The sequence below is a fragment of the Prionailurus bengalensis genome, chromosome E1 (assembly GCF_016509475.1).
Source record: "Prionailurus bengalensis isolate Pbe53 chromosome E1, Fcat_Pben_1.1_paternal_pri, whole genome shotgun sequence".
In the NCBI taxonomy this organism is placed as follows: Eukaryota; Metazoa; Chordata; class Mammalia; order Carnivora; family Felidae; genus Prionailurus; species Prionailurus bengalensis.
Window position 1 is genome coordinate 13,566,669 of NC_057347.1, and position 60,948 is coordinate 13,627,616.

General features: G+C 42.1%; 2 protein-coding genes and 2 pseudogenes across 2 annotated transcripts; 2 read left to right on the forward strand and 2 right to left on the reverse strand.

Moving 5' to 3' along the window:
* Nucleotides 1–12,938: 12,938 nt before the first annotated feature.
* On the forward strand, nt 12,939–14,582 carry LOC122486041 (annotated as a pseudogene).
* A 15,895-nt stretch (nt 14,583–30,477) lies between these two features.
* LOC122484711 (olfactory receptor 139) lies at nt 30,478–33,657 on the reverse strand. Its single transcript, XM_043582662.1, has one exon. The coding sequence runs from the start codon at nt 33,519–33,521 to the stop codon at nt 32,574–32,576; it is 948 nt and encodes a 315-aa protein (XP_043438597.1). The 5' UTR covers nt 33,522–33,657; the 3' UTR covers nt 30,478–32,573.
* Nucleotides 33,658–53,456: 19,799 nt separating this feature from the next.
* On the forward strand, nt 53,457–54,186 carry LOC122486042 (annotated as a pseudogene).
* Nucleotides 54,187–56,652: 2,466 nt separating this feature from the next.
* On the reverse strand, nt 56,653–57,662 carry LOC122484712 (putative olfactory receptor 3A4). Its single transcript, XM_043582663.1, has one exon. It carries the CDS (start codon nt 57,598–57,600, stop codon nt 56,653–56,655), a length of 948 nt encoding a protein of 315 aa, XP_043438598.1. The 5' UTR covers nt 57,601–57,662.
* Nucleotides 57,663–60,948: the final 3,286 nt, after the last annotated feature.

The window sequence follows — 60,948 nt, forward strand, 5'->3', positions numbered from 1 at the left end:
ATCTGTTCCTATCTGGCCTCAGACCTGGCACAGAGCTTTGTCTTTTTTTTTTTTTTTTTTAATCTTTTAGAGAGAGAGAGACACAGAATGTGAGGGTGGGGAGGAACAGATGGAGGAACACAGAATCGGAAGCAGACTCCAATCTCTGAGCTGTCAGCACAGAGCCCAACGTGGGGCTCAAACTGACAAACCATGAGATCATGACCTGAGCCAAAGTCGGACACTTAACTGACTGAGGCACCCAGGCGCCCCATCACACAGGGCTTTGTCTTAACTCTCCTGGCAGTCAGAGAAGGCTCCTCAGAGGAGGTGGCATTTGAAAAGGGCCAGCTTGAAGGACAAGACATTCACTGGACAGATAAGAGTAGAAAGGAGTTCTAGAAAGAGGGAATAGCATGTACAATGGAAATTACAAGAGAAACCTCAGAGATGTTACTTAACCTCTTTGAGGCATATACATTCACTTAGCAAATAGTAGGTACTTAAAAAATGTCAATTTCCTCCCCATCTCCCCCAGCCTCGAAACACTTTGGTGACGGGAGATAAACTGACTGAATTTATGTTGGCTCCCCCAGAAATCCGGGCACAGGACTGGTTTCCCTGGATGCTGAGCTGCAGGTTTTGACTCCGAGCCCCTTCCTAAGGCCCAGGCATGACAGGTGTCTCTTTGAAATGAATAGGGGTGACTTATTTAAGGTCACAAAATGAGGCAGAGAATCTTAGGCTCTAGAACCAGAAACGCTGTCCCCCAGGCAGCTTACGGAAAAGGTCACCTTTGCAGCAAACACTCAGATGCCCCAAGACATAGAAGTACACAGGGATACGAGCCTGCACAAAGATGCAGACATATCCTGATAAATCGAGTCACACGGACATGCCAGAGACACACTCACACCCACCAGGACAGCAATAGGCACACATGGGCACACATGGACACCCACTAACAGTCATTTACACAGAGGTATAGACGCATACACAGATACATCCAAAGACATACCTGCCATATACACACAAAGACCCAGACCCAGACCCCTACGCTCAAAAATGCGTAGAGACCTAGAGAGACGTAGAGACCTCCATGGATTCTTCCAGCCACACAGGAGTCAACACACAAATGCCAACAACTTCCCCCTTCCTCTCACTCTTGCTGAAAGTCTCCATTTGCCTTATCAGACGGGGACACGGGCAGTGGGAAAAAGGGGAAATCATCGCTGGCCCCCCAGCACTCCCAGTCCTGGCAATATCTATCCAACTCCTTGACTTTGGTCCCTTGCTGGTCAGCTCAGATTCTTCTGAATAGCCTTCTCTTCAACCAGTTTTAGCCAAAGATGAGGCCTTTCTATTCCAAGGGCTTCCTTCTATCCTTTCCTTTCCTCTGCCAACTTCTCATTCATTTCTCTTTAATAATTGATACACAAATCTTGCCTGTTGTATCTACTCTATGCCGGGCAGGTAGTCGAGCACCATGCAGGGAGGGCATTCAGAGTTTTATGAACAAGACACGATCAGAGTTCATCTTCTTATCTTGGCATCAGCAATTGGCAACGATTTTAACATATCACCTAACCCAACAGCCATGACACAAATGGGAAACAAGGCCCAGAGAACACGGTCTGAAGTCATTCAGCAATTTGGGGATAGAGCCGGGAACTGAATCCAGGAGTCTGAACTACCTATGGTTTTGTGCACTTCCTCATCCTTCTGTCACGCATTGGCAGGTACTTCTCATTTATCTCTCTCCCTCCCCTTCTCTCTTTCTCCCCCTGATTTAGCCCTTGCCTTTCTGCCATTGATTATTCTGCTCTGTGCCAGCAAGTCTCCTGCCTGACCACTTACCTGTGAGTACAGATGGGCTCTGCCCTCCACACCACACACCCAGAGGCTGATCTGCTACCAGCAGGGGGAGTTAAGGCAGGCACGCCTGGGGAAGAAGATTGACCTCAACAGCCAAAGGTGAGAGGGGTGGCATGTTGGCCGGGAGCACAGGGGGTCACTCACTAATTAATTAACCAGGAAACTTCATAAAGGATGGGCTTTGCACCCCCCAGCCCTACGAGGAGCCCTCAGCCCTCAGCCAGCATGACTTCTCTCCTATCCTTCTAGAGAGACTGAGTAGGAGAGGGGGAACAAAGGAGTCTGGGAATCCAGAATTGGGAGAGACACCCCTCTGTGGTGACCACCCGTGCTCGGAAGATGCTATCACTCCTCTGCCTCCTTCTAAGAAAGTGCTAATGGCCTGAGAAGGACGGGGCTTGTTGACAATCACAGAGCAAAGGACCCTGGTCTATTCTATCTGGCTGTACTCACGCTGTGCCACAACCGTCACCCCTCAAAGCTGTGACCTCACTGTGATTCCTCTGTTAGGGAAGAGCCCTTTCTCTGACCTCCCTGTGAGGAAAGCAGGTGGAGCTGGGGACTTAGATGCCCAGTCTCCCAGCCTGGGCTCCTGGAGCCCTTCTCTGAGCCCACCTCGGCCCCAGAGTTCCCACCTGACCTAGAAGTGGAGGGAGGGAGGAGGGGCTGGAGCTGCTGGCAGATTCACCCCAGGACAGCAGGCTCGGGAGATGTCTGTGGAGCTGCTCTTGATGGACTTCAGGAGTGCTGCCCTCTGTCACCCCACAGCCCCGGTCTGAGATGCCAGGAGTTCAGCCCTGCCCAGCTAGAGCCAGGGCAAGAGGACTTCTGCTCCTTGTTCCAAAGCCTTTTGACTGTCCTGTCCTCATTGGCCCGACACAGCAGCCCTCCTGCATCTGTGGGGCGACCTAATTCCCAGGCTGATTAATTTCTTCTGACGCAGTAAATGTGTGGAACTAACTGGTAGCCACATCCCGGGGGATAACGTCTCCAACTCGACTATTCACTCAGTTTGAAAACATTGTTCAGCGTCCATGGGGTGCTGGCCCCGTTGCGCTCTGAGGAGTGTCAGAGAAGTCTTGGAATGAGTGAGGCGTTAAAGTCCTGACCAGCTGTGGGAGTCTGGGCAAGTGTCTTCCCCACTCTGGGCCTCGGTTTCCCCATCAGTAAATGGAGAAGGGTGAACTGACAGAGTCTGAGGATCCCTTCATGTTAGAGAATGGAACATATGGATGGGCCCTGGATAGTTAACATTCAGGTCTGGGGAGGGAGGCTTGGGCGCAGGCAGTACAATGCTGGGCAGTGTGTGCCCGTGGGGCTCAGAGTAGAAGTTGTGCCAATGGCTTGGGTGTTCAGAGAGTACACCTGGGAGAAAGTGGGATTTAAATGGAGCAGAAGAATAGGAGGATATGGGTGTGTGGGAGGGCAGTGTGGGAAAACCCAGGGATCTAGGGAGCATGGTACATGCAGAGGGGCCTTGGGAAATACAATGGAAGGGAAAGGCTACTTGTACAAGTTTCCAACAGGGGAGAAGGTCCATGCATCCATGTTCCAGGGTCTCTGGCATCATCCTGCCCTTCTTGCTGTGAGACCTTGAGGAAGTTAGTCAAATTTTCTGTACTTCAGTATCTCACCTTTAAAATGGGAAAATAATAGAAACTACTTGAGGGTGCCTGGGTGGCTCAGTTGGTTAAGCCTTTGACTTTTGATTTTGGCTTAGGTCATGATCTCATGGTTGTGAGATCGAGCCCCATGTCAGGCCCAGCGCTGGTGTAGAGCCTGCTTGGGATTCTCTCTCTCCCTCTTCCTCTGCGCCTCCTCGACTCGCGCTCCCTCCCTCCCACCCTCCCTCTCTCTCTCAAATAATAATAATAGTAATAATAATAATAATAATAGAACCTATTTTATAGGGATGCTACAAGGAACATAAAGCCTTTGGAACAGTGCCCAGCACACAGCAACCACAGGCTACATGTTGGCTGTGACAGTTATTACCCCTTGGCCATTCTTACTATGTGCTAAGTGTCTTAGGGTTTGTTCTTACACCCTCCTGACCTGGATTTTCTTTTAAGGAAGGCACCTTGAATTTTTCCATTTTGCTGATACACATGAAATGACTGTTGCTCACTAAAAAAGGTACTGTCTTCATGTTCCTAGTAACTGTTTCAAATAGATCCTGGGATAATGACTAATGTCCTAAGAATAGCATGTTGTTACAGCATGTGATAATATGTTGTTCTATCCACTGTGCTCCTATTGTTTAACAATTGTTTAACATTCCATACTGCACAATGGAAACATGGCTGCCATGGAAAAATGGCAACAACTAAATCAAAGGGATTCTTCAGAGACTTGCTGGCTCTAAATTCCTGTGGCATGATATTCTTTTCTTTTTTCAAAAAAGTTTTTATTGTGGTAAAATACATATAAAATTTACCATGTTAACCATTTTTTAAAGGTTTATTTATTTACTTAGAGAGAGAGAGAGAGAGAGAGAGAGAGAGGGCCTGAGCAGGGGAAGAGCAGAGAGAGAGGGAGACAGAGAATTCCAAGCAGGTTCCACATTGTCAGCCCAGAGCCTGACTCGGGGCTCGAGACTCATAAAACTGTGAGACTATGACCTGAGCCAAAAACAAGAGTTGGACACTTAACCAACTGAGCCACCCAGGCTTCCCCATCTTAATCATTTTTAATTACTTTTAAGAATCCAAGTATAATTAACACAGTATTACTTTCAGGTGTACAATGTAACGATTCAATAATTTTATACATTTCTCAGTACTCATCAAGATAAGTGTACCCAATCTTGTTTTCTCCTTTTCACCCATCCCTCCACTCACCTCCTGTCTGGCAACCACCAGTTTGTCCTCTGTATGTAATAGTCTGTTTTTTTGCTTATCTCTTTTTTGTTTGTTCATTTATTTTGTTTCTTAAATTCCACATATGAGGGGTGCCTGGGTGGCTCCGTTGGTTGAGTGTCCAACTCTTGATTTCAGCTCAGGTCACGGTCATGAGATTGAGCCCCACATCAGGCTCTGTGCTGGGTGTGGAGCCTGCTTGGGATTCTCTCTCTCCCTCTTCCTCTGCTTCTCTCTCTCTCTCAGAAACAAAAAATTCTACATCTGAAGGAAACCATATGGTATTTGTCTTTCTCTGACTTATTTCACTTAGTTTTATACCCTCTAGGTCCATCCATGTTGTTGCAAATGGCAAGATTTTGTTCTTTTTTATGGCTAGTAATATTCTAGTGTACATATATAACGCATCTTACTTTTCCATTCATCTACTGATGGATACTTGGGTTGTTTCCTGTTGTAAATAATACTGCAATAAACAGAGGGGTTCACAGCAAAGGAAATTATCAACAAAACAAGAGACAACCTAGTGAATGGGAGAAGGTATTTGCAAATAATATGTCTAATAAGGGGTTCATCCAAAATATATAAAGAACTTATAGAGCTCAACACCAAAAATAAAAACAAACAAAACACAACCAAAACCCACAATAACCCAAAACAAATAATCCACTTAAAAAATGGGCAGGGAACCTGAATGAACATTTTTCCAAAGAGGACATACAGATAGGCAACATACACATGCAAAGATGCCCAAGATCACCAATCATCAGAGAAATGCAAATTAAAATCACAGTGAGATGTCAACTTTACACAGTCAGAATGGCTAATGGAAAAAGCATAAGAAACAATTAAGTGTCAGTGAAGATGTGGAGAAAAAGGAACGCTTGAGCCCTGTTGGTGAGAATGCGACGTGGTGCAGCTACTGTGGAAAATAGTATGGAGGTTCCTCAAAAGGTTAAAAATAGAACTATTATATATCTAGTAATCCTACTACTGGGTATTTGCCCCAAAGAAAATCAAAACACTAGTTCAAAAGGATATATGCATTTCTATGTTTACCACATCTTAACTGTGTTTACATGTATGGTTCAGTGCTATTAAGTACCACTTTTCTTTTCAAATTTATTTTTTCTTAAAAATAAAAAATGTTCTTGTTTATTCTCCTCCTCACCTTTAAATTTTCTTTATTTGATTTTTCCCCTACTCTAAGGGTAACATTTACCTATTATAACAAATTAAAAAATATAGAGATGTATAAAGAAAAAACTAACCTCTCCCAACCTCTTCCCATATCCCACCACTATGAGGTAGTCAGTTTTGACAGTCAGGTTTTATGCTGTTCTCTCAGCTCATACAAACCCATATCCATCCATCCATCCATCCATCCATCACCCACCATCTATCCATCCACACACATAAATACAAATAAAGTTTTTTAAATGTGTTTTTTAGTACAAAGAGAATATAAGTATAAAGGAAATATGTAGAGATATTGGCAAAGGATTTTATCTTCTAGTGAAGCAAGTATTTTCGTTGTATTTATCCCTCCAACACATACACAAGGCTGAGCATTTTTTCCTTTTCCTTTTCAACCACAGACCTTAAGTTAAAAAAATAAACCACATGGTATTCATGTTAATAACTACACGTCCCATAAAATGAACATGCCACAAGTTATTTAATTATCGTCCTAACTTTGAACAAATTATTAAGGAAGGTATGTCAACTCAGGCCTTTTTTTCCTCCTTGCTGCTTTCCTAAGACACTACAGAGAAAATCCACCGTCAAAGAGGTGAACATTTCTCTAACTCCTGACAAATGTAGGGAAGGAATTCATTAAGCAAGCCTTTTTACTAACTACACAGCCACCAGCAGTGGTGAATGTGCTTTCTCTATTTCATAATAGTGAAATACTATTACGATTTTTAGTATTAACTTTTTTATTCTTCATTTTTGTCTCTGGGGAAGATAGAACCTGTTCACTTCCTTTGACTGTTGAGTGCATTTCTCTACAATCACATGAGGAATAGCTGTGCTCACCTACGTTTACCTGCCTTGTTCCAGCCCAATATAGGCAACTCCAAGTCAGGGTTTTGTTCTGACTTGGCCCTTGCACCTGACAAGCACTAAGCTGTAAAATGAGGCATTTGAAGTTTGTACTTTTTCTTCAGTGTAAACCACTGAAAACAAGTTTTCTTTTTATATTAGCATAGTTATAATTCTCTGACAAATGAATAAATATAGGATAAATATCATCAGGTTTCACATCGGTTTGAACTGACTTGTGGAGGAATTTCCAAAGATACACTGTGCCAAGTGAACACAAAAAGGCATATGTGTTACATTTGAAAATGTATTATAATATTCACGTCATTATGATTTAATAATGTAATTTTGTGTTTAAACATTCATGTAATACTTATATTATGTATTGTGGCTTAATAATATAATATTTGTTTTATATTTATATTATGTAAATATATGTAAAATACCAAGTTTTTATACTTCAAGTTTTATACTTCACCAAAGTGAAGTAAGTCTAAAAATTTGCATAATTGTGATGCTCATATTTTTTCTAAAGTAGAGTGAGAAGTTATACTGTGCAATTATTAGCATTGTTATTATTTTTTAAAGAGAATTATCACATTACTTTGTGTTAATTCTTATTTAGGGGAATATAAAGACGCTAAAATTATAAATTATCTTTATGAAGGATTAAAGGCCTATTTTGACTTATTGTGGTTGTTTTTAATTAAATGCTAGTTAGCTAACATACAGTACAACATTGGTTTCAGAAGTGGAATTCAGTGATTCATCACTTACCTACAACACCCAGTGCTCATCCCAATAAGTGCCCTCCTTAATACCCTTCACCTGTCTAGCCTGCCTCCCACCCACCTCCCTCCATCAATTTAATTGTATTTCGAAAGAGTGTAAATCCTGAGTCTAGAGGAGGGACCTCAGATGCCAGGCCAACTTTCTACACAACTGGACACTTGATTGCCATTTTAGAAATATGTGAAAGTCAGCATCTCCAGGAGTCTTGGACTCTGCTTGTTGAATTTCCACTGTGGATTCTTTTAAGTACCTTCCTGTTCTGAAGAGTTTATGTACAGCTGGAAATGTTATAGGGCGAGAATTTATACTGAATAAGTTCTTATGTTAGAATATACTTTATCTTATTTTATTTTAAAAATAAAATTAGGAGTGTTGGCTTGGTATTTTAATATTGTTAAATTAAGAACACATTTAGTTTGTTATGAATAAACATAGTTTCTTAAGGTGCTGTAGTATGCATTATGGCTCTGGCCATGAGAATGCTAGAATTTGTAAACGTGGGCCAAATATTTTGTGTAAATATTGCACTGTCTTCTTAAAAATTTTTAACACTTATTTACTGTTGAGAGATAGAGATAGAGCACGAGCAGGGGAGGGGTAAAGAGAGAGGGAGACACAAAATCTGAAGCAGGCTGCAGTCTCTGAGCTGTCAGCACAGAGCCTGACGTGGGGCCCAAACTCACAAACCGCAAGATCGTGACCTGAGCCAAAGTCGGACACTTAACTGAGCCACCCAGGCGCCCCACACTCTCTTCTTAAGGCAATCTTTATATCTTCTAGCCCAGAAGATTCCAAATAAGTCCAACATTTTAGACTATGTATACTGCTTCCTGAACTGTTACTTAAATAAAGAGTCCCCTGTAATCATAGAGTAAGGAACCTGTATTAGTATCTCTGAAAGTCATAGCACAAAGCATACTATTAGGGGTAGAAAACGCGGAATATAGAAATCAAAGTTTCTTAGAGAACAGATCAAAGAAATACTATCAATTGGTCAGAAATCATGAGGGTCTTCCTCATGGAAACAAGGAAATAAAGGTATGTTTTAAGAACTCGTACCACTTAGAAACTTAAAATTGTAAAGAGATGGAAGTATGTGAACTGGCATAAAATGGATGTCATGTTTCCTAACAATGTCAGGTCCTCATAAGCATGCACAGGACAGGGGCTCCCCTGCATGCCATTTTATTTAGCATTGGAAGAAAAAGTGCATGTTTGAAATCACCAACACCACAGGAGTAAAATGGGGAGAAAACATGCTGCTTCAGAAAGAACATACGTAACACAGTGAAATTGTAACCCAAAGGAGCTGACAAGATGGGAGAGACGTGAAGAACTAGATCTCAATGTAGATGACTTCAGTAGGTAAGTACAATGAGAAAGTTCACTACGTGATTAAAGACACCCCGAGACAAAGAAGTTGGGCTAAATTCTGTCTCTGGCAACCAAGCCAATCTGACGGGATAGATCATGTATTCATTCACTCATTCAACCAACAAATATTTATTGAGCTACCCTGTGCTAGGAACTAATATGGGTGTTGGAGATACAGCAGGAAAAAGACCAAAATCTCTTCTCCCAGAGAGCTTACATTATTATCACCATGAGAATTTATTTCTTTTTGAAGAAGAAAAAGTAGAGGGATATCATCAATATATTAGACATAGGCTGAGCTGATGGATCTCTCCGTGAACTTTGAAGTAAGTTTGCCCTTTGAGAGTTAAATAAGCAAAATCCGCACACAAATTATGTAATCAGCCACATGCTTAAGTATATCAAGAGATTAGTTGTAAAACTGTCTTTGAAGAATTTTGGAAAACTTCCAACCAAATTAAGGTGACCTGGGGGGAATCTTAGGGAGTTAGGATTGTACGTGGCTTTAAGTTAGTAAGTGAAAGCTAATTGGTTGTGGTAAACCCTGTTTGGAGAAACAGAACAGAAAGGAGTAGGTAGACCAGGCAAATCCAGGGGAAAACTGGGTCTTCCAAGAGCAGTGCTAGCAGTGCCTTTGGAAGCATTGACTGGAAGAGAGAATAATAACTTGTCAGGCTTGGCACAACCCTTTCCTTCACCAAGTTCTCCTTATAGTAAGCAGAGGGCTCCAATGAAACAGTACAATCTGACTGTGCTCATCAAGCAACACTCTGATATAGCTTGTCTAGAGGCAGAGGATTTAGTGCCAGCAGAATCTCTCTTCTACCTTTAAGTTCTATTTATCAGGGGTGGGGAATGGGGTTCTTCTGGTTTCTATCTGTCCCTACCTGAAGCTTGGTTATTGGGATCTGCCCTTGACACAGGTTTCTGAGGCTACAGGGTTGAGAACTGAACCAAATGTGCCTTCTGAAGTACTCTTGGCCAGTCGATTTTCCCAAGGTATGTCAATTTTTGTTTTATTGCCATTCTTCTTCTCTGCAACAGTTTGGCCAAAGCACCCAAGTGTTTCCTACTCAGTGAATCAGGGAGAGAGAAGAAACTATAGCAGAAGACGTTCAGGTTAGAAAGAAGGGAGAAGTTTCTGGTACAGGGCCATGTCTACATTCCTGGCAGTGTCAACACAGAGCCTTGCAGAGAGATGATGCTCAGTAAATAAACTCATTTGTTGACCTTATCAGAGGAGGCATAACCGGTAAGAAGTTGCTATGGTTGAGGTCAAAGACGTTACCGCCTGTGTTCTCTTCTAGGATTTTAATTGTTTCATGCCTCACATTTAGGTCTTTAATCCATTTTGAATTTATTTTTGTGTACAGTGTAAGAAAGGGGTCCAGTTTCGTTCTTCTGCATGTGGCTGTCAGGTTTTCCTGACACCATTTGTTGAGGAGACTGCTTTTTTCCCATTGGATATTCTTTCCTGCGTTTTTGAAGTATAGTTGAAATGGGTTCATTTCTTGGTTTTCTGTCCTTCTCCCTTTGAAATGTGTGTCTATTCTTGTTCCCGTACCATACTGTTTTGATTACTACATCTTTGTAATATGACTTGAAGTCAGGAATTGAGATGCCTCCAGCTTTGCTTTCCTTTTTCAAGGTTGCTTTGGCTATTCGAGGTCTTTTGTGGTTCCATACGAAGTTTGGGATTGTTCTAGCTCTGTGAAAAATGCTGTTGGTATTTTGTTAGGGATTGCATTAAATGTGTAGATTTCTTTTGGTAGTATGGGCAATTTTAACAATATTTGTTCTTCTACTCCGTGAGCATGGAATGTCTTTCTATTTCTTTGTGTCTTCTTCAGCTTCTTGCATCAGTGTTTCATAGTTTTCAGAGTACAGGTCTTTCACCTCTTTGGTTAGGTTTATTCTTAGGTATCTTATGGTTTTTGGTGCAATTGTAAATAGGATTGATTTCTTAATTTCTTTTTCTGCTGCTTCACTATTTGTGTGTAGAAATGCAACAGATTTCTGTACGTTGATTTTGTATCCTGTGACTTTACTGAATTTGTGTATCAGTTCTAGCAATTTTTTGGGAAAATCTTTTGGGTTTTCTATATGGAGTATCAAGTTATCTGGAAATAGTGAAAGTTTGACTTCTTCCTTGCCAATTGGGTGCCTTTTGTTTCTTTTTGTTGTCTGGTTGCTGTGGCTAGGACTTCAGTACTATGTTAACTTTTTTATGTTTATTTTTGAGACAGAGAGAGAGAGAGAGAGAGCGAGCATGAGCAGGGAAGGGGAAGGAGAGGGAGACACAGAACTGGCAGTAGACTCCAGACTCTGAGCTGTCAGCACAGAGCCCAATGCGGGGCTGAAACTCACAAACTGTGAGATCATGACCTGATCCAAATTCAGAGGCTTAACTCACTGAGCCACCCAGGCCCCTCCAGTACTACGGTAAATAGCAATGGTGAGAGTGGATCTTCCTGTATTGTTCCTGACCTTAGGGGAAAAGCTCTGTTTTCCCCCATTTAGAATGATATTTGCTGTGGGTTTTTTGTATATGGCCTTTATTAAACTTACTTCATTGGAGGTTTTTGTAATGAATGGATGTTGTGCCTTGTCAAATGCCTTTTTTGTATCTACTGAAATGATAATACTGCTCTCTTATTAATGTGGTGTATCATGTTGATTGATTTGTGAATATTGAACCACCTTTGAAACCTAGGAATAAATCCCACTTGATCGTGATGAATGGTTCTTTTAATGTACTGTTGGATTGGGTTTGCTAGTATTTCATTGAGAATTTTTGCATCCATGTTCATCAAGGATATTGGCTTGTAGTTCTCTTTTTTAAGTGAGACTTTAGTGAGACTCATAGAATGCATTTGGAAGATTTCCTTCCTCTTCTATTTTTTGGAATAGTTTTAGGAGCGTAACTGTTAATTCTTCTTTAAATGTTTGGTAGAATTCACCTGTGAAGCCATCTGGCCCTGGACTTTTGTTTGTTGGGGTATTTTTGTTACTGATTCAATTTCTTTGCTGGTCATCAGTCTGTTCAAGTTTTCTATTTCTTTATGTTACAGTTTTGATATTTTATTTGTTTCTAGGAATGTATCCATTTCTTGAAGTTGTCCAATTTGTTGGACTTCATCAAAATAAAAAGCTTCTGCACAGAAAAGGAAACAATCAACAAAACTAAAATGAACCTACAGAATGGGAGAAGATATTTGCAAATGATATATCTGATAAAGGGTTAGTATCCAAAATATATCAAGAACTTGTATAACTAAACCCCAAAAACACATAATCCAATTTTAAAATGGCAGAAGACCTGGGTAGCTCAGTAAGTTGAGTGTTTGAGTTTTGATTTGGGCTCAGATCATGATCTCATGGTCGTGAGTTTGAGCCCCATGTCAGGCTCCGTGCTGGGTATGGAACCTGCTTAAGATTCTCTCTCTCTCTCTCTCTCTCTCTCTCTCTCTCTCCCTGTCTCTCTCCCTCTGCCCTTCCCCTACTCAAGTTCTCTCTGTCTCTTTCTCTCTCTGTCTCAAAAAAAAAAAATAAATAAATAAATAAATAAATAGAAAATGGAAGAACACATGAACAGACATCACTCCAAAGAAGACATACAGATAGCCAACAGCCAACAGCCAACATACAGAACAGATGTTCATCATCACCTACCATAAGGGAAATACAAATCAAAACTACACTGAGATATTACCTCACACCTGTGAGAATGGCTAAAATCAATACAAGAAACAATAGGTGTTGGCGAGGATGTGGAGAAACAGGAACACCCTTGCAGTGTTGGTGGGAATGCAAACTGGTGCAGCCACTCTGGAAAACAGTATGGAGGTTCATCAAAAAGTTAAAAATAGAACTATCCTATGATCTCACCACTACTAGATATTTACCCAAAGAATACAAAAATACTAACTTAAAGGGATACATGCACCCAGATGTTTATAGCAGCATTGTCTACAGTAGCTAAATTATGGAAAGAGCCTGTCCATCAGCCATTGAATGTCCATCCGCCATCGAATGGATAAAGAAGAAGTGGTATATGTGTACAATGGAATATTACCCAGCCATCAAGAAAATTGAAACCTTGCCATTTGCAATGACATGGGTGGAGCTAGGAGTATTATTCTAAGCAAAATAAGTCAGTCAGAGAAAGACAATTATCATATGATTTTACTCATATGTAGAATTTGAGAAACAAAATAACCAACCAGGTTGGGGGGGGGCGGGAAGAGAGAGGCAAACTAAGAAACAGAATCTTAACTAGAGAGAACAAATCAATGATTATCAAATGATAGGCGTGGCAGGGGGATGGGTTAAATAGGTGATGGGTATTAAGGAGGGTGAGCACCAAGTGTTGTATGTAAGTGTTGAATCACTAAATTTGTACACTTGAAACTAATATTACACTGTATATTAAGTAACTGGGATTTAAATAAGGAGTTCAAAAAATTATTTATTTTCCTTTAGCCTGAATTGCAGGGATATTGCTAATATATACGGAAATAGGCTTAGAGTTTTTGTGGGTCTCAGTGGAGGTCTCTTTCTCTAGCTTCTGGGCTCATGGCAGGAGGGAACCAGACCAGCATCTTGGAGTTCCTCCTCTGGGGACTCTCCGAGCGGCCAGAGCAGCAGCGCATCCTCTTCTTGCTGTTCCTGTGCATGTATGTGGTCACCGTGACTGGGAACCTGCTCATTGTTCTGGCCATTGGCACTGACGCACGTCTTCACACACCCATGTACTTCTTCCTCGCCAGCCTGTCCTGTGCTGACATCCTTTTCACCTCCACCACCGTGCCCAAGGCCCTGGTGAATATCCAGACCCAGAGCAGGTCCATTTCCTATGTGGGATGCTTGGTCCAGCTCTACTTCTTCTTGGCTTTTGGGGACATGGACATCTTTCTCCTGGCCACAATGGCCTATGACCGCTACGTGGCCATCTGTCACCCTTTCCACTGTACGATGGTCACCCCTGCCCTCCAGTGCTACACCTTCATGGGACTGCCTGCTCATGACCAGCCTTGTTGCCATGACCTACACCTTCCTCATACTCTTTTTCTTTCTGCTGTACATCGTCCCTAACTGTTTTGTGATCTGGGACACGATGAAAGCATTTTTTCTCTGATATGCGTTTGATGACTCTGTTCCCTTGCTCTTGGTGGAGTAATTGTTTTAGCCTTGATACTTATTGGTTTACTTTATTGAGATATAATTTATATACAGTAAACTGCATAGGTCAGTATGTTCAGTAAATTTTGACAAAATGTATTAACATGTTACATATTATCAACATATTATCATATTATGATCATTGTAGTCAAGATACTGCATATTTTCATTATCCTAGAAAGGGCCTCATACTCTTTTCTAGTAATCCCCCACCTTGAGGGAACTACTGATCTGATTTCTATCACCATAGGTTAGATTTACCTGTTCATGAGTTTCATATAAATGGAATCATACAGTATGTACATAGTATGTACTCTTTGTGGTTTGGTTCCTTCTCCCTAGCATGATGTTTTCAAATTCATCTACAATGATGCATGTGTCAGTAGCTTGTGCTTTTTTATTGCTGAGTCGTGTTCAGTTGTATGGATTTATAGTGATAAATTTTTCTTACTCATTCTTCTGTTGATTAATATTTAGGTCATGTCCAGTTTTCAGCAACTGTAAATAAAGCTGGTATGCACAATATTTTTTCCTTTTCTTTCTTTCTTTCTTTCTTTCTTTCTTTCTTTCTTTCTTTCTTCTTTCCCTTTTTCTTTCTTTCTTTCACTGCTATGCACATTTTATACAAGGCTACTTGTGGATATGTTTTCATTTCTCCTTGATGTATACCTAGGAGGAGAACTGCTGGGCCAAAAGGTAGATGTATGTTTCACTTTCTTAGACCCTGCCTAATAGTTTTCCAAAATGGTTCTATCAGTTTATGCTTCCATTGGTAATGTTTGAGAGTTCCAGGTGCTCCACATCCTCATTAACACCTGACATTGTCAGTCTTTTAATTTTAGCCATTCTACCAGCCCTCTTATATCTTGACATCTTTTTCTTTATCTGTATTGTCTCAGCTATCTTCAGAATCTTTTTTTTTTTTTTCGTAAGAGAAACACCAGTGGCTCCCACCTTGCTGTCAGCTCCCTGGTCTATGGGACAGCTCACTAGAGGAGATCCAGTAGCCACTGTTTTGTACACAGTGAAAATATCCATGCTAAACATTTTCATCTAAAGCCCCAGGAACAGGGCTCCTGGGTGGCTCAGTTGGTTAACTCGTGGTTCATGAGTTCAAGCCCTGTGTTAGGCTCTGTGTCAACAGCTCAGAGCCTGGAGTCTGCTTCGGATTCTTTGTTTCCCTCTCTCTCTGCCTCTCCCCTGCTCACATTCTGTCCTCTGTCTCTCTGTCTCTCAAACATAAATAAACAAACAAAAAAAAATTAAATCCCCAGGAACAAAGGCGCAAAGGACTCTCTGGGGATAACTCTCAAAAGCCAAAATTTCCTTTTCGTGGGTTAATTGAGGTGAACAAAGAATGCAAGCTCAGGAAAGAAGAGAGAAAATAAAACTAATAAAATGAGTAATTAATAATAATAATAACAGCTACCCCATTTAGAATACCTACCGGGCCTCACACTTACTGTTTATATATATTGTCATTGAATAATCCCAATAGTTCCATAAATTGGGCATTGTTATATTTGCTTTATAGATGATAAAACTGGGGCTCAGACATAAATTGCCATATGTCACACAGCTTGTATATTGAAGATCCAGGATTTGTACCCGGGCTTTTGACTCTGAGGGTGTAGCCCTGTCACCATTGTTTCCCAGAGACTTTCTTCTGAGAATTAGCATTCAAATTTCCTGGGGCCTCCTCTGGCTATCTGGCTAGTGAGAGAAATACATGACCCACTAATGTCCTGGACATGAAGTGGGCTTCTTCACCTGACCTATTTAAATCTCACCAGTTCCACCTAAGCTAAAATAATTCTCAGAGAAGACCTTCTCCAGTTCAGCTTTCTCGCTTTAAACAAGGTGATCAGTCCTCACAGCAGGGTCCCTGAGGTTCTGGACTTAGCTAGGGTGGGAGAAGTAAGTGGAAACACCGGGATAAAGATGAAAGTGAGACTATCAACAGAGTGCTCACCCTGTGTCTATTCACCATTCATAACAGGGCTATGATTTGGGGAAATTCCTTCATCCCATGGATGTGATCTTGGTTTGGGGCAGTAAACCCAGATGTGCTAACTTTGCACTATATTAAATTGAAGGGATAACTGGAGGCTACTTCCAAGTGACCGTTTCTTTTCCCACTTAGTCCTTGGGATTTTGACGCTTATACAAGAATCGAAGAGAATTGAAAAAAGACTAGGGCCATTCTAGTAGTGGTTCCCAGAAGAGATACTCAAAGGTTTCTTGTTATCAAGAACCCCTGAGGCTCCTTGAGTCCTATCTGTGCAAAGGTGGCCCTTCCATCTTCTCTTTGGTACTGTGTTCTCCCCCCATATCTTTCCAACATATGTATATTTTTCCCCAAATAAGTAAGCTCGTCGATTTATGTTGCTTGTAATGAAAGAATCTGTGGCAGGGACAGTAGGGCCCACCATGTGTTCCCTTACGTTTCCCAGTGTCTGCCACACTCAGGTTCAGGTTGTGAGCAGAAGCGTCGTGTCCCTTCTGGTCTAAGTTACAGCCCATGTACCTCCTCTATTCCGCTCTTCCCCGCTGTGGTGACCTCAGAGGTGTTGGGTTCTCAGTTCAAGATGATAAAGCCTCTGTCAACTTAGGTCCTTCAGCACAGCTCCGCAGATGTACATCTGGCATGATTGAGAAATTAACTTTGTTGTGTTAATCCCTGAGATTTTGAAGCCAATGGTTACCTCAGCATAGCCAACCGTATCCTTACTAAAATGAACACAAGTGGAACAAAATGTGACAAATTCATTGCTGTGGCTTCTGACAAGCATTCACCAAAGAACATTTGTCTTTGTCTCAATTTCTTCCACTTCCCCAGCAAAAAATATCGCTTTCTCTAGAAAGGTCTGTATCATCAGATCCAGTATTATGTTTTTTTCAGTATACGTCTGAGTTTTATGTTTACTTTTTGTGATAAGCTCTGTGGAGTAAGATACATCCATCTTATTTTCTGTGGTATCACAGCGTACTTCACGTAGAGCATGGAACAATAAATATTTATAGAATGAATGCAGTTTCCCAGATTTCTCCAGGAGTTATAGCACTGTTTTTCAGTGATCTGATGAACTGTATTAATACTATCTGGAGTTTGTTGTGGTCAAAGTAGCACTTGTTTCCATGACTTGGATTATGGGAGAGAGTCTTACCAGCTTAGGGTTTGGTCTGGGCTTGGCTAGATGCTTTCTTAGTTGTCATTTTTGCTGCTAATTTAAAAAGTGTATTCTCTAGGTATAATAATGGAATTTCAACACAATAGTTATTTTAATTGTTAAACTAATTTATTTATTTTACCTTAACAGTGACATGTTCTGCATACTGATAAAAATGTTTTTAAAGCACTTCAGATCATCTGCTCTGTTCCAATTATCTTAGGGCCATAGCTTTTAAAAATTGATTCTGAAAAGAGAGGAGTGTAGGAAGGTGACAGAGTAGGAGGACCGTGGGCTCACACCATCCCATGTTTACAACTGGATATCATCCACATCTAAGTCAGTAAGCCCAGAGAGCAACCCAAAGACCGGCAGAACAAAGTCCACGACTAAATATAGAGGAGAAGCTGCATCTGAAAGATGAGGAAGGTCAGAAAGGCAGAGAGGGAGGCTGCTGGCAGGAGGGAGGCAGATTTGTGCAGGGAAAGGGCGGAGAAACAGCCCCTCACACCCGGGAGCTCACGGGAAGACTAATCCCCATACCATTTGGCTTTAAAAACCAGAGGAACTTTAAAAGTCAGCTGACTCAGCCCTGGGTGAGCTGGGGCAGGGGGTGGGGAATGGTAACTGTGTCACCACCCTTACAGAGACAGCAGCCGGCCCGGAGAGGCAACATGAAAACAGCAGTTTACACAATGCTGGGGCAAACGGGAGACAGATCTGTGCATACTGATTTCGGAGCATGTTGGGGAACTTCTCTGGAAATGAGAGAGCTGTCAGGAGCCGGTTAACCTCCCCCTCCCCCCAGCGCAAACGCAGAACCACCTGCAGGAGGTGGGGCCGCACAGACACTTCTAGCCTCAGCCCAGGGATCAGGGCAAATTTTGTTAAAGGCGCTGCCGTGTCTCATGGCCACGAGCTTCCTGTGGATGGTGGCCGGCGCCCACTCGTGCCGAGGGACACCTGGCCTGTTGGCCAGGTTGCGGACGGTGCCTGGGCCGCCTGGGAGGAGTCTCCCCGCGTTCCCCGCGCTGAGGCTGCCACCTGGCGGCCGGGGCATAGGTGGTGCTTTGCCCAGACGGGTTTCCGAGAGAAGGGGATGGGGCTCCAGGTGATGGCCAGTGACCTGGCCTTGGCGTCCTCACTCTAGCTCGTGGAGTTGGCCTGCCTGCGTGTGAGGCTTTGAAGAATGCCCGCCTGCGTGAGCGTTTGCCTGGTTACCGAAGCTGCGCTTTCATAATAGGTTCATTGACGACTTGGATGTCTTCTTGTGTGATATTCAAGTCCCGTGTCTACCTTTTTGTTAATTTGTAGAAATTCCTTAGTTAGTTAGTTGTTTATATATATGTTGCCGTGATCTTCTCTCAGTCCGTGGCTTTCTTTTTATTCTCTTATCTGTATCTTCTAATGAACAGAAGCCCTTCATTTTAATGCAATCAGGTGGCTCAGTGTTTCCCCTTTATGATTGATGTTTTTGTCTTATTTAAGACAATGTTCTCTATCCTGAGCCCTAAAGATATTCTGCTTTATTATCCACTTGAAGCTTTATTGTTTCCCAGCTACATCTAGATCTACAATCTACCGGAACCGGCATTTGTGTGTAGTCTGAGATATGGGTCCAATTTCATAGCTTCCTGTTTCGATACTCATTTGTGCCATACGATGTGTTGACAAGACCCTCCTTTCCCCAGTGCTTTGAAGTGCCACCTTTTGTTGTCAATCAAGTGTTTATTTGTGTGAAGATACTTCTGGACTCTGTTTTATTTTAGACTGGTTTATCTGCCTGTCTTTGTATCAATACTACACATCTTAATCGCTATAAAAAACGAGTCTCAGTGTCCAGAAAGTCCACCAGCTTGTTCTTCAAGCTATTTGGGGGCCTTTGCATTTTCCACAAAAATTTTAGCATCAGCTTCTGCAGTCCCTCTGCTTCCCTCCTCCCCACAACACACACCTGTTGAGGTTTGGTTTGGGACTGAGTTAAACATATAGATCGAGCTGGGGAGAATCTACTTCTTCACATGTTATACTTTTCAGTGATGAACACGGATAAGCCTTCATTTATTTTTGTCCTTAAAGATTTCTCCCCATTATGCCGTAGAATTTCCATCTCAGGTTTTGCACATCTTTTATCAACTGTATTTCGGGACATTTGGTATTTTTGATGCTATTGTAAGTGCTATCTTTTCATTTTTATGTTTTAACTGCAAGTTGCTGATATGTAGAAGTGCAGCTGAGGTGATATCCAGAAATCCTACTAATCTCAATTATTAATCTTAATGGTTTGTCATATAATTTTTAGATTTTCTAAACACACAAAGGTATCATCTATGAAAAGATAGCTCTTCCTTTCCAAGTCTCATTATTTTAAATAATAAAATAATAACTTTGCCTTATCAAACTAGCAAGAACCTCCAGGAAAGCGCTGAATAGAAGCGGTGATAGCACTTGCTTTTGGTATCAGAAGGAAAGCTTGCAACATTTCTGTCTCAGTTGGGGCCACGATAACAGAATACCATAGATTGGGTGACTTATAAACAACAGAAATTTATTTCTCACGGTTGTGGACTCTGGGAAGTATAAGAATAAAGCACTGGCAGAATTTGTGTCTGGCGGGGACCTGCCTCCTGGCTCATAGATGGCCATTTTCTCACTGTGTTCTTACCTGGCAGAAGATATAGGAGAGCTCCCTGGGATCCCTTTTACAAAAGCACTAATCCCATTCACGATGGTCCATCCTCATGACCTAATCACTGCCCAAAGGCCCCCCCCCTTCCAAGTACCATCACATTAGGGATTAGGTTTCAACGTATGAATTTTGGAGGGACACAAACATTCAGTCAACAGCAAGCATGATGTTCGCTGTAGGTTTCGGTAGATAGTCTTCATTAAAGATGTTTTCTTCTATTCATAGTTTTATCCATGTTATTATCATGAATGGATATTTAATATTACCGAATGTTTTTTTCTGCATCTAATGACAAGATCAATGGATTTTTTCCCCTTTTTTATTCTGTTAATTTGGTGAATGCTCCTGGCCTTTGAATGACACATCAACGCTGCCTATCTGGGACAAACCCAGCTTTCCAGCTTGTTGTAGTGAAGCTTCTATGTTATATATCGCTGTCTCATTTTATTTCAGATTTTTCCATAATGCTTATGATGACATTTGCCTGAAGTTTTCCTTCTTTTTCTTTTGTTACTTTACTTTAGAGAGAGAGAGAGAGGAAAGCACAGTAGGGGAGAGGGGCAGAGGCAGGGGGAAAGAGAGAGAGAGGGAGTAAGAGAATCTTAAGCAGTCTCCATGCTCGGTGTGGAACCAGATGTGGGGCTCGATCCCACAACCCTGGGATCATGACCTGAACCAAAATCAAGAGTTGGACGCTCAAACGATAAAACAGAAATAGAAATAAAGGAACAAATAAGAATAGAAAAAGGAAAAAAGATAAAAGAAATAATTTCTTCTACTGACCTTGATAGGTTTTATTATCAAAGCCATTCTATTTTTATAAAACAGTTGGGGGATGAATTCTGCTTTTCTATACTCTAGAAGAGGTTGTGTAAAATTGGCATTATTTATTCCTTCAATATCGGGTGGAGATTCACCTGATGCTTTTTTGTCTGTGTTAAAAGTTTTTCAGTAAAGATTTAATTTCTTTAATAATTATAAAACTTTTCAGATTTCACATTTCTTCTTTTAAAAATTTTAACATTTTTTGGAATAAAGTTTTTCATACATTCTTATAATCCTTTAAATGTTGGCAGCATCTGTGGTTATGTTCTCCTTTTTATGGTGTACATCATTTTGTGCCTTCTCTCTTTTATCAATTTTACTAGTTACACTTTTCAAAGAACAAATGGTGGCTTTGTCAATCTTCCCTGTGATGATATTTTTTTCTATTTTATTTATTTTAACTCACACCTTCATTTATTACCCTCACTCCTTCTTTGACTTTAACTTGTTCTTTTTCGTTTTAAACTTCTTAAGGTGGGTGTTTAGCTCATTGCTTATGGAAGTTTTTCTTCTTTCCTAATATGCAGTTAAGTGCTTTTGACAATCTTCAAGGTCCTAGAGAAAAAGGATCAGAGTTCAGGGTGTAATGAAACCCCCTTATTTGGGTTGGGATCCAGAAAGGCTATATTTTATTTATTCATTTAAAAAATTATTTTAAATGTTTATTTTTGAGAGAGAGAGAGAGAGAGAGATGAGAAGGGGAGGGGCAGAGAGAGAGGGAGACACAGAATTCAAAGCAGGCTCCAGGCTCTGAGCTGTCAGCACAGAGCCCGATGCGGGGCTCAAACCCACAAACCTTGAGATCATGACCTGAGCCAAGCCGGACACTTAACCGGCTGAACCACTCAGGCGCCCCTGGAAAGGCTATTTTAATAGCAAAGGGCGAACTAAAAATTAAAAAAACTTCTGCAGGGACTATAGCACAGCTCCACATTATCTCAGTTCCCGAAGTTGAGTTGGGGTGATCCTGAACTTGTCGCCCCTTAGTCACTTGGCTGTGCCCTCTGAAATCAGTGAAGGGCTCCAGGGAAAAAGCCTGAATAGCCCCATTTCTGTGGGACTTCATCTTTCTCTGGGCTCTGTCCTGGCAGTTCTTCACTGTTTTTATTAGCTCTGATACCTTGACGAATATATTTTAAATATTTTGTCCAGCTTTTTCAGTTGTCCCTAGAAGGAGGCTTAGTTCAAGTTACTTCACCTGCCATTACAAGAAGTGGAAGATTCATCTAACTCTTTATCCTTCACATGTGAGCTGACAGTTCCTTTCTCTGCCACCCACACTCTGAAAGCTTGTGGACTATTCTCTTAAATTCCAGTGACTTGAAATTTCACAATGATTGCTTTTGGATAGATCTGTTTTCATCCATTGTGCTTTGTATCTGGGCATTTTCTTGAGATATGGAAATTAAAAAAAAAACACTTTACTTCCCCCACTCCCACCCCATTTCCTTTGTTCTCTCTCTAGGGAACTTTTACTCTTCAGGTACTGAAATTTTGGGCCCTCTTTTAAAATCTCTGGTTTTACTGGAACCTGCTTCTTCATTCTTCATTAGAAAGGTCCTTCTTATTCCCAACCAGAATGATGGGCACATCGGGGTAGAAATGACTGGTCTCTGGGGTCCATTTTACTGGTGTTTTGAAAACTATTAGGGCAAACCACAAAGACGCAGGTCAGCACCACACTGACATCTGGGTAGGAGAGAAGTCTCAGGAGGTCATAGTCTTCCTGCCCAGCCATGTCCCACAAAACCAGCCCCACCTCCAAGTGGGCCAAGTAGCTCTCAAACACCCTAGCGTGTAACTGAGAACTGGTCCTTGACTAAGCAGCTCTTGCCACACCTTCTGTCACCCCTGGCCACAGTAAATGAAAGCAAGAAGCAGCATACTAAAACCTGAGCAGTCTCCAAAGAGAATCATTGGGTAAGGTATACTGAGCCTATTTTGGCCAATAAGTCAAATTCTTAACTGCTTTTCCATTCAATTTTCATCTGAGGAAGTGTGTGCTTGTCTTTCTAGAACCCAAATGTCCAATTGGGATTTGGAGAAAAGAAAGAGGAATGAAGTTAGACAAGGATATCAGAACCCATATTTGCAGTCTAACCCAGGGTCAGTCTCTACTTGTTCGAGTAATTATCTTCGCAAGATACAGAAGACAGTAACCACTCTTCTAGGAGGAGGTGAGTTGGGGGTTAGGGTAAGAGTGAGAAGAGATGCAGTACTGGTTCATTCAGAGAATATTTACTGATGGCTCCTATGTGCACCAAGTTCTGGGGGAGTTTCTTTTTCTGTTTTAAATGTTTTAATGTTTATTTTTGACAGAAAGACAGAGTGCAAGTGGGGGAGGGGCAGAGAGAGAGGGAGACACAGAATCTGAAGCAGGTTCCAGGCTCTGAGCTGTCAGCATAGAGCCCAGTGTGGGGCTGGAACTCACGGACTGCGAGATCATGACATGAGCCGAAGTTAGACGCTCAACCGACGGAGCCACCCAGGCGCCCCAAGTTCTGGGGGAGTTTCAAGAAATAATACACAAATTCTTGAGCTTGTGGAAAACTCTGTCCAGTCTAGAAGGGGGAAGAGTTAAGAGGAATTTCCAGTGTGAGCACAGTCTGGGCTCCCAGACAGTCTAATACTTGATAATTTTCAAATTGATATTCTCTATGTATTTATTCCAGTTTTATTTCTTGTGGCGTATAGAGTGGATTTTTATTGAATAAAAATTGCATGTCTCTCTCCCTTGGGTACCATTAATGGATTTAGCACCTGCATTGAACATACCTTGACTCAGTAAAATAAAATTCTCTCTTTTTTTAGCTTTTTTGTCTTTTATTATGCTGACCAATGCTTATCATAAGATTATTAGAAAACATGGAAATGGATAAAGAAAAAATAAAGGTCATTCAAGATGCTACCAGCAGATAACAAAATTCTCTTTTATTTCATGTTTCTTCCACTATAGCTGAACACCACTAATTACATTCCTTAAAGACAGAAGAAGTTTATGTGGATATGGTTTTTAAGTTTTGTCAAAATGTGTATGGAAGTTATTCTTCTCTGATATTTCCATGAATTCTTTGATGCCCCTCCTCTCAAGAAGTAGAACTTAATTTCCAACCCCTAGAGATGGGCTGGACTTGATGACTCACTTCTAACAAAGAATATTGCACAAGTAATGGGAATCCCTTCCAAGATTTGATTCTGTGGCTTCCATCTTTTGGTGTTCCCTCTCTGTCTCTCTCACTCTCCTTCTCTCATCGCTCTCTCTGGCAGAAGCCATGGCAAGAGCATCCTTTTGGAGAGGCCCACATGGTGATGAATGGAAACTTCCAGTCCCAGTCAAGTCTTCAGAGGCTTGCCATGCCAACGGGTTTGACTACAACCTCATGAAAGACCCTGGGCCAGAACCACCCAGTTAACATACTCCTAAATACTTGACCCTCTGAAGCAGTATGAAATAATACTAGTTATTTTAAGCAGCTTTAAATATTATTCTTTTGGGGCGCCTGGGTGGTGGAGTCGGTTAAGCGTCCGACTTCAGCCAGGTCACGATCTCGCGGTCCGTGAGTTCGAGCCCCGCCTCGGGCTCTGGGCTGATGGCTCAGAGCCTGGAGCCTGTTTCCGATTCTGTGTCTCCCTCTCTGCCCCCTCACCCGTTCATGCTCTGTCTTTCTCTGTCCCAAAAATAAATAAACGTTGAAAAAAAAATTAAAAAAAAATATTATTCTTTTCCTGGCTTGCACATCCCTTCAGAAATGTTTAAAATGTAGATACTCAAAAAAAAAAAAAAGACACTTATTCTCACTGAAAACCACTATGCTGTGAATTGTTCGGTTTTAGAATTTTAGCCCACTTCATCTGCTATATTCAGTTGACTAATACCTGATTGATGTCAAGACTGGCTACATGTCTTTATTTCCATATGCATGTCACAAAATATTGATCAAAGGTTGATCAGCACTGGCAAGGAGAGTTTAAAATTTTTCTACTGGACGGGGTGCGTGGGTGGCACAGTTGGTTAAGCATCCAGCTTTGGCTCAGGCCATAATCTCACGGTTCGTGAGTTCAAGCCCCACATAGGCTCTGTGCTGACAGCTTGGAACCTGGAGCCTGCCTCAGATTCTGTGTCTCCCTCCCTATCTGCCCTTACCTGGCTCATGCTCTCTTTCTCTATCTCTCTCTCAAAGATAAATAAACATTAAAAACTTTTTTTAATTTCCACTGGAAATACACCAGAGGGCTTTGCATATTTCAGCAGGATGTGTGTTTGCTTTTCACCAGTTGTGAAAGACGTTGCATGGGGAACTCTGGGCAGCTGGCTGATCTGGTCCCTGATCTAATTTAGGAGGTGTGGCAGGAAAGGCAGCGTGGCGCTGTCTTGAGGGCACCAGTAAGATCAGTTGGGGGTTGAGAGAAGCCAGGTGATATACCCTTAAACGAACTGAAAAAAAAAAAAAAAAAAAAAAAAAGAAAATGTTACAGAATATTTTTCTGTCAGAATTTTCCCTCTGCGGCTGTCTTCATCTGTAAAATGAAAATTCTAACATTTGTCTCATGGGACAAATTTATTGTAAGGATTAAGTAACAAAATGTATGCATAAGCCTAGTTACTCTCTGGCTAGTTGTTAAATACATGAAAATAAATAGGGGCTGTTATTAACAATAATAAAAACATACTGGAAAGATATCAAAGAACATTTTAATAGAATCATTTTTAAGCCTCCAAATTATTTAAAAAATATAATTGATGTGGAAATGTGTATACATTAAAGAAGTGACATTTCTACTGTAAAAATTTCCTTTTAGGATCTGGGGTCTTGGTCATAAAAATTGTCTTGAGACTGAAAAAAACACACTGATACTTACATAGAAATAGACAACGGACAGAATGGAAGACACAGACCATAAACACATTTTTGGATTTATAATAATTTGATGTGTACATAAATTAAGCAGTAATTATGCATAAATTAAGCATAAATTATTGAGGGAATAGAGGACTCAATAAAATATTCAACACTATGTTGAGGCATTGATTGTCCTTTTGAAAAAGAAGACCTCTTGGATGCATATAGTACACAATGTGGCCAAACCAATGTAGGAGAGGCTTAGGAGTTAAATACAAAACTCAAAATTGAAAAAATACAGGGGAACATATAAGCAAATATTTATCATAACTGTCAACAATGGCAGACATTCTAGGAACACACAGGATGCAACAAGGCTCAAAGGAAAAGGTCAAAAGATGTGACTACTTGAACGTTTAAAAAATTTTCTGTAAAAAGTCACTCAAAATTAGGCAAATAATACTTGGAGAAATATTTGCAGAAAATATGAAAAGGCTAATATATTTACTCTTTAAAGATCTATTAGAAATTCATACCAAACAAACTAAAAAAAAAGAAAAAGAAAAAATGAAGTGAAAACACTGACATCTCCTTAGATAAATAAGCCAAGAACTGAAAGGCAATTTATAAAAGAGAAAAATGCAAACATGGTTAACAGGAGAAATTACTCTGTTTTACTAGGAAGCAGAAAAAGCAAAGTGAAATTATCATATATTTTTGCCTCTAAGATTAGGAATGATAAAAAAAAAAGTAATATTTGTGATGGTGTGATGAAATAGACATGGGTCATGGCCAAATGGGTACCCGTCACTTTCCTGTTGGTAAATAGTTTAACAAGACGTAGTAAGAGTCCTAAACTATTCATATCTTATATTAAAGCATTTACTTCATAATAGTAACAAAACTCTTATTTATTTAGAAATAAACTTAACAGAGGGGCGCCTGGTGCCTCAGTCTGTTAAGTGGCCGACTGGTGGTTTCCGCTCAGCTCATGATCTCGCAGTTCATGGGTTCGGCCCTGCATGGGGCTCTGCACTTCACGGAGCCTGCTTGGGATTTTCTCTCTTTCCCTCTCTCTCTGCCTCTCCCCTGCTTGTACGCTCTCTCTCTTAAAATAAAGAAATAAGCTTAAAAAATGTTTTTAGTGTTTATTTTTGAGACACAGACAGAGTGGGGGAGGGGCAGAGAGGGAGGGAGACACAGAATTCAAAGCAGGCTCCAGGCTCTGAGCTGTCAACAAAGACCCTAACGGAGGGCTCGAACCCACGAACCGTGAGATCATGACCTGAGCCGAGGTCGGACGCTTAACTGAGCCACCCAGGCACCCCGAAAGAAATAAGCTTTTAAAAAAGAAATATTAGAAAGGTGGAGGTGCTCATTTTTAAAAGACTTCAGAGCTCTTCTTTAGAGGCAATACTTGAAGAAATTGATAGACCATACCATGTCCCTATCTGGAAAGATATATGGTAAAGCTGTCAATTCTCCCAAAACCATCTATAAATTTTACACATTCCAATGCAAATTTCCAAGGTAGAAGGTTCCAATCAGAAAAATGATTCCATAGTTAAACATGCAAGACTAATCAAGTCCATTTGGGAGGAAAGAGATCAACGAGAATGTGACGCGAATATGTGATTTCTAAAGTGAGCTATGAATGAATGTGTATTCTAAAGCTACAGTGGTTGAAACATTGTGGTACAGACAGAAGGGAGCAACACAGTAGAAATTCCAGAAGCAGGCAACAGTGTACCAAAGCATTTGATGTTTGACAAAAGGAGGTGCTTCAAATTACTGGGAACAGTCTTGGGACCTAAGCTATAGAATTAAAAAAATAAAGCTGTATCACTATGTCACATCATGTGCGAAAATGAATTTGAGATGTCCAAATGTAAAACATAAAATGTAAAAAATAAAATCCTAAAATAAGCCCTAGAAAATATAGATGAATATTTACATAAACTTGAGATGGGGAAAATAATTTCAAGTGTGACGGCAAAGACAGAAATCAAAAAGTAAAATATATGCTTGGCTACAGAAAATGTTAAAAGTCAAAAACACCAATAGCATTAATAAGAGACAAATATAAATAAGGGAAATGTTGGCAGCATATATGAAAAACAGCTAACAGCTAACAGCTAACAGCTAACTGTTAACAGCTAACAGTTAACGTAAGAAGAAAAAGCTCAGCGTCCCTCACAAAGAAATGCAAAGTAAAACAGTAATGGGAAATAGTGATTCACTTATCACGTTGTAAAAAGATTTTTGTAAATGGTAATACCTAGGGTTGGTGAGGACCAGGGAATTAGCCCTGTTGCACTGAATTGGTAGAAAAGCCAAATAGTACAATCTGCCTATTGATAATTTGTCAATATTCATAAAAGTGTTGAACATACATACATACACGCATATGGTCCGTTCAAGGAAACGGCTGTGCAAAGACATATCAAAGCCCTGCCTTTAAGAGTGAAAAACTGGAAGCAACCTGAACGGTCGAGGCAGGAGTTTGATCAAGGAAATCCTGGTGCAGTTATAAAATGATGCACCCTTACAATGAAGCAGGTGTGCTTCTTAATATGGGATTGCAAACAACCAGGCTGTCCTGGGAGGGGAGGGAGAACACAGAGTTCTGGATGTGAGAAGGTGGGAGAACAAAATGCTGAAAATCAGACAGAAAGTGAAGAAATGGGAGGCCGGTGTTTGCAGGGAGGCTGAGACCCCTGACCAGGCATTCTCGGTTTGAACGCATCCTCCCTCTACTCACAACTTTGCTAATGAGTCTTACTAAGGACACTGTTGCAACCACCCATCACTAATTGGCCTCCTCCACTGTCCTCCCTGAGGTCTAGTTTCTTTCTGACTTAAGGACCAAAAAGAAAGGAAGTCTTCTCTGGGCATCCCTTCCCTCTGGCCTTATTAGCAGAGATGCAGAAGACAATCAGCAAATCCCACCTTCCCTTAGCCCCTAGGCTGCGTTATCCTGAACTCTCATTTGGGAGCTAATTAGAAGATTCTGTTTGTGGATCTTGGAAGGACTACATTCCCCAATCCTGACCCTGGCTGTCTCGGCGGGAAACCTTCATTAGAGCAGTTCCTGGGTGGGTGGGACTCCTGAGGTCCTGCGGAGGCTGGGGAAGTTAGCAAAGTTTATCCATTAGCTGTCTCCTGTGAATAGACCAAAAGATACTGAGGTGTCTGGGGGCCCAAGAGATTCATCATGCTCCCTCCCGTGGTGTGGGGGAAGGGGTGCAGGGCAGCAGCTTCTACAGCACTGAGTCCTTCACCAGCTCATTCAAGGGAGCTGAAGGCCAGTGCAGTACAAAGGGCCTAGCGCTGGCTGGGAAAGCCGGCATTTTCGCGGGGAAAATCCCTGCTCTGGTCCATAGTAGAGAGAGGACACAAACACTAGAAATCTGGCAATGTCTTCTACTTGAACCCGATGGAATTTTCACATCACCTTCACGCTGCACTTGTCAACTCAATAATTCTGTTTTTCAATTCATTGAATGCTCCGAATAATCATTTGAAGCGCATGTTATGATGCCCTGTGCATAGATGAGAAAAGTGGGGCCCGCAGAGAGGAAGTGGCCTCCCAGTGTTACACAGCTAGCTCGTAGCAGTGTTAGCCCGGAAGCCGGGTCTCCTAACTTGACCACAGCGTATTCAATTTAACTAGGAGCATGGGCTTCTCACCTTGCTGCCTGGCACATAGAAGATGCTTGCTTTATTTTCTCTTCCTCGAATCTTACCCTGGACAGCTACCTGTCATACCAAATATAAGGTCGGAATTCTTTTAGGCCCTGAGAGCATCATCTAACCAGGTCCCTCAAACATAAAAAACTCTGAAAACAGGTTACATATTATGTGGCTCATGTTCCAAGATTCCTTTCCAGGCTCTCTTCTTCCTGTTTCAATCATTATTAGCTCTCAGGCCTTCGTGCCTCTGCCTGGCCCACTGCTACTACCTCTCCAGTTGTTGAAGACCAAGAACCGACTTTTACACACCACAGGTCCACTGCCCATCAATTAATTGTTCCTGGGCTTGTACCCTGTTTTCAACCTTATCCTTGTCCATTTAATTGCCCATGGTCCCTTATTTTCCCTCAGCCTTTGGCAACCTATGTGGGTCTGAGTATTTATCATATGGTAGGTGAGTGAAAAAAGCCAAGATATTTGGAAGGGACTAATTACAGATGGAAGGAATTGATGCTCCTAAAGTTCACGTAGCCTAAAGTAAAAGAGGCTGGATTCGAACCCAGGTCTCCATATGTCCTGTCTAAAGCTCTCTCCACTCAACTACGCTGCCTTTCCCATTTCTGAGACTCGCTGCACCTAGAGTCATTATCACCGTTTAGTTTTGAATTCTTTGGTGATTTATTAGAAGCAGGTTGGGAGGGAGGCAAAAATGCTGCATCAGGAGTTGGCAGTTGGAGGCTGTCCTACCTACTAAGTAGAAAATCACTTAGCACGTCTGTACCTTTGTTTTTTTTTAATCTGCAAAGTGAGGATAATAGACGCTGGCCTTCCTATTCTGCAATCCTGGCCCTGGTTGTGGGTGACACTCAACTATGCAGTTACAATATTCAAATGAGAATAGATTTCAAAGTGTTCCGTAAATACTGTTGTGTGCTAATAGAATAAAAGAGAAAACCTACTACTTTTATAATTTTCTTGAGTCCTAAGAGTGCCTCTCTCTGTGATGGACAAATGGTTAAGCCTCTTGATGGAGAAGGAGGCATGATTGGGATGCATATGAGAGCATCTTCCACTACTCATATGTAGATGCCCAATATGTATAAAATGACATCTGCTGAGCTTGACAGATGGGTCCTGGACGTCCTCAAAAGTTCACAAAGTAACCGATGACATCTGTAACATATTTCTTTGGATGTGGGCTCTCTGAAGTCAGGGTGGTGATATGGTTAGAAGTTGTCTTTCGGTGCCAGGAGTCCACGAACCTTTGTCTGCAGCACAGGGAACTAGGAAAGGTCAAAATGGGTCCCCACCAAGATTAGTCACTACTTTTGAGTAGAATTACATTGGTGTGGAATGGAGGGTACAGTTCAAATGGTCAGGGCCAGGAAGGGCATGGAGGAGGGCGGAAGGGCCCACCAAGAGTATTCTCCTAGGATAGGGATCGTTTGGAGGAGCAAGATGGCCAATGACTGGCTTATGTCTCTCCCAGGCGTCCAAATCTCGACCAGGTGAACCCAATGGCCTTCTGTTGGATGGACAAGCCAACTTACTATTTTTCTCAAAGATGAGGATGACAGAGGACACTTTGAAGGCCGGTGATAAAACACTACAGTCCATTCACCCTACCCTCCCAACTCCGCATTGTCACCATTAGCATTTTTTACAATTTATTTTTTGCCGTTGTTCAAATTACAGAACCCAGGGGAAAAAATTCAAATAAAAATACACAAAATAAAACCTGAAGTGCTTCTCCACTCCCCACAGCCCTACCCTCCTCCACAGAGGGAAGGAAGCACTGTCTAAGCTCGGGGGTTGTTGTCCGGGATTTTTTGCCTACTCACCCCCTCTGCCCCCGCACACATATCACATTATCGTCACTTTCCAAATTTAGCAATAGATGCTATACACCTTTTCATGTCAATACATTCACATTCCTTTTTAAACAAAAAGAGGCTTTTTAGTAAAATGATTTACATGAAACATGAATTGCTCATATTTGCATAGCAGAGTCAAAAACTATACAGTTCAGATTTCCCTGGGGAAGAAATGGCTTTGTGAAACATGATCACACCTAGTTAGGCTAAATAACAAAATTCACAATATCTGAAGGCAGGCCTAAAAAAACCATGCGCTTCAGAACATGAATTAAAGACAACCACTTTGTCATAGCACATGATGACTTGTTTATTATTACCCCTCCCCTGTCGCGTGCTCTAAGTTAAGTGGATCCCGGTTTCTGGGTGTTACCGGATTTCACACCCTGGTGCTCTGTGCTCAGCTTTGCGAACTAAATGCTCTCTTCCTAATTCTCTGCAGGCAGGAGACTCTTCTTTGGCTGTAGCTTCAGGCAGGATTCTCTCAGTTCACACGGTTCGGAAAGTGTTGCTCTTTTATGGCAAACTCAGTGATTGCCTTTATTTCATCAAAAACAGTGGGTTCTTTTTCTTTCATATCCAGTATCTTCCTCATATTGCCCCCCTCCTCCTTCTTTTTTGGCCTGAAAATGTCCACAGTACCTTCATTTCACCAAAAGTTGCCCCAGCTGTGTCCTACAATTTCGTATCAGGATGAGTTTGTTGGACTTTGAGAGGGGCGCCTTACTATTCTGAGTGCTCCTTCTCCTGAAACATGCTCTGTCCTCACATTTTTGGTGCAGGAGCTGTGAAAGTCAGTTCGCACACGGACATGAAAATGTGGTGTTCCCACTATTACTCAGGATGGGGACACTGGTTTGCGGAGCCCGCATGTGGCAACGTTGCTCTGAAGAAGACGCTGGCAGGGTGTTCGGACAGGTCCCAATGCCCCCTCCTAGGTTACGTCAAACCTCAATTTAATGACACAGTCCTGGGTTTATTTCCTGAAGAAGAATCTTCTAAAAACCACACCCCCTACTCTGGTACGAATATATTTTGTCTTAAAAGGTGAGTGCAGGGTACAAACATTTTGTTTTTATTAGCATTTTAAATATATTTCAGCTGAACACTCACTGAACTTAAACAAATAGTTGATTTGTGTCCCATTTCCTGACCCACATTATAATTTTCTCCCACCTGACTTTAATCCATCTCCTACCAGCTTTAGCTTTTCTCCCCAATCCAAGATAAACCATCCTCTACTCTGGTCCATACTATCTACTTTCCTCCCATCCCTCAACCCACCCCTGAAGACACCTGTGACTGACATCATGCCTTCAGCATGGGAAAGTCAGGGGGTGCTCTAGGAGGGAGGGGTATTTTGATGCCCTGCCTTCTCATTCAGGAGGCCGCTTCCCCATCAGCACCCTTTTCAGGGCGCCCTGCACATCAGGGTTCCGGAGGCTATAGATGAGTGGGTTCAACATGGGGCTGAGGATAGTATTGAGGATCCCAATCCCTTTGTCTCTGTCTGAGGCTGACACTGAGCCCAGACGCATGTAACTGAAGAAGCCAGTTCCATAAAAGATACAGACCACGGTGAGGTGGGAGCCACACGTGGAGAAGGCCTTCTTCCTCCCCTCTGCTGAACGGATTCGTAGCACTGCAGCTGTGACGTGGGCGTAAGACACTGAGATGAGGATCATGGGGAACACCCCCATGAAAGTGGCCCCCACAAAAAGCAGCTGCCCATTGAGGTGGATACTGGAGCAGGAGAGCTGGAAAAGGGGTGGGAGGTCGCAGTAGAAGTGGTTGACCACATTAGGGCCGCAGAAGTCAAGCACAGACACGGCCACTGTGTGAGTCAGAGCATTGATAAAGGAGATAGTGCAGCAAATGGCCACCAGGGCACCCCGGACTTCACGGCGCATGCGGGTGCTGTAGGTGAGGGGCTGGCAGATGGCCAGGTAGCGGTCATAGGCCATGGCTGTCAGGAGGTGACAGTCCACACCGGCCAGGAGGTGGAAGAAGAAGAGCTGTGAAACGCAGGCAGCGTAGGGGACTCTGCACTGGGGGGGCAGGAGACATGCAAGCATTGGAGGGACAGTGACAGTGATGCATCCAATGTCCAGCAGAGATAGGTTCCCCAAGAAGTAGTACATGGGAGTGTGGAGTTTGGGCTCCACAAAGATGGCAGCCAGGATGCTGAAGTTGCCCCCTATGGTGAGTACATAGGCAAAGAGGAAGACGACAAAAAGGATGGGTTTCAGTCTTACGTTTTCTGTCAGGCCAAGAAGGATGAACTCAGTGACAGTTGTCCTGTTCCCCCAGGCGCCTGGCTCCATAGGCTGCTGCTGCTGAGCCCTGTAGTGGGAGAAGACCTGAACCTGCCAGAGAAGGAAAGAGACACACAGTAGGCACCTAATCTGTGGCTACTGGATGTTGGGGTAATATGGCATGGGCACCTACCAGCCTAGAGCTTAAGCAGTCTCCTGGAGGGCCCCACGATGCCAGACATGGACCTTTAATTGCTGTTTCAGGCTGAGATCCAGGGGATCCTAGGGAAGGGGCTGGGGCAGAGAAACTACTCTGGGGCCCAGGACACTGACTATTTACCAGCATTTTAACAGCTATTAAGGTTGTATCTGTGTGTAGTGCTGAATAGCAGTTCTGACTAGCTCAGTGAATAGATGAATAGATGAGGTTGTAGAAAGCACAATATAGGAGAGTAGGAACAGTCTAAAGAAGGGTAGGAGGACAAGATCTCACAAAATCAAGAAGAGATGCAAAGGGAGAGTGAGCAAAGAGAGGAGCAAGGAGCAGACCGAAGTACAGAAGCACTCGGACGCTAAATACGGAAGGACACGAAGGTGACTTAAGAAAGCGCTGACAACATTTTGAAAGTATAAACTCTGAGAGCTGTGCTAAGAACTTCATATTTATTTTCTCATTTAATTTTCATAGAGCTCTGTGGGGTAACTGCTATTGTATCGGTGTAATCCGGACCCTGGGGTTTTTAAAGGTTAAATAAGTAGTCCGGGGCTGTCAAGTAGGGTCTCAAACTCAGGACTGTCTGACTCCCTAAATCGACACCTGTACTGCCTCTTACAGAACTTGGGTGTATTGTTACTGAGGCTTTATAAATGACATTGTGTGCTACAGAGAGGAAAGGTTTTCCTAAGTCTTCAGGTCTTGGTATCACTACAGCTATTGAAAGAGGTCAAGATCCCATCCATCCATCCATCCATCCTTTTATTCAATAGTTGTCTATTTGTTGAAGGTAGTAGATTCTGCGTATATTTTGACGGTGGAACTAACAGACCAGGCATGAAGTGTGAGAGAAAGAGAAGTACAGGGATGATTCCAGGATTCTTGGCCTGAACAACTGGAGTTGCTATTAAGAGATATGGGGAAGAATGATGATTTTGTAGGGGGTGGGATGGGAGATCAGGAGATTTGCCAAGGGAAAATAGGGCAGCTGAAGTCCCAGGGAACATTTAGCCAGTTTTTACTCTATTACACATAGTGGAAGTTCCGTTTACCTAACAAATCCTTGGACAACTGAGGAGTGAAGCCATGAAGTCAAAAGTTCTTTCATGGGACTGCATCAGTGGCTCTAGAAAGGTAGCTTTGGGGCCTCCTTCTGCTTGACTCTTGCCTCTGCTAGGCCACCCTTTGTCCAGGACTGTGCTAGTGCTCCCTTCTAACTAGAACATTCTCTCTCTTTCACGCATCAAGACTCCATCCTTCAAGGCTCAGTCCTGGGTCATTGTCCCATCATCTCAAAGAAATCTTCCTTATGCACCCCAGTGTTTAAAAAAATTGTTTTCATGTTTATTTATTTTTGAGAGAGAGAGAGAGAGAGAGAGAGAGAGAGAGTGGTGAGCAGGGGAGGGGCAGAGAGAGAGGGAGACACAGAATCCAAAGCAGGCCCCAGGCTCTGAGCTGTCAGCACAGAGCCCAACGTGGGGCTCAAACTCACAAACCGCGAGATCATGACCTGAGCCGAAGTGAGACGCTCATCTGACCGAGCCACCCAGGCGCCCCCTTATGCACCCCAGTTTTTAACTGATCTTTCCCTCCTCTGATGAGATCATTGATAACCTGGATCATTCTAGCACTTGCATATGGAGAAAGGGTAGGGAACAGAACCATTGTGAGGAGTAGGTTACAGAGTCACGACTTGGACCACTCAAAATCGATAGCACAAGACACAGAATGTAGATTATGCTAACAGGCTACCACAGGAGACTCTACACTACTCCTGGCACCTCCATTCTGTCCTTTTCTGTGAAAACTGTTGGCAATCTGTTGGGCTCAAACTCTGTCGGGCCAGCGCCGACCCTCAGTGGGAGAAAGAAGACTGCTAGTCTCTCAAAGGTTATACCTTCTTTTCCAGAATCTACCTCCCACCTGGGACCACCACCGGTCCCCTCAGTGGGAAGCCAGCCACTGACACTGTACATTTGGGTTCTGTTTTCTATCGCGATGCCGGGCAAACTTTAGCTCCGCCGAGGGCTACGCTCAGACACAGAGTAGAGTGGCAATGCCTCCTTTGCCCTCAACAGATACGTGTCCCCTAGATGCACCTCTCCAGAATGCTGGAGGTAGGGCAGGGATCATGGCTTGTCCGTCAGATACAGCTTTCCTGGTCAGACTGTTGTAAAGGCAACATGTAAGGAGAAAAGGTGCTCTTGCCTTCAAGGAAATCACACTGTAGTGATCGTGGAGTTCTAAGAGAGGTTCATAGGTCGCCTACCTGGATCAGAAGGACTGTAAATAAGAAAGCCTTCAGCTGAACTGGTGGGAGGAGACAGGGACACTTGGAAGACTTGAGCTCCCTGGGCTTTAGGAAACAGAGGACCTGACAGCCACTATCTGACGAAGGAGACAAGACATGTAGATAACATGACTCAGATTTCACCAGTATCAGCAGTTAAGAAGGGCAAGTTAAATTTCCTTAATAAAGGAAGAGGGACTCGGTCCATTTACTGAAATACAACAGAAAAAAAATTACTACTTTGTGTTGAAAAAGCATAGGAAAAAGACCTCTGGGTATAGCAGGGTTCTTTCTCACAGATAGTACCCCTCTCTTTCCCTCTGAGGTCGGCTGTGGGTTTTCTTGAGGCTGGGAGTGGTTTTTTTAGCCGCCAAGGAGGTCTCCTGTGCACAGATTTGAAGGCAGCGATCGCTGCTGGATGAAGGAGCCTAAGGGTTTCTCCCAACCCTTCTTGCCTTCATTCTATAAAAAGTGAATGGGCAATAATCCCTTCCTCATTGTTTGCCTCTTCCTGTTCCATGATTGGAGAGGATAAATTTCTTCCATTGTGAGTTGGTCCCATGCATATAATCCCTCCCCCAGTGCTGAGGAGGCCCAGCAAAGTGTAGCCTTCGAAGTCAGCTTATGACTAACAAGAGAGGGTTTCCTGGGGGTGCTGGGATTGGAGTGACAGCCAGTGACAGGTAACATTTATCAAGTACTTTGTACCCAAGTTGCTTTTATGTTTTCCCTCATTCAGTCCACACAAAAAGCCTGTAAGGGAGGTAATAATAATAACTGAGACTTAATTAGATCTTACTATGTGTTAAGCAATGTTCTGAATATTTTACCTGTATTACCTCATTTAATCTTAAATAAGCCTCTGAAGTAGATACTATTATAATCCCCATTGTACAGACAGGAAACTGAGGCACAAAGAGGTAAGGTAGTTTGTCCACATTTAGGCAGTGAGGAGCAGAGCTGGGGGTCTGACCAAAGGCGGCAGGGGACTCATCAAGAGTGCCCCAACACCTGCCACTTCTGGGACAGGCAGGTTATTTGGTGAGAAGGGAGTGGGTATTTGTCGGGATCCCTTGTCACCAGAGGAAATGTCCTCACAGATGGATTTTCCTAGCTTAACATTAAGGCAAGCCCAATCTGGGTTGGAAATCATAGCAGTGACACAATCCAGCGTCACATAGCACAGTGGCAAGAGTTCATTCTTGCTCTGAGCAGCAGCAACATCTCTCCATCCTGGACGCATCTGTCCACTCCCCACCCCAATCATCTCCCACCCTGCCGGTTCACACAACGTTCAGTTCATGTCAAGTTCTCTGTTCCAATTTGTCCTGCATAATTCTTTCTCTCCACAAAGTCATGCATAATCCCCCCCCTACTTTTTTCTTCTCTCTCTCTCTCTCTCTCTCTTTGTCCCTTTCTCATTCTTCTGGTTTATAAGAATGACAGCTCAGCAAAATGGAAAGAGCTGTGGAGTTGGAGTCCAGGGACTTATGTTTTTTGTGTTATAAACAAGTTTCTACTAGCACCGGGACCTTGGAAAAAGGAAAAAAAGAAGGGAGAGATGGAGAGAGGAAAGAAGGAATGAAAAGAAATAAAACAGAAAGCTAATGTTTACATAAATACAAACCTTCTTTCAGGTATATTACTCCATTTGACTCTATTATATGTTACTGCATTATATGTTACATTTAACCTTAGCAAACATTCTTAAAGATAGGTAATCATCTTACAAATGAGAAAAAAGAGGCTCAAAAAAATTAACTTGTTGAATTTCACATGAGCAAGAGTTTGTTCTGAATGGAGAACTTGTTCATTTTCTGCCAGCCCCTGCTGTTTTCCAAGGCTGTCTATCATCTATTTATCCATCCATTCATCCCTTTTTCTTCTGTAATGTGAAAGGCTGTACTGCATTCTCTCTAGGTTTACTTAAAGGTAAATACAGGCTGCTCTGCCCCAACCAACCTAAATAGCCTCCTTGGCTCTCCCAGACTCTTCATTTCCCCCTTCTCTTTAGCCCAGTCAGTTCCCTCTGATGTCCTTCTGTTTGCCAGCTCTGTCCTTCAATCTTCCAGTCACTCAGAGTGGAAACCTCACCATATTTCTCTACCTTCCCTGAATCCAAGCATCACTCAATTCTTTGTTTTATCAACAAGGAAAAAGCCACGTGAAGACCTTGAGTGATGTCCATTCACCCTTACTCAAGACGGGAGGAAACTAGGGGTTCTGGAGCAGTGAGAAGTCGTGGTGGGGCTTACCTTTCTGTGAGCACTCTGGCTAGTACTCTTGCCTGGGTCTTATGGAGATGGGGGTGAGTGGTAAGCTGACCCAAGGTGGCCTGTCTCCAAACACTTTTAAAAGGTGTGAGGCAGCGACCCAGAGGTCTGTCCTGGTGCTTTAATTGGCAGCTAACGAGCACTTAGAGGCCCTAAAAATGAACTCTCTCAGGGATTGCACAAGAAGCCAGAGGCAGACAAACAACCTCGGTCCTTAAGGGTCTCTCTCATCTGCCGAGTATTTTGGACTCTGTTAAAGAACCATTAGATTTATGACATCACTCCAAGCTCCTAAAGTCTCCAGGAAAGGAGGAAAGGTGATAAACAGTCACCATGTTACAGATGGAAATAAGATCCAGAGGGCTGAGATGATTTGCCAAGGCCAGAGAGTGGGGGGCTGTGGTGGAACTCAGGGCCCCAGCTAAGCTGATTCTGGCACTTTTCCTCTCATTTGTTTTTCACGTTGGGTTTTTAAGGCATAACTTTAAAAGGTCGGGTTAACTAAAGTAAAATTTCAATTGTAAATTTTGATGAATTGTGACAAAAGTATACAGTCATGGATGTACCATCTCCATCAATATGTAAAACATTTCAACCACTCCAAAATGTTCCCTTCTGCCCCCTTGTGGACAATCCCCTTTCTACATCATAGCCCATGGCAACCTCTGATCTGATTTCTGTCCCCATGTTTTTGCCTTTTTCAGACTGTCATAAATCATACAGTAAGTAGACTTTTTATAACAGGATTCATTCAAGCAGCATAATCTTTTTGAGATTCATGCATGTTGGCCGTACTAGTAGTCCAGCCACTGTATGGATATATAGCAATTTGTTCAGCTAATCACTAGTTAACGCCCTTTTGGGTTGTTTCCAGATTTTAGCCATTACAGATAAAGCTACAATAAATATGTGCATACAGTTCTTTGTGTGGATATTTGTCTTCATTTCTCCTTGGAAAATACCAAGAGCGTAAAGGCTGGACTCCAGGTGGGTGAATATTTATTTTGATAAGAAACAGTCAAACTGTTTTCCAAACTGGCTAGACCATATGCATTCCTACCGGCAAAGTGTGAGATTCCCAGTTGTGCATCAAACGTAATGTCATCAGAATTTTTAACGTTAACTATTAGGTGTGTGGCAGTATCTCATTGTGGTTTAACTTTGTATTTCCTCAGTGATATTGAGCATCTTTTCATGTGCTTACTCACCATCATGTCTTGGATAAAGTGTCTGTTTAAATATTTTGCCCTCCATCCCAAATGGGTGGTTTTTCTACTTCTTGTTCTATTGTAAAAATTCTTTACACATTCCGGATACTGGTCTTTTACCAGGTGTCTTGCAAATATTTTTCCAGTCTTGTATTTTTAGTTTCTTAATTGTTTTCTTTGAATCGCTGATATTTAAAGTTTTAATGATGTACAATTTATCAATTTTTTCTGATTCATGCTTTTTGCATCTTATCTAAGAGATCTTTGTCTAATCCAAATCACAAAGATATTTCTTCTATTGTTTTCTAGAAGTTTTATGGTTTTAGTGCTTACACTCAGATTAGGATCCATTTTGAAGGTTTTTCTGTGTGTGTGATATGGCGCAAGGAAAGGGTTGAGTTGAGGATTTTTTTTTTTTTTTTATATGGATGTATAGTTGTTTCAGTACCATGTGTTGAAAGACTGTTTTTTTGGCAATTTTGACAAAAATAAATTGTCCATATACGTATGAGTGTACCTCTGGATTCTCGATTTTATTCCATTGATCAATGTGTTTATCCTTACATCAATATACACTGTCTTGATTACTGTAGTTTAACAGTTAAGTCTTGAAATCAGTAGTTTACGTACCCCAAACGTGTTATTCTTTTACTAAGTTACTTTGACCATTCTAGGTCCTTTGTTCTTTCATATAAAATGTAGAATCAGCTTGCCAATTTCTATAAAACACATGCCAAGATCTATAGATTAATTTGGGAAGAATTGACATATTAACAATACTGAGTTTTCTGGTCCACGAACATGACATATCTCTCCATTCATATAGGTCTTTCTATGTTTCTCAGCAATGTTTTGCAGTTTTCAGTGCATACGTCTTATACATATTTTGTTTATTTTATACCCATTTCATGTTTTTTTTTATGGTATTGTAAGTGGTATTGTTTTGGTATCAACTTTCAATTTTTTTGCTAATATATTGAAATATAACTGATTTTTGCATAGTCCATATTGTATATTCTATGTTGATCTTGTTTACTTGACCTCACCAAACTCACTTATTAGTTCTAGTAGCTTTTGGTAGATTGGGATTGTCAACAAAGAAGATCATGTCATCTTGAATGTGGACAGTTTTATTTCTTCCACTTTCCAATCTGTAGGGTTTTTATTTTTGTCTTGCCTTGTACTATCTAGAAGTTCCAAAATAATGTTAAATAGTAGTTGTGAATGCCAGCTTCCTTCCCTCATCCCTGATCTCAGGGGCAACACATTCAGCGTTTCTCCATTATTTATGATATAGTTCTAAGTTCTTTGCAGATATCCTTTATCAAGCTGATGAAGTTACTTTCCATCTCTAGCTTCCTGTGAGTTTTCACCATGAATAAATGTTGAAGTTTTGTCACATGATTTTTCTGAATGGATTGAGACCATAATATGGTTTTTCATGTTTAGTCAGCTGACATGGTAAATAAAATTGATTCATTTTAGATGATGAACCAATTTACATTCCTGAATACCTGATCTGATATCATACTCCAGCCTCAAGAACTGTAACATTTCTTGGGGCGCCTGGGTGGCTCAGGTCATGATCTCACCGTTTGTGGGTTCGAGCCGTGCGTCGGGCTCTGTGCTGACAGCTCAGAGCCTGGAGCCTGCTTCAGATTCTGTGTCTCCCTCTCTCTCCGCCCCTCCCCTGCTCATGCTCTGTCTCTCTCTGTCTCTCAAAAATAAATAAATATAAAAAAGAACTGTAACATTTCTTTTTTTTAAGTTTTTTAAAATTTTATTTATTTATTTTGAGAGAGAGAGGGAGTGAGAAAGAATCCTAAGCAGGCTCCACGCTTAGTGGATGCAGGGCTTGATCCCACAAACTGCGAGATTATGACCTGAGCTGATACCAACAGTTGGACGCTTAACCGACTGAGCCACCCAGGCACCCCCAAGAACTTTAACATTTCTTTTGGTGTAAATCTACTGGTGATAAATTTTTTTTAGCTTTATTTTTTTCCTCTGGGAAAATCCTTTTTCGCCTTCATTTTTGAAAGATATTTTTGCTGAATAAAGTCCCTGAGTTGGCAGCTTTTTTTCTTTCAATGTTTTAAAGCTCTTGCTCTATTTTCTTCTAGGCTGCCCATCCCCTAACAACAAGTCTGATTGTATGTTAATAACTGACATGATTACAGCACTCTGCCACAACAGAATGGGTTCTCTCTGTGCCCTACTGTGCAGCATAGACACTTAGTAGGATGTTTAGCAGGACTTCAGTAAACATTTGCTGGGTGAATGAATAAATGAAAAAGACTTTTATATACCTTTATTAATTTAATCCTTATATGAGTACTGCATGATAATCAGGCCTGGTTTTCAATGCTTGAAGGTTCTGTGGGTAAGTGATGGTTAAATCTCTGGGCTTTATAATAAGCTGTGCGTAACTCTATCATTGTAATTAATGCATTTTATTATAATTTTCTGTGTATTATAAGTTCCTTGAGGGCAGGTGTTAAAGCAGTACAGCGAGTAGACACTTAACAATTTAATCAATTATTCATGAAATAATTTATTAGCAAAAGAAATGACTGGGAGGTGAAATTATTATTATCAGTACTTAATTATTATATTCTATTTCTTTCAATGAGTGCTTAAATAAGCACTTTCTCTTAATCAATAAATGTGTCATTATATAGAAACTCAATCATTTCTGCCATAACTGTTACATTTTCTCATTCCTTTGTATCTCACTGCAACTATCTCCTTTTTTGGGGCCTCTCAACCTTTCCTTTGGGTTGGTGTTTGCATACCAGCATGCAAACCATGCAGCTCTTCTCACTTTCAAACAAAACTAAAACAAAACCCAAATCTCCTTTAGTCTTCTGTTTCCCCCTTGCCCCCTCAGCACTTCCCTTTCTCCAGTGACAGCTGCATATCTGTGACCCCCCTTTCCCAACTCCCCACCGCAACCATCTCCTACTCTGACTCCTCTCAAAGGGTCCCTGAAGAGGTCACGCTCTGCCTGGAAGGAGACCCTCCCTGGTCAGCCTGGCGAATGCCGGCTCATCTTTTTTTTTTTTTTTTTTTTATAAAATTTTTTTTTTTCAACGTTTATTTATTTTTGGGACAGAGAGAGACAGAGCATGAACGGGGGAGGGGCAGAGAGAGGGAGACACAGAATCAGAAACAGGCTCCAGGCTCTGAGCCATCAGCCCAGAGCCTGATGCGGGGCTCGAACTCACAGACCGCGAGATCGTGACCTGGCTGAAGTCGAACGCTCAACCGACTGCGCCACCCAGGCGCCCCATGCCGGCTCATCTTTAAACACACGGCTCAATCTGCATCTCTACCAGGATGCCCTTTGGCAATACTGTCACTGTCCTGCCACAACAGAGTTTTCTCTTTATCGTCACTGTGCACGTAAGCCACCTAACACACAGCACCTACAACCCTTCGTGTTTCTGCCACTTTGGCCTCCTTGGGCCCCTTTTCTATCAAGGAATCATCTTGAGACCAGAGCTTTTGCTTTACTCTTCTCTGCCTCTCAATACTTACTATGAGTCCTGTTACATTTTAGGGGCTCAATGAGTGCTTTAGGAATCAATAATTTAATAGACTTACGCTTTTATGAAAATATGTGGGGTTCAGTTTCGTGTCAGGTCTAATGTCTTGGCAGGTCTTGTACCTCTTTTCTCTCCCTAGATAACGCCTAACTATTGCGGCCGTCTTCCTTAAAACAAGACAGATGCATCCCGTTGATAGTGCTTGAGCACGTCTCGTGTGCTGGTACAAGTAACCTGTATTGCAAGTTTAGGGTTCAGACAGAACCAGAAAATTCTAGGAAGCAGCCATACGTTACAGATAAAGCCCTTCCCAATATTGCCAAATGCCCCTAAATTAGAACATCAATACAAGCAGGACCAGTTACTGGCAATTCCAGGTTTTACTGTAGATACCATCCACATCCAAGTCAATAAACCAGAGAGCGGTCCAAAGAGAAGAAGCTGCATCTGAAAGGCCAGAAGTGGGAAGGGAGGCTGCTGCCGGGAGGGAGGGAGCTACACGCAGGGAGCCGGCAGAGAAACTGGCCCTTACGATGTGGAAAACAAAGGCAAAAGAAAAAAATTAAATTTCCTTACAGCTTACAGCCCTTTGACAAGTCCTTGAGACAGGCAGAGTGACCTTCCCCTAGGAACTCGGCTGCCTCGATGTTAACACTGCTAAAGCCAAAAGGCAATCTTAGCTTAAAATTGCCCCGATCCCCCAGGATCCTGTAAATCTCCTTTAACATATAGAAACTCCTTTGGAAACTTCCTTTATCTCTAGCCCCCAAATATATGTTAGCATATATGTTATATGTTAGCCATGCATATGGCCCACTGATCTGAAGAGTCTCATGACTAAGATTTTGTTAGTACTGGATGATCTTTTCCTAACAACAGCTAGCCCCGTCAAGGTCCTGGAAACCTTGCTTCCAGAATTCCTTAGAAACTTATTCTATCCCTAACCACGCCCTCCCTCCAAACTTGAAGGTATATGATCAGTCACCCATCACAACCCCAGTGCAGCTCTTTCTGCCCACAGGTCCTGACCCTGTGCTTTAATAAAGCCACCTTTTGCACTGAAGATGTCTCAAGAATTCTTTCTTGGCGGAGGGCTCTGAACCCCAACAGTTTCACATCACTCACACTGGGGAGCTCACGTGGGGAAAACTAATCCCCCAAACATTTGGCTTTTCAAAACCAAGGGGCTGAATTCGTATAAGCAATGGGACTTGAAGCCCAAAGCTTTAATTTTTTTTTTTTTATGTTTTTGTTTTATTTTTTAGAGAGAGACAGAGCGTTAGCTGGGGAGGAGCAAAGAGAGAGGGAGACACAGAATCTGAAGCAGGCTCCAGACTCCGAGGTGTCAGCCCAGAGCCTGACACCGGGCTCGAACTCACTGACTGTGAGATCATGACCTGAGCTGAAGGATGCTTAACTGACTGAGCCACCCAGGTGGAGCCTTTAAAAGTCAGCTGACTCAGCACTGGGCTGCCAGGAGGGTGAGAGATAGCTGGGTACCTGGCCCTGAAAGGGATTGCAGTCTATGCAGAGAGGCAAGGCGAAAAGGGCAGTTTACACACCACGGGGGCAAACGGGACACAGATCTGTTCATACTGATCTCGGAGTGTGTTGGGGGCACTTCAAAAAACAAGGGAGCTGGCAGGTGCCAATTTCCTCCCCCACCTTCCAGCATAAACACTGACCCTTCTGCGGGAGGTGGGGCTGCATGGACGCCAGCTACCCAACCTGCCAGCACGTGCCAGGCCCGCAGTTTCTCCGGAGGACACGTCACACCAGGCACGCTAGGCTCAGCCCAGGGCTCAGGGCAAATGCTGTTAAAGCAGCCGAAGCGCTTCAGGGATGGGGCGTGGGACCAGAGGCCCCACACAAATGTTGCTAACGCCAATGCCCCCTCTCAAGTTCAGGGGTGGGTGGGCAGTCCCCTCAGAGCTGGCCTGCCTGGGTCCCACCCACACCGCAGAGATCACAGCCCACAACAGGCAGGGAGTCAGTGCAGAAGGCTGCACTGAAAGGAAAAGTGACCCAGACACAACAGGACACAAGCAACACACAAAGGGTACTCTCCTAAAGTGTGATAAAGGACATTTTCAGCTTTAACATCTGTGGGCCCTGTTCCTGGGCTCTCGGGGAAGCTACGCTTTTACCAAGGTCACCATGACTTCACCAAACTTCAAAGCATGGGCAATCTTCCTGCCCTGAGCACACACTGTATGTGTTTCATTAACAAATAACCTAAAGGAAACATTCCAAACTAAGGAGGAAAAATCTCCCTAAGTGTCTGAGGATACTACTCAAGACGTCTAGGGGTGTGGGAGGCCGGGCCCCAGTGCCAGGCTGAGACCGGGTTGAGCAACCTTCCCTGTTGACTCAGCCAACCTGGTGGCTCCCCCTCCCATTCCCCCACTTTCAAGGGCATACGAAAGCCTTGTCAAGGCTGAGAAAGTTAATTCCTGAAGTCTGTGGTCTGCAGGTGTTGGCAGTAATGCTACCTCCCTTTTTCTACCCCGAGTCAGATAGAAACAAACATGGGAATTGTGTTTTGCTAGCAATCTTATCAACAGGGTCTTGTTGTGACCCGTTTAGAAAATTCACAAGGAACACAGAACTAAATGTTTTGGTTGGCAGCGATTATGTGAAACCTGTTTATTCTTAGAATGGCCTGACCCATAAGAGTCTGGATATAAAAGATTGTGTACAGCAACAATAAAGCCATCACTTGGGCCATCAGCCCAGGGGACCCTCCTGTTCCCAAACTGGCTTCTCTTCTCTCTTTTTTTCTTACATTCCCCTACCCTCAGGACCCTGATCTCGGTGTTTGTTGCGCCGGTCGCGACAAGGGGTCCCATAGGAATTTCCATCTCATAAGATAATTAATGATTGGCTTGTCAGGGAACGCACACGTAAGGATTGATCATCCAGTGCCCCGAGCCCCCTCGGTGGTCTTGGACCTCTCTGGAAGAAACCAAGACACGTAAGAGAGTTTATCGTGGTGACTGGCGACACTCACAAACAGCACCCTCTCGATCCACCACACTTAATCTTATTCAAGCCTTATTCTAAAAGTAAAACTGAGACTAAAAGAAATGGGGAACCATGCTTCAAAGGATGGAATTAGCCCCCAGAAAACCAAGAACCACCCACAAGAAACTCCAGCCGGCTACATGTATAGGACATATGGAGCCTATACTTGCAAGTGGTTACTTACGAGGGAAAATTGGAAGGATTAACTTGAGTCTCAGGTGGCCCAAATGGGGTTCTTTTGACATGTCTGAATTAGTTTCTTGGGTGCATAAGTAGAGAAAGCCGGCTATGAGACCAAGTAACCAGAAACTAGGAAGCCATTTGGCTCAGTCAACGAAGCTCCTGGCTTTGGGGGAGGAACCAACAGTCACAGAGGTACTCTGGCTTCATTCGGTTTTCCCTTGCTGCAGCTTTTGGTGTCTCTGCAAGAAACCGGTTGTGATGTAATTGGAAACGGAAAATAACTAATTAATAGATCCATAAATTATAATGCTGTCTTACAATTAGATTTGTGTTAATAAAAGGGGGATATATGGAAATTGGGTCTTTAATGTCCTCTCCACAAACACTGATGAAATGCAGACTACATTTTGTTTGTGCATTTGTGTCCATATGTATTATAAATGTGAGATATTTTCTCTACCTGTGGATGGGCATTGCTAAAATTAATCTGTAAAAGAGCTCTATTTAATTGGTTTAAAGGCAAGCGCTTGTAAAATTTGAGCATTTTAAAACACAAAAGGCTAAAAACTAATCCAAATGTTTTTTCAAGTTCACATGAGCCGGGATAAAATTCCCAACATCCATACTTTTATGTTACTTCATAATAAAGATGCATCACAGGAAAGGACCTAACCGATGGTCCAAAGAGATAAAGAAGACGAAAATTTAAGACACTGACCCCTTACCCAGTAGTCGGAATAATGAGGAACAGGAGAAGGAAGACAGGCAGACACTAGAAATCCTAAATCCACCCTCCAAGCACGAGCACCAGAACTGGTGGCCGGCCCTCTCCTCTTCCAGAGGCTGACAGGAGAGCGGATAGGAGATGGAGGTTTAAAAAAAATTAGGCCAAAACTTTAAATCTGCCTCTGGCCTTGCCAGCGACTCCCCTTCTACCTTTGCCTCTGTTTCCTGTTCCTGTGCCCCCTCCCGGTCCACTCGCACAACCAGCTCCTAAACCAGCCTCCAGTGCCATCAGCTCTTGCTCGTCCTACCCTCACTGTCAAGGAGCAAAAAGCACCCCAAGCTGTTGGGCCACCTCCTTGTGAGGTTCAAAGGGAAGCACCTCCCAAATCAACATGAAAGAGTCCAAGGACTCCCCTGGACTTAAATCACTCACTTCAGATTTCCCCACAGGAGCCCCAAATAAAATTGACCAGTGGGGAACAAACCGATTGACTTCTTAGTGGATTTGGATGCAATATATTCGATACTAAAGCTAATTTGAGGTCATTGATTTAATTAAAATAAACATAGCTTTAGAGTTATCGACATCAAATATAATGTAGGCAACCAACTTTTTATTCTATTTGAATTTATTTGTTAAGTTCATGTTATCTCTGTCGCAATGTGTAAGCAGAGGGGACTTAAAATAATGGTTAATTTTGTCTGTCTCATAAAGTTTTCATGGGTAATTGCTAAGAACAAGTAAGTTAAATAAATAAAAAGGTTTATGGATAAATTTTTAAATAGCTTCCCCAAATCATTAATAATCTAAAACTTTGAAGTTTTGCTAAGTTAAATGATAAACTAGGTTAAATTCATTGGGTATCTAAGTCTTTCCCAAATAAAATAAAATCTTAAAACATTAATTACTGCATGTAGGTTTGTCTGTGTTGGCTTCTTATTGTAGAGAAACTGAAAATACTTGAGTCCAGGGGCACCTGGGTGGCTCAGCTGGTTAAGCGTCTGACTCTTGATTTTAGCTCAGGTCATGATCTCATGGTTCGGTTCATGAGATCAAGCCCTGCTGTCAGAGCAGAGATTGCTTGGGATTCTCTCTCTTCCCCTCTCTCTGCACCTTCCTGCTTGCGATCTGTCTCTCTCAATATAAATAAACTTAAAAAAAAAAATACTTGAGTCAGTTGGTAAGCATACTTTGTGCATTATTGAAAGACTGTACTATAAAAAAAAGATGTAGAAACTATTAAATATATTCATAAATTTTCCATTCTAAAACGTTCTGGTGTAATAATTCACAATTTGTTACTAGTTAACTTTCACAGGAGACTAAGATTTCTAAGAATTAAAACTCTGATAAATATGATTAAGATTGCTGGAAAATGATTTTTTAAAAAAGCAATTTATGTATATAGAAAAGTAGGAGATATGTAAGAAAGGTGTAAAGAATGAAAATACATTTTGTTGATGGAAAGAAGATAATTTTGTCCTGAAATGAGACTGGTTATTTAGAGAGAGAAAATTTAGGACAGAATCTAAGTTAAAAAAAAAAAAAAAGTTGTAAAACGTTTGTGAAGGGGAATCTTTGAAAAAGAATTTTATATGTGGTCAGGACTAACACTAGAATAAATGAATTTTTAAAATATTATGATATAAAATTAAGATTTGGCTTTTCTCTCTGTTAAGAAAAAAAGACTAAGATTTTTTGGATTACTGGTCTACTCTTGATAAGAAATTATAAACAAGGTTACCCCCACCCCGCCCATTTGCTCAGAAAAATAAGGTTTCTTGATTTGTTTTTGTAAGGTCTTTGATTACTCGAAAAAACCAAATCCTTCAATATTAAAGTGGCAAATTTTGGTCACAAGTATTCCAACGTTCCGTAAAATCTCTTATGGCCCTTTTGGTCAAATAGTAATCAAATATTAGGTTTTATAATAATCTAACATCTTATATAGGCACATGCTTTTAAATTTTTCTAAGTTTTTTTTTTAAACAAATTTCCCAGAAATTCAAATACTACATGAAGTCTGTTTGACTAAATAGGCTTGTTTATTTGGTATGTTAAGTCACGTGGGAAGCATTGTCAAACAACTGATTGTAACTTCTCTTAGGTTATCTTTGTGGGTAAATGTTATAACTGTTCCAAAGCCATATAAAATTCCTAAGGTTTGAATATTTCCTGGTATAATGTCATCACTTAAAATTCTAATTATTAAAACATTATGTGTCACAAAAATAACCAAATTTCCTTGTCAACTGCATTGTAATGAGCTCTCATCAGAGTCTCATCAAACCATGCCCGTTTTTGAGTCTTTTGTCATTTACAGTTATTGTTCTGATGCTCTTACAAAATATGTTTCAACTTCAAAGAGACTCATGAAAAGGAATTTTGACAAATACAGGTTTCTGATATCTTTAAGATCATAAAACTGAACTGAGTAAGGATTTCCAAAACTAATGGGAAAACTACATTCAACCAAAACAAAAATTAATAACATGGGACTAAGTGAATTAAGGAAAATGATTACAGTTTTGTTTTATGACTCTTGTTTGAAAATATTGCTGGGGGCGCCTGGGTGGCGCAGTCGGTTAAGCATCCGACTTCAGCCAGGTCACGATCTCGCGGTCCGTGAGTTCGAGCCCCGCGTCGGGCTCTGGGCTGATGGCTCAGAGCCTGGAGCCTGCTTCCGATTCTGTGTCTCCCTCTCTCTCTCTGCCCCTCCCCCGTTCATGCTCTGTCTCTCTCTGTCCCAAAAATAAATAAATGTTGAAAATATTGCTGATTCTCTAATGCTTGCTCTTCAGATTCAAGGAAACTTTTTCTTTTAGGTTATCTATGATTTACAAAAATTTGATAGAGATTCCTTTATGAACAAATTGAAGCATTTATCTTTTCTCCCTGCCTGAACCCTCCAGAATTCAAAACTCTCAATGAGTATTCTTTCCTTCATGGTGATTATAATTATTTACGTAAATTCAATAAAAATCTGTTCTCCTTTAACAGAACACCATTGGAAACATTGGTTATATTACCAAGGCTTTGGAACATCATATTTGTAAGAGACATGTATGGACTTAGATAAGACCAGATGGCTTTAAGGAATTAAGGTTGACTTTATAGCCAGTAGAGTCCCCTAGAAATGTCAGCCTGATACCTTGCTTATGGAGTTCCCAGCTGCCTTACCAGCCCTGCAGACCAAAGCCAGACAACTTGAGGTAAACTTCAGAAAGATTGCCACAATAGATCATATACAATCACTGTGCCTGTTACTCTATGGGCCACTCAAAAGGATCACCAGAGACATTTGCACTATAAAATCCATCAGATTGCCACTGCCTGCTCTCCCTACATCTGGGGATGCTTCAAGTCTGACATCTAAAAATCTTCTCATACTGGCATCACTAGGGACTCCAACGCCGCATTTATAATTTGCTCCAACCATTAACTTATATTTTTCTTTTATTTCCAAAAAAAAAAAAAACAACCCTGTTATTAATGACCTGATTGCTTGCTAACTAAGACAGAGTCTATATGGTGGCTAACACCACTTGCTAACACCACATATATTGACTCCTTATGGGAAATAAAAACCCATAGAGATAAAATCAAGCAGCAAGCCACTTGGCTATTAGAAGCTCTTGACCACCACCACCACCCCCTTTCCAAGGTGGCTGGGACTGGTTTACTGATCTATTCTATTGGATACCCATTGATACAGCCTTTAGAGGGGATGATGGGCTTAACTATATTGTTATTTTTCCTTAAAATGTGTTTGGGGATAAAATGAACGATGTCATGTAGCACCAAACTATGTAGGAAAATATCCAAGTTCTCAGTTGAGGAACTCTCTCTGATAGTTCCCCTCCATTGGCACAAGGGGCCACTGGGTCCCTCCAGTACCACGTCAAATCCTTCCATTCCAAGGCCCCTGCTATGCCTTAATTCAGCTTGAAGCAGTTACAGAAGGGGGACTGCCACCCATGTTCCAAAGAAATGGAATGAAGGATTGACTACAGGCAATTATAACAGGAAGAAAACGTAGCATATTTGACTGTATGTTGCTTCTATTTCCCTTGCTGCTGTGGCCTTTAAAACTTCTGCTTAGCCCAGCACATAGGTATAGTACAGCAAAGATTTTCAGAAACTGCTCTTTATGCAAAACGTGCCTCACCTGAAGAAACAAAGAAGTAGCCAAATTGGTCATCATTCCAATTCTTCAAGATTAAGGGATGATCATAACTCAGGGGAATTGAAACCGTGCCCCATAGGGTTAAGGATGTTAAAACTAACAAAAAGTTTAAAACTTGTTTTTCAGATAACAATTTCCCCCAGTCAACTGTTGTGTTTTTCAGATCTCAGGAAAAGACTCACTGGCTGTCTCTGCAGAAGCCTGGACTCAAGGTCAATTGATGTGATTACAGCCTATGAACAAGCAAGGCTTGGCACAGGTGCGTGCCTTACCAGAAACAACAAGCCTAAGACCCCATCCAGCTTATACCAGTTCTTAGAGCATGCCCATGACCCCTTCTCCTTATCCTAAGAAAACTTCCTGATGCCAGGGACTGAATTTTGTCTCCTTCTGATGTTAAGTCTCCACCCCAAGGAAACATGGGGATATATGTCAGGTTTGTTCAATGTGCATGCTCCATCTTTCCTCATAAATAATCATAAATTTCCCTACCCTTTTACTTGCCAAGATGTACGTAAAGGATTCTTTGGACTTTTTCTTCTGTCTCAGTCTGTTCAAATATCACATTGGTTTCTTCAAAATGTACTTATTGGAATTATTTTACTGTCCATATATCATTGTTATAAATGTTATATCAAATGTAAAACTAGACAGTCTCAGCCAAGCACATGTACTTTGCTCATCAGTTGGACTTAATAAAGAACATATACCACTTTTAAGCTTCCCACCATTTATGTTACAATAAATTCCCCCCAACAAGGAACTCTGTGTGTGTGTGTGTGTGTGTGTGTGTGTGTGTGTGTTCACGCCTAGCAAATGAGGGACTTGATGGGCCAACGGCAGACAAGCCAGTCACCCTGGCATCAAGGGACATAACATAAGGTCGATCATCACTGCTTTCTGAGGACAGATTATTGATTAAAAGGGAGGAATGATAAAAGACATTTTCAACTTTTAACGTTTTTGGGTGCTGCTCCTGGGCTCCCAGGGAAGCTATACTTTTACCAAGGTCACAATGCCTTCACCAAACTTCAAAGCATGGCAATCTTTCTGCCCTGAGCACACATTGTCCATCTACTTCATTAGCAAATAACCTAAAGTAAATATTACAAACTAAAGATAAGAGTAAAAATCTCCCCAAATTCCATTCCCATATTGCTGAAGCCTGCAACCTTGCACATACTAAAAGCATAAAATAAAGTTAGTAGTTTTCTGAAATGTCCTTCATAATAATTATTGTAACTCTTGCTATAACAAAACCATATATAACCCTGGATTAAACATTCCTTTTCCAAAGCACTTTCTTCTCCATGAAGATTGTATATCCCAGGCAGCTGTCTTCACTTGGGCTTGAATAAAACTCTATTCCTTTTTTTTTTTTTTTTTTTTTTTTTTTTTAGAAATTGTACAAGGTTTGTTCATTTTGTGTTGACAAGTGTCAGGTTAGGTTCTGGTGAACAGAAGACATTGCACTGCAGGGTACTCCAGGACCTCTTCTTCATAAAGTCACTAACTTTCAAGAGCAGAAGATATATCTGACTTTCTTACACAGAAACAGACACAGAGAAGCAGACAAAATGAGGATACAGAGAAATTTATTCCAAATGAAAGAACAGGACAAGGCCATGGCCAGAGATCTAAGTGAAGCAGATACAAGTAATATGCTTGATAGAGAATTTAAAACAATGATTATAAGGATACTCTCTGGACTTGCGAAAAGAATGGAAAACATGAGTTAGACCCTTAACACAGAAAAAGGAATAACATAGCAGAGATAAAGGGCTCGATAAATGAAATGAGAAACACACTTGATGGAATGAACAGCAGTATGAAACAGAGGGGTGAATTAATGAGCTAAAAGAGGAATGGAAAGTAACCAAGCTAAAAAAGAGAGAGACAAGGGAATTACATAAAACTAGAATGGATGTAGAGAACTCAGTTATCCCATCAAACCCCAGAAGAAGAGAGAGAAAGGGGGACAGAAAATTTATTTGAAGAAAAAATAGCTGAAAACTTCCCTAATATGTGGAAGGAAATAGATATCCAGATCTAGGTGGCACAGGGAACTCCCATCAAAATCAGCAAAAGCCGACCTCCACCAAGACATATTGTAATCAAATTTGCAAAATAGAGTCATAAAGAAAAAAATCGTATAAGCAGCAAGACAAAAGAAACCATTAACTTAGAAGGGAAAATTCATAAGTCTACTGGGATATTTTTCAAGAGAAACTCTGCAAGACAGAAAGGAGTGGCATAATATATTCAAAGTGCTGAATGGGAGAGTAGTTGGAGTTTCTTCCAGACATACGTCTGCCCTTATTTTGTGGACTTTCCTCACAGCATGGCCCTAAATGCCAGCTTCACTCCCACCTCAAATGAAGAAACTGCCTCCTGCCTCCAAGTCAAAGGAGACATTGACCTCTCCAATGGGAGATAAAGAGCAGCAAGAAGCAACAGAACATATTGATGAAGTACAAAATGACGTAGACTTAATGAAGAAGTCAGTGAGGAGATTTTGAAAGTAGAACAGAAATATAACAAACTCCACCAACCATTTTTTTCAGAAGAGGTCAGAATTGATCACCATAAAGCCCAAATTTTGAGGTAACATTTGTCAATCATCCACAGGTGTCTGCACAGCTTGAGGAGGAGGATGAAGAGGTGCTGCATTATTTGACAAGAGTTGAAGTGACAAAATTTGAAGATATTAAATCAGGTTACAGAATAGATTTTTATTTTGATGAAAACCCTTACTTTGAAAATAAAGTTCTCTCCAAAGAATTTCATCTGAGTGAGAATTGTGATCCATCTTCAAAGTCCATTAAAATCAAATGGAAATCTGGAAAGGATTTGATGAAACATTCAAGTCAAATGCAGAACAAAGCCTTCGGGAAGAGACGGCGTGAGGAAGCAGAAAGCTTCTTCACCTGTTTGCTAACCATTCTGACTCAGATGAGTTAGGAGAGGTCATCGAAGATGATATTTGGCCAAATCCATTGTAGTACTACTTGGTTCCTGATATGGATGATAGAGGAGGGAGAGGAGGAGGAGGAGGAGGAAGATGAAGGAAACGAGGACTAACTGATGGATCCCAAACTTCCATTTTTAATTTTCTCCGGTCCCTTGGAGCAAGTTGTAATCTTTTTTTTTCCCCCTTTCCTTGTGCTCAGTTGCCCTGTTTTTAAAAGTCTCTATTCTCTGCCTTTATACCACGGTTCTCAACTTACTTTGGGGGAAAATACCATGAACAAAATAGAGTAGGGAAAGAAACTCTACTCCTTTCTGTTCCAAATTATTTTTATCCCTTCCTGTCTCAACAAAACCTTTATGGAATCAACCCCACCATGTTCTGTGGGAAAAAAGAAAAAGCTGCTCCCTTAGCTATGCCGGAAACTGGAGGGTGTTACCCTGCTGTGTAGTAATGCATGGAATTTAGCTTTTTCCCTCCTTTCTCTCACTATTGAGCTCAGAGATAACACTGTGTCTGTACGTGAATATGGACAATTAGCATTGACCAAGATATATCTGTCTACTTTCTCTTGTTTAAAAAAGGTGGCGGGGGGGGGGGACTTTAAAAAAATGGGGCTACCGAAGATCAGCAAGGAGTGGGTTTGAAATGTTTGGGTGGGTTAAGAGGGCATTTCGACAACATGGCTTTGGCATGTTTAATCAGGATGTTTAATGGACATCCTAGCAGTTTAAGATGACACCTTTAAAATAAAATACCCTCCTAATGATGACTTGAACACTGCCGCTCGATAGGAGAATCAGAAGAACCTATGGGATCTTATTGGGAATTGCCATTGTCCATTGTAATTTTGTTCCTGTTTATTTTTATTTTTTTAAAAAAAAATTTTTTTTTCAACGTTTATTTATTTTTGGGACAGAGACAGGCAGAGCATGAATGGGGGAGGGGCAGAGAGAGAGGGAGACACAGAATCGGAAACAGGCTCCAGGCTCTGAGCCATCAGCCCAGAGCCTGACGCGGGGCTCGAACTCACGGACCGCGAGATCGTGACCTGGCTGAAGTCGGGCGCTTAACCGACTGCGCCACCCAGGCGCCCCTGTTCCTGTTTATTTTTAAATTTTCCTTTTGTTTCACCGGAAAGGAAAGATGATGCTTGGTTTTAAACTTTAAAAGTGTACAAGTTGTTTTGTTACAATAAAACTAAATGTGTACACACATGTGCCTGTGTGCGCATGCACGCACACACACACACACACACACACACACATGCAGACGCGCACCACAGTGATTAATGGGAAAAATCTGAAGCCAAGAATATTCTATCCAATAAGACTATCATTCAGAATAGAAGGAGAGATAGAGTTTCCCAGAAAAACAAAAATTAAAGGAGCTTATGATGACTAAACCAGCCTTGAAAGAAATATCAAAGGGAACTCTTTGAGTGGAAGTATAAAAGTAGGAAACACAAAAGCAGTGAACATGAACGTTTCTGTTAAAAAATCAGTCAAGGAAGTAATAAAAAAGGGATATAAAATGTAGTAACACATGTTTAAACATGGGGAGGAGAGGAGAAAAGAATGGGTTCAAGCTTAAATGGCCACCACCTTAATATAGACTGCTATATGCAGATGAGGTTATATACAAACCCAAAGCTAATCACATATTAAAAACCACTAACAAACATGCAAATAATAAAGAGAAAGAAAACCAAATATATCGCTAAAGAAAATAGGCAAAACATGCAATAAAGACAAGAAAGGATCAGAGAAAATCTTCAGAAACAACCACAAGACAAGTAATAACATGGCAGTAAGTACATATCAATAATTACTTTGAATGTAAAGGGACTAAATGCTCCAGTTGAAAGATACAGAGCTTCAGAATGGATAAAAAACAAACAAGACCCATGGGTATGTTGCCTGCAAAAGACTCATTTTAGGCCTAAAGACACCTCAGGCTTGGTTTTAACACTTGTTTCCTTTTTGTTGATTTATTTGTTGCAATTGGCCTCCAGCAATCCCTTTAACCTCTACCAGCTGCTCTGGAACAAAGTGTAAATTTGTCAAAGGCACAAAAATCTCTTAATTCGTATTTCTGTTTTGTTTAAATAATGTTTTCCCTCTAATATTGATTTTCCTTTTCTTTTTCATTCTTTTTGTTGCCCAGTTCCCACCCCCCTCCCCACACCTTATAGATACCCTTCCTCGTCGAAATGAGATGCAGTACTTACAGATGTAGCCTGCCTGGGTTCAAATCCCAGCTCTGGTGTTGATTAGCTGTGTGACTTTGGGCAAGTTACTCAACCTTTCTAAGGTTCAATTTCCTAATCGGCAACTGTAAATCTACATCTACCTCATAAGGTTATTATGAGGATTAAATGAGTTAGTAGATGTCAGTCACTGAGAAGACGGCCTGTCATGTACCATAAAATAAGTGATAGCCATTATCATTTTTATTGTATTTTCCTTCCTAAGCCAGTCTCCAACCCCACTTCATCATACTCACTTCCCATCTGCACTAATCACAATACCTTTTGGAAGCAGTAAGCGTGACATTCATAAAGGCCAGAGGAAGGGATCTCACTCTGGAGGCCGTCTCCCTGTGAACACCTGCTGCAGGGCGCCCTGCACATCAGGGTTCCGGAGACTGTAGATGAGTGGGTTCAGCATGGGGCTGATGACAGTGTTGAGGATGCCAATCCCTTTGTCTTTGTCCGAAGCCTCCACTGAGCCCAGCCTCATGTAGCTGAAGACGCCTGTCCCGTAGAATACGCTGACAACCGTGAGGTGGGAGCCACACGTGGAGAAGGCTTTCTTCCTGCCCTCAGCAGAGCGGATTCGCAGGACTGCGGCTGCCACGTGTGCATAGGACACAGTGATGAGGACCAGTGGGGCCACACCCATGAAGGCTGCTGCTACAAAGAGCAGCAGCTCATTGAGCTGGGTGCTGGAGCAGGAGAGCTGGAAGAGCTGTGGGAGGTCACAGTAGAAGTGATTGATCACACGGGGGCCACAGAAGTCAAGAGTAGATAAGGCAACAGTTTGGGTCAGTGCGTTGGTGAAGGAAAAGGCACACGACACGCCCACTAGCGCTTGCTGAATTCCCCAGCTCATGCGGGTGCTGTAGGTGAGGGGCTGGCAGATGGCCAGATAGCGGTCATAGGCCATGACTGTCAGCAGGAAGCAGTCTGCCCCTGCCAGGAGGTGGAAACAGAAGAGCTGTGAGAGGCAGGCCCCGTAGGGAATGCTTCTGTTATTGGACATGAAGCGTCTCAGCATGGCAGGGACAGTGACACTGATGCACCCGACATCCAGCAGGGACAAGTTCCCCAGGAAGAAGTACATGGGGGTGTGGAGTTTGGGTTCGGCGAGGATGGCAGCCAGGATGCTGAGGTTGCCCCCAAGAGTAGCTACGTAAGCGAGAAGGAAGACGGTGAAGAGGATGGGCTGCAGAGCTGGGGTCTCTGACAGACCCAGCAGGACAAACTCAGTGACAACAGAGTCATTTCCTGAGGCTCCCAGATCCATGGCTTTCTTCCACCAGCAGCAGAACTGAGCAAAAACTAGGAGGTGCCAGTGGTGGTGAAAGGAGAATGAGATCCTGCTAGAAACCACGAAGTGTAGCAATGTCCCAGAGAGGGCCAGGATGCAAGGACACATAAAATTTAACAGAGTTAAAGATTGTGACCTAATAGGAAAAGACTTGATAAACCTGACACTTAGTGGGTAAGAACAGTAGCATTGGAGAGACTCAAACAGAACTAAATGAATGGACATAAAATGGGGAACAAATGTAATATTTGAAAGTTAAAGGGAAAGATGTTTTTCCTGAGACCAAAGTTCCAAGAAGAAAACGCCAAGCCTGCAGATGGTGGCATGGCCATAATTTAGGTACACAAGATCCCAGGGGATGAAATGGAGGCTTCAGGGAAAGGGAATGGGAAGGCATGCTCCCGCAACCTGTGTCCACAATCTCCACTACACATGTCATCGCGTAGCATGTCAGTAGTGAGATGCTTGCTGTTGCCCAGACTATTAAGACATTAACTTGTGAAGCTGAGCGCTGGTCTGGACTTTTCAGAAAAAGTGAAATGAAATGAAATTTAATGAAATGAAATGATGAGATGAGATGAGATGAAATGAAATGAAATGGAATGAAATGAAATGAAAACAGCTACATGAAATGAGAAGATACCATTGAGGACATCTCCCGCTCCACTGCTGGTGAATACAAGCCTTGTAGATTTTCTAAACAGCAAGATTCTATTGCATTTCTCCATATAGAACTTGGGAAATTTGGGCTCCAGAGTACTGACCTTTTGTTGATTAAGAAAACTGTAAAAAAAGTTTTTGAGTAGGGTGAGAATTGGCAAGCTTAAGTTCCCAGGTGGGATCAGTGGATACCCAGTTGAACTCTCTCACGGAGCTAAACAAGTATATACCCAGCCCCTGAACTCCCTTCTGCTTCCAACTGCACCATCACTTAGCTTCTAGCTCCTCGGTCTCCTGGCTCTAGTTACACATCATCCAACACACATACTATCATGGACCCAATGACCAGATAAGGACAAAGTCTGTGATGGTGCCATGACTGGCCCCATATGATCAGTTGGATAATACTTGCCTTTCCCCAAAGTGGTCACACTAATAAAATGCACCATGATCTGTCTCAACTTCTGGTTGAAGGATGGATGTTTAAGTCGCCTTGAACGGGAAAAGCCTGGAGTTGGAGCTCCCCAAGTGGCAAAAGGCATGCGCAGAGGAATACATTTCCTGATGATTCATTTTGAAAATAATGTCAAGACCACAATGGGTCAAACATCGACTGATGGTCCAGCCTCTTCTACATGGACGCGTTGTTTAGACTATCACCTCCAAGTCAATCTCTCCAGATCTGAAATGGTGTTCTTTCTCAATCTGCTCTTGACTTAAATATTTTGGTAACAGCCTTGCCAACCTCCCAGTAACAGGGCTGGCAAACTGAGTCATCACTGCCTTCTCTCTAACCCCTCATATTCAAGCACCCAAGTCCCACTTGATATTTTGGGGGAAGAGAGGAACCATTCCAGAGCCCATTCCCTTGGTATGTAAACCAAGTTGAGAGTCCAGTGAGGGGTCTTGGGATGGCATTCACCCAGACAAGAAGATGGGCACTTCTTTTTTTTTTTTTTTAATTTTTTTTTTTTTCAACGTTTATTTATTTTTGGGACAGAGAGAGACAGAGCATGAACGGGGGAGGGGCAGAGAGAGAGGGAGACACAGAATCGGAAACAGGCTCCAGGCTCCGAGCCATCAGCCCAGAGCCTGACGCGGGGCTCGAACTCACGGACTGCGAGATCGTGACCTGGCTGAAGTCGGACGCTTAACCGACTGCGCCACCCAGGCGCCCCGAAGATGGGCACTTCTTAAGCAAAGAGGAGGGACAGTCACGCTTGCCCAGAGACCCTCACGGAGGCAATAGCTTATAAAGGACAGAGAGATAGAGACAGACAGCTAATATGACATCATTTCACATTGGGATTTTTCTCCACTCCCCTGTTACCCCTTGAGGCTTCAGAAATTAGCACCTTCCAGGGGGAGACAGAACCAGGTAAACACTTGTGTTTGCCATAGACATAATGATCTCTAGAACCTTTCAAATGTTTTGGACTTCCTCAACAGGTTTCCAAGTATGACCTTCATGGATATGGAAAAATTCATTCATTTATTTAACAAAAATGTTTTTCACCACCTACTATTATTGATCTTACAAATAAAAATCAGTTATTTTACCAGAAAATATGGGTTTGTTCAGGAATATCAGAGGACTGCAGTTTGGAACAAGCAAGCTATGGCAAAAACCATAGGTGAGTCCCACAAACAAAAGAAAGGAATGTTATTTTGTGAAGAAATAGGAAGTTGAGAGGAGTTCTTGTCCCTTCGAGAAAAGCAAGAGTTGAGAGTGATGATGGTTTCTCATTGGCTGAGTTGCTGGGGTAGTCTATTACTTGTCAGAGGTGAAATGTACATCTTTTTGTATTGGGGCCCGAAATTGAGGATTCTTTTCCCCTGAGCATTCTTCTGTTGGGGTCTGCATTGACAGTTCTTCCTAGAACTGAGGTGGAGTGGCATAGAGTGAGAGCTCCCCCCTTCTGGCTTCCACACTCCATTTTAATGATGTTTCCCTTTATTAATTTTCACACTGTGTACCTGCACTGCTATCAGCATTGCATGGAGTTAAAATGAATTTCAGAAAGTCTTAAAGTACAGTAAAGGTCACACAGTTTCAGAGGTGACCTTGGGACTTTGGGTTTCTGGTTTTGTTCAGCCCATTGTCTTTGGTGGGGAAGAGCAGTGTCTTGTAACTACACAGCTTTGGCCTGCAGCCTGGGGCTGAGAGGAGGGTGGAGCCTGGGCAGGATCTGCTCCTATCTCAGTCCTGGAGCAGCATCCCTGGACTTCCCTCATCTCACAAGGTCATGTCACATCTCCCAACACAGCTCACATTAACCATCCTCAAACTTGGCATCTCTTCTAGCCTCAAACGAACGCCTTGCCATTTTTCTGCTTCCACTTGCAATCAAGACCCAGTAGCATCCTGATCCTAAATATTGTCCAACCTTCAAGGCCCCCAACATCATAAAGGAAGAGAAAGGTTTGGAGTATGTTTTAGACCAAGACTGCCCTACTTTTGCTAACTCCTGAAAGTGGCTTTAGGCATCAGACTCAACTTGTAACAATTCTTTGTTAAGTCAGAAAGCTTTCCCATTGGCTTTCATTAGCATGTTTGGGAGAAACTCTTTGCAGGATCAATTGAGGAGCTTCATGGTAGCTCTGGAGGAGCTGGAAGGGAATTAGGATAAGTTGGGATTTCTGTCAACAGCTGTCCGTAGAAGG

Excerpts from the sequence above, each read along its gene's own strand:
- LOC122484711 (XM_043582662.1), bottom strand. The coding sequence starts at position 33,521 with ATGGAGCCAGGCGCCTGGGGGAACAGGACAACTGTCACTGAGTTCATC.
- LOC122484712 (XM_043582663.1), bottom strand. The coding sequence starts at position 57,600 with ATGGATCTGGGAGCCTCAGGAAATGACTCTGTTGTCACTGAGTTTGTC.